Source organism: Impatiens glandulifera, chromosome 1 (assembly GCF_907164915.1).
Source record: "Impatiens glandulifera chromosome 1, dImpGla2.1, whole genome shotgun sequence".
NCBI classification, from domain to species: Eukaryota; Viridiplantae; Streptophyta; class Magnoliopsida; order Ericales; family Balsaminaceae; genus Impatiens; species Impatiens glandulifera.
In genome coordinates this window covers 73,704,981-73,777,004 of record NC_061862.1, presented here as the reverse complement: position 1 = coordinate 73,777,004, position 72,024 = coordinate 73,704,981, and the positions used below count along the sequence as shown (strand labels likewise).

Below are 72,024 nucleotides of genomic sequence, written 5' to 3'. Positions count from 1 at the left end.
TTTGGTTTGGAGAACTGTTCTACAGCAGCCACTCCATTGAGTTCTTTAGTTAAATTGGATAAAGATGAAGGTGGCCAAAGTGTCAATGTAACAGCATATAGAGGACGCATCGGTTCTTTGCTATATGTAACTGCTAGCAGGCCAGACATTCAATTTGTTGTTGGTGTCTGTGGCAGATTTCAGGCTGATCCTAAACTCTCTCATTTTACTGTTGCTAAATGTATTCTTAAATACCTAAAGGGAACTCAAAATGTGGGATAGTGGTATCCGAAGGATTCCAGTTTCAATTTAATTAGTTTCTCAGATGCAGATTATGCAGGATGCAAAATTGATAGAAAAAACACAAGTGGAACTTGCCAGTTCCTTGGAGATCGTCTAATTACTTGGTTCAGCAAGAAGCAGACTTCAGTCGCCACGTCTACAGCTGAAGCAGAGTATCTTGCAGCTAGAAGTTGTTGTTCTCAAGTTCTGTGGATTCAACAACAGCTCAGAGACTATGGGACTGAGGCTAATGAATCTCCAATTTTCTGTGACAACACAAGTGCTATCGCAATCTCCTACAATCCAGTTCTGCATTCTCGGACAAAGCATATTGAAATCAGGCATCATTTCATCCGAGAACACGTCAATCAGAAGCAAATTCGTGTTGAACATGTTCCTACAGATCAACAAACTGCGGACATTTTCACGAAACCCCTACCGGAAGCTAAGTTTTCTCACTTTAGAAATATGCTAGGTCTTGTTGATCTTGATTGATGTTATTACGTGCATAAACTAAGGGGGAATGTATTGTTCAAAGATCAACTGAACAGACGTGAAAGACAGAGGTCTTGATTTGTCCTAAGGATTCAGAGCTTGAGAAACACAGCTACTTAGACGAACGTCTATCTTAGTAGTTTCAGCTTCATATGAAATCATTGTCTTGGTTATTCTAACCTGCTTGGTTAGACGGATGCGTTTAATAGACGAACACGTCTAATAGACGTTAGACGTTTTTACGTCATGAGCAAGAGGATGCTCACGTCTAACCAGACACACGTGTCTCACGTGATGTTATTGCATAATTAGACGTACACGTGTAATAGACTGATTTTCAAAAGGAAGTTAAAAATGTGAAAAGAAGAATAAACGTCTAACTACTGGTGTAATTAGACTCTTCATCTTCTGGCTATTTGGACAGCTGTCTTTTAATGATTTCTGATCAAGTCTATTTTCCCGCCGAAAATCAAATCAGTCATTTCTCAAAAGAATTGAAGACACGTGTCTCTCAATATGCAAGGAATGACTAATATTTCTGACAACTTTTGCTTTTACACTTAGTATTAAACGTTCTGTTTCATGCTAACATTAAATGTTGTGTTTATTGGGAACTGACGTTTGAAGTTCTTGACAGTAGGAATAATCATTAGTTTTCTTCTACATGATTAAAAACTCTGATATTGATAGGATATTTCACTCTAAAAGATAGAAGATCCTTGAAATCAATCTCTCTCTCTTTAGAATTCGAATTGTTCTAACCCTTGTTCATCAAATCATAATGTTGTCTTTTTGTCCAAAATCGATTCAAGTAGATTTTCAATCCGTATCTACTGTACAATCTCCGGGAATGCATAGGATGTTCGAATCGTTAAAAGCTTCTGGGATGAGAAAATTCCTCACCCTTCATGAAACCTATCACGAATAGTTAGTTAACGAATTTTTCGAAACCGCCGGATTCTATCTGGATAAAGTTATTGCTAGAACAGTAATAGGCCAGATGGTCTTTTGGTGCATTTTTCCATCTCACAGAAGAATCTTTTGGTGCATTTTTCCATCTCCCAAAAGATGGTATTGATGATTTCTCAACCACTCCTCTTGATCTAATGATTACGATGATAAAAGTCTTTTCAGATTCCCCTCTAGTAGACATTCACAGAAATGTTGAATATGCTCTCTTAAGCGATATCATATCAAAATCCCTTCTGTCTAAAGAAACTTCTTACAAGTATTGTACGAAGGTTTTTAAGATAATGGTGGCCATCGCCAGGGGTGTTCCTGTCAATTGGACAAGCTTCCTCTTCGGAAATTTTGTCAGAATGGTTGTCGCTAGGAAGAAAATCTTTGGATTTGACGGTCCTCTCAACTCTCTTCTTTGTTTCCTTCTGAATGAACCCGGTAAGAGATTTCCCCTTCCTTGTAAGATCTTGAACTACCAGAAAGTGGTAGATTACATTCAAAGGGTGGAGACGCTTAAGTCAAAGAAAAGGAAAAGAGAAGACTCCAACTCCCCTCTAACCGCAGTCTTAGAGATCTTTTAGGTTGAAGTCTATGCTTTCCAGAAGTTATGACTAGGAAGAAGAATAGAGATTAAATGTCTTTTTGGAAGTTATTTTGAATGTTCTCATGATGTTTTTAATAAACTTATTTTGGTTATATTGAACAATGTTTTGTGTGTTTCTTCTGGAAATACTCATATGTGATTAACTTGGATTCATTTGAATGACTTACTTGCATGCAAATGCCTTTGTTTATTTATATGATGAATGCATGTTTTAGTATTCGTATACAGGGTTGCAATTTCTTCATCAAAAAGGGGGAAATTGTTGGGTCAAATTATTTTGACTGAGTGTTGAAATAATCTAACCATTGAGATTTTGATGATGAAATGACTTATGAGCATTAATACAGGTGTATTGAAACAATATTTCATAAGACTTGGGTCTAATGAGGGTCATTAGACCGTTTTTAGCATTCAAAAGAATTAGACGTACAGTCTAACTCACCGGAGTTAGACGTGTAGTCTAATGAATGTAAAGAATAAGGCGCAAGTCTAATGAATACATAGAATTAGACGTACAATCTAACTCATCGGAGTTAGACGTGTAGTCTAATAGACGTGTAATTAGACGGATGGTCTAATAGATACATGGAATTAGACGTAAGTCTAATTCATAGAATTAGACGTACAGTCTAACTCACCGGAGTTAGACGTGTAGTCTAATAGATGTAAATAATTAGACGTAAGTCTAATGAATACACGGAATTAGACGTAAGTCTAATATATTTGCAATTAGACGGGTAGTCTAATTTATGCGGAATTAGACGTGCAGTCTAACTCAGTGGAGTTAGACGTGCAGTCTAATAGTTATTGAATAATTAGACGCGTAGTCTAATTAGTGAAAGTTAGACGTGCGTCTAACTCCTTCAGACAAGTCTGAGGTAGAACCGAAATTAGACGTGCAGTCTAATGGTTATTGGATAATTAGACGTGTAGTCTAATTAGTGAAATTTAGACGTGCGTCTAACTCCTTCAGACAAGTCTGAGGTAGAACCGGAATTAGACGTGCAGTCTAACTCAGTAGAGTTAGACGTACAGTCTAATGGTTATTGGATAATTAGACGTGTAGTCTAATTAGTGAAATTTAGACGTGCATCTAACTCCTTCAGACAAGTCTGAGGAAGAACCGGAATTAGACGTGTAGTCTAACTCAGTGGAGTTAGACGTGCAGTCTAATGGTTATTGGATAATTAGACATGTAGTCTAATTAGTGAAAGTTAGACGTGCGTCTAACTCCTTCAGACAAGTCTGAGGTAGAACCGGAATTAGATGTGCAGTCTAACTTAGTGGAGTTAGACGTGCAGTCTAATGGTTATTAGATAATTAGACGTGTAGTCTAATTAGTGAAAGTTAGACGAGCGTCTAACTCCTTCAGACAAGTCTGAGGTAGAACCGTAGTTAGATGTGCAGTCTAATGGTTATTGGATAATTAGACGTGTAGTCTAATTAGTGAAAGTTAGACGTGCGTCTAACTCCTTTAGACAAGTCTGAGGTAGAACCGGAATTAGACGTGCAGTCTAACTCAGTGGAGTTAGACATGCAGTCTAATGGTTATTGGATAATTAGACGTGTAGTCTAATTAATGAAAGTTAGATGTGAGTCTAACTCCTTCAGACAAGTCTGAGGTATAACCGGAATTAAACGTGTAGTCTAACTCAGTGGAGTTAGACGTGCAGTCTAATGATTATTGTAATTAGACGCGAGTCTAATTCTATTAGACCAGGCGGTCTAATAGACGTTTTTCTATTAGAAGGAGATGACTTATTTCATTAAACTGATTTTCACAATCCGTCTAACTGAAATACGTCTAATGCTCAGTTTAAGCAGTACGCTTGAATCTAGCATTTTACCTACCCACGTGCTATAGCTGTACCCTACTCCTGCTCCACTTTCTAGTGAAGATTAGTACAACAGCTATATGCATCCAATCAAGGAATGCCATGTAAGAGAATTTTCCTCACATTACTTGTTTTGCAGGTACATCCCTGATGGAATATTCAGCACACTACTAATGATGTACGGCCACGATCTTTGTGCTCAGAACCTGCTGTGTATAATGGAGGCTTTCCAATGGAAGAGTGCCATGTATCATTCTTGAAGATTCGACCGTTAGCTCCATCTTAGTATTTAACAAATCTCAAGGACAACGGACAATCTGCCTCACGAATTAGCCTTAAGAAGCACAACTGCCAACCTTACGAACTTGCCAATCTTGAGAGAATTCAAGCCTTTGAATATTCATACTATGAAGCTGCCTTCTGATTGTACTGTGTGTGAATCAAGAGAAAACTAGAATCAAAACACCTTTAGCTGAGTGATATTCTTCATCTTGTAATTGAACAGAAAGTGTTATGTTCAATAGTGAGCTAAGTGTGTGTGTAAACTGTATTTGATTCGAATCATATTATAGTGAATCTTTCCAGTGGTTGGAAGAAGGGGTGACGTAGAAGAGTTTCTCTGAACATTCATAAACAAACTGCTGTGTTCTTCATATCTTTTCATATTTCATCTTGTGCTTCAAACCCAAGTAAACAATTCCGCCTTGAATCTGCTTCAAGTGTTTACACAAGTTTGCGTAGAATAGAAAGCGAATTAAATCTCTAACAGGATTTCTTTCAAACCGTTTTTTATAAGCCTTCATTCTTAGCCAGACCCTTGTCTCTATTGATAAAGTCGATCCTATCAGAAAAGGTTGATGAATACTGTCAATTCTCATTTTTATTTCTTTCTTTATTTGAAATCGTTCTGATTTGATAGAAATAATTATTCTTCAAAATTTTCGGGCTCTTTACTTTATTGTTCTTAACTTGAATTTCGAGATCATTGTCTTTATTTCCTTCAACTTTAGCTTTGAAATCCTCAATAACTTTGGATTTTTCTATGTCTACCTTGGAACTCTCTTCTTCCTCTTGATTAACCTGAGTATTTTTCTCTATATTTTCATCAGCAATCACTTCAACTTGATTTGATTGTGATTCATTAACTATATCTTCAACATGATTAGGTTGAGATTCCACCTCCTTATTCGTATTTTTTTTCTTCTTTACATGATTATTTTTTATTTTCCGTTTCCTGTTCTTTAACTATATTTTGCACTTTGATTATAAGCACCTCTATTTCATTATCTTATATCTTTACTTTCTATCCTTTATGAATTTTTTGATCTTCTTCCTTAGCTAAATCATAATTTGGTCATACATGTTGAAAGGAATTATAGAAAGAGCATCTGTATGATCTCCACTCATAAGTAATTTCTATAACAGTAGGTTTTCCATTTTTGTCTACTACTATCATACTATTCGGTAGTGTACTTCTTGGATACACCTCAATGTTAATTATAGAAAATGATAGTGTTCTCCTCCTTCAGTAATTGGGTCTATGTATAATGGTCTATCCAATATACCTATAAAATCACTAAGAGCTTCAGAATTATACATATGCGCAGGTATATTCTAGAGCTATAACTATATTTGTACATTTTCTTTTTGGCTTACTCAATAGGTTCAAGTATCCAGACCATTTTTCTAAATTCATATAGTTGGATCCTATATATATATGCTCATTTCCAAAATTTCTTCTAGATTAGATCCCTTCTTAAATTTAAGGAAATATATATCATGAACATTTGCTGAAATCTTCTCCAATCATGTTCAATTGCTTCAATAATGTATATTTAATTGGGAAGGATACTTTATTTTTCTATGTAGTTTCCCACAACTAAAATTTTCCATTCTTTTATACATTTTCCTCTACTTCAAAAGGCAGTTTAAATTCAAATGGAGAATTCAGTACCTCTACTTTTGTCTATATATTGCCCAAATATATTTTTCCTTTATATGCATGATCTTCTACCTTTTTTGCAATGTTGTTCTTCCAGACTTCATTAATTTTCCATGTCGAGTTGCTCCTGATAGTATATAACTTAGATTTTGGAGTCTTCATCAACTCCTTCATTGTAGCGACTGACCATTGAACAATTTTTTCACATTCTTATTTTTTCAACATATTCCAATCTTGAAGATAGTGAATATTGAGTTGATTTGTAATATGTTGTACTTTCTCCTTATTAATGACAATTTCTCCCCTTTTGGAATGCACAAGGAGCTTTGTAATCTAATTCTTGAGCCCAAACAGATAAGCTCTTTCATTATAATGTATCTTTCAAACTCCTTTGTTATCCCCGTATTTTCCTGCATTATTTTCTACATAAATTTTTCCAACAGTAGTTGGAGCGGATTGCCTACTTATGTTGTTATCATGTTGTTTTTTTCTGACTTCTTCATCAACTCTTTCAATTTATTTGATTGTTGTTTCATTAATTCCTTACAGTACAAACTCCCTAAATTCTTTAGATTTATTATTTTTGTTCTTCCCTTCCCAATGATGGTAGAAATAGAGTAATAGAACAAAGTAATTGTAGAAAACCTAAGAGATGATCACAAATAAATCGCAATCGAGAGTGAATCCAACTGTACTTACAAATGTACAGAAAACCCTAGACCAAAGAAACTTAATGGATCACTTACATCGTAAGACAATATAATTTCACCCATATAGATCGGGTCGTGACGCTTATGCCTATCGTGTCGATCGTGTCGTGTCGTGTGTGCTTACCGCGCTTCATTTGATTAATGGTTATTTCGGAATCAATTTGATGACTTCTGGCGCAAGACAAAATTGTGTTATCCGTGTCGTATCGTCCGTGCTGATCATGTTGTGTCGTCCGTACCTATCGTGTCATACTGCTTGTGCCGATTGCGCTACTTATAAATCTCAACAACTTTTCTTTCCATGTCTAGGGATTTTATATATATTACTAAATTTAATTTAACTTTTATGATTTGACAAGATATTTTATAATTACTTATGAATTTATTGACATTATTTGTATTTCTGATTTTCTTTTATTTGAAAATGAATTAATTATCATTCATTCAATTAATATTATATAAAACAATAAAAAAATAAAATTGTAAAATAATATTAATAAAATAAATAAAATTAAATGAAAATTTAAATTTAAATAATATGACAAATTTACATTAATTAAAATTTCAATAAAAAAGATTTAACAATCTTATAATTTATTTAGGTTAATTCCAAATATATATAACGATTAATGATAAAATATAAAAGCCGACCAAATCAATTAAATAGTGTCAGGATAATATCTATCAAATATTTTGAGCGTCAATGGAAATTATCCTTGATCGAAGCATAATAATCTATGTCAAAAAATGTTTTGTCAAATAATAATTAATTATCTACCTATAAGGTCAAAAATTATAGAAATAATTAGAAAATACCTAAACAAAATAAAAAAAATTAGTTTAGAGGCTCTTTATTGAAAAAAGAAAAACCAACACTAAATTCGATAACTTAAGAATTTATTTTGTTGCTAAAAATGTGACGGATATATACTCAAGAAATGATAATCAAGACAAGGAGAAAACGATCCATCAATAATTGCGAGTATTATCTGGATTATAAAAATTCAAGAAAAAGAATCTGATGTGACTAAATAAGATGTCGTATGTAACAAAAACAGGACAACAACTTAATTTTGAATTGCAGAAAAACAAAATGAGCAACTCCTTAATATATAAAAGTAACTTATTATAACTCTCCCAAAAGTTTAAGTGAAGTGAAAAAACCCTAAGTGGAGTGTGAACTGTGCGATCAGTGTGCCGTGTGCGCCGCGATATGCCGACAATATTGTCGCGGTCGTAATCGTCATTGAAGAAACCCTCGGTCGCAGTTGCAAAGAAATCACACACCGTTCGTTGTCATGCGAACTGTGACATCTATGCGATCTGTGCGATCCGTGTGCCGTGTGCGTCGCGATTTCATCTCTTGGTCAGAATGGTCGTTTTTTCGCAGAAATCTATTAAATCTCCTCGTACTATGTGTACTGTAAAGTTGTTAAATGCTTCACTGACACGAATCCGTCCGTGTCGGCCAATTTAAATATGACTTTTGCAATCATCGTAGCTTCAGTAGTACGGGCAATTCCCTCCTTGTCAATAGTTGGTATAAGCCTGACCAACTCTCATAATCGGGAAATGGGTGAATCTAACACCTGCTCCCCTGATCCTAAGATAAAACATACGAATGCAACTAACCTCCTCAAAGGATCAAAGAGAATCTCACGAATATCCTCTTTGAAAATCATGGATCTCCAAAGCCAGGAGGAAAGGGTGGAGATCAGACTGACGTGAGCAAGAGCAATAATAAGGATTTTACAGTCAACACGCCAGGTATGTTTTATACCAATCCCAATAACACTCATGAGATGAATGCAAATGATAATAGAACTATTAGTGGAATACATGCTGATAGTCTAGATTGTGATAGTCTAGGACATGTTCTAGGAAAAGATAGAGTAGTTCTAGAAAATAGTCTAGGAAATAAAAGTGCACAGGTTATTAACTTAAATTCTAATGGGAATCAAATTCAACTTGATACTATTGAGATACCTGACTCAGACGAAGAAACGGGGAAATAATCCAGAAAGAATTGGAAAGAGAAAGAATTAATGTAGAAAATCTGGGTGAAACGAAAAAAACGCAGAGAACGACAACGAAAGCATTGGGTAAAGAAATAAACCCGAGGAAATGGATGGACGGTTTTAATGAAAGGGCCAACCTGAAAGGGCTTAGAAATCAGATAACGAAATTATTGATACATTGCAAGAAATGTCAAATTATTTTAAGCAAAGAGATAAGTCAACAATCCACAGAGCAGCTCAACCTGCATTACCTGCAAGACTAGAATCACCTAAAAAAAGAGGAGTACGATATTATTGAGAGCTGGTCTGTTGAAACTTTGAGAGAGATATCTAAATGCCCCCAAAACCATAGTCTACTTCATCCAGAATAATTCTAATTGGAATGTTTACCAGGTCTAGAAGAAAGCTGAAGAACATAGAAAAACTCAAGGGAAGGATCAGAAAATAGAGAAAAAGTAGAGTAAAGATCAGAAAACAGGGTAAAACTAGAGTAACGGGCAGAATGAACAACAAAAATAGAATGCATGACAGAAGAACAAAAGGGAAACAAAAATTGACAACCTAGTTCAAGAAAGGGGGAAGATTTTCCTTGGAGCATTTAAGCCAAAGGTTGAGATTACAGGTTCTCCGTTTGAATTCAAACTACCCCAAGAAGTTGAGGAGAACTGCGTAAAGTCATGGAAGAATGCCATAGTGGGCAATTTCATCGGAAAAACAAGGTGCCATTTCTAGTAACCAAAAAAACCTTAATGGAACAATGAGGAGAAAATGGTCTAGAAAAAGTAACATCAAACATTCATGACTTGTACTTTCTCAAATGCAAAGAAGGATCAAATCTCAAAAGTATTCTGATCAACGGACACACATTTATTGGGAAAAACTTCATGAAACTCGAAAAATGGGCAGAAGGTATGAATCTCTTCAGCAAGCCCAAAGAAACTCCGCAAATCTGGTTCCAATTATGCAACATCCCTCCCCACATGTATAACCCTAAAATATTAAGTCACTTTGCGAGCCTATTAGGAAGTCCACTCTACATGGACCCAACTATAGAAAAAGGTAAGCATATGACTTATGCTAGGATGTGCATTGAGATACACCCGAGATCAAATCTTCCATACCAGATGACGGTAACGGACAGAAAAGGTGAGCCCACAATTATGAGAATCTCATATGAGTGGAGACTGAGTAGATGCTTTGACTTAAACACATTCGAACATGTCTGTTACAAGAGCCCGAAAATGATTGAAGAAGAAAGGAAGAAGAAGATCAAGCAAGAGACAGAAAAGAAACAGAAAGAAGAACATGAAAGGTTGGAAAAGAAAAAGGCGGAGAATGAAAGACAGAAAGAAGTTACTAAAGAATTAGTATTCAGTAAGCAGAAGAATTAAGATAGAGAAGAAAACTCAGAACAGGGTTTTGAAGAACAGAGGAAGGAAGATAGAGTGGTAAGAGATTCAGAATCAAAGGCTGAGAATGAAGAGATAAAAAAGAAACTTGAATTGGAAGCAAGAATCAATACCGAAGAGGCTGTGGAAAGAGAAAGTGTGGGACAAAGAAAGAAAGGAGAAGCGGGTGAAGGAAGTGTGAAAGATAAAGCAGAAGCAGCTGAATCAGGTGAAACTGTGCAATCTCCAACTCAAAAGAAGGTTGACCAGAGAAACACGAAAATCCCAAAACAGTAAGGTAAGCAAATTAAGGAAAATACAATTCCTTATAGCCTAGTTATATGGGAAAAACATAAAGGAAGAAAAGGGAAGGGAAAGGGAAGTAAAGCTGGAACATCTTCTTTTCATTAATGAACTTAATGACATGGAATATTAGAGGGTTAAATAACCCTATAAAAAGAAGAGAGATTAGAAGAATAGTAGAAAGGAATGAAATCACAGTATTTGGAATTCTTGAAACAAAAGTTAGACAAAGTCAAATAGAGAACGTTGTCTTGGGTTGCTTCAAAGAAGAATGAAAATTTATTCATAACTCTGATGGGGTTAAATGTAGAATCTGGGTAGGATGGGATAAAAGAATGGTTGAAGTCAAGAAATATTTTGAAATCAAACAAGTTATTTTCACAGAGGTTATCAATCTTGTGACAAGAGTAAAAATCTTCTTTGCGGTAGTATATGCAAGCAACTCTGGAACAAAGAGGAAGACACTTTAGAATGATTTGAGAAGAAGCATTAAGGACGACAAACTGTGGGTTATTATGGGAGATTTTAACGTAACAAGATTCAGGAATAAAAGAGAGCCTAAGACAGACATAACACAAGAAATACAGGATTTCAATGAATGCATTCGAGACATAAGCTGCATTGAATCGTCTTCCTCAGGTAATCTATTTTAATGGTCCACTTCAAGAGGGGCAGACAGCATGTGAAAGAGAAGAATTGATAGAGGCCTGGTGAATGAAAAATGGGCGGAGATTTACCCAAGAAGCCAAATCCAGGTTTTGCAACCATGTATCTCTGATTACTGCCCTTTGAAATTCTTTTGGGAGAGGGAGAAAAAACAGAAAAGACCCTTTAAGTTCTTCAACTTCTGGATGAAAGATGAAGAATTTAATGAAATACTTAATGAAACTTGGAACATCAGAATTAATAGAACAAAGATGTTTAGTGTTTCTGAAAACTAAGATTACTGAAAGGGAAGCTGAATAAGCTAGACCGGAAAAAATATAGTGGCATTTCTAAAAGAGTAGAGGAAGACAAAACAAAACTGGAGGAAATACAAAGCAAGACACTAAGAGCCCCGAATCTATTTTATAACAGGGAAGAGGAAAAAGAGGCTCTTACACGATTTAGAGACCTCTATTCTAAAGAGAAAAGCTTTGCTAAGAAAAAATCTAGAGAAAATTGGTTTTCATTAGGAGACAAGAATACTTCTTTCTTCTATAAAAAAATATTCATCAAGGAATTTCAGAAATCAGGTCATAAGGCTCACAAACACAAATGGAGATATTTTATAGGGACAAAAGGCAGTTAATGAGGAAGCAATAAATTTCTATAAAGAGCTGATTGGAACATAAATGAGCACAATAATAGAAGGCAGCCGAAGAATGCTTAAACAAATTGTGCAAAGGAAAATCAGTGAAGAAAGTAGTAACCAATTGATTACAAGAGTCAATATGGAAGAAGTCAGAAAAGTAGTGTTTTCGATGAAAGGGGATAAAAGTCCTGGACTAGATGGTTTCAACGCGAAGTTCTTTAAAGAAAACTAGGAAATATTGGGTAAAGATGTAAACGAAGGGGTTTTGGAATTCTTCCAAAATAGGAAAATGTTGAAGCAATGAAACGTCATAGTGTTGAATCTGATTCCTAAGAATTCAATTCTGGAAAATATTTAAGACTTTCGTCCTATTTCAGCTGCAATGTTATTTACAAAATTCTTTCAAAAATTCTTTCGCAACGTTTCAAAACAGTTATTGATATGATTGTAGGATTAGGGCAATCAACATTTATTCTCAAATGCTCTATTTCCCACAACATCCTACTCATGTAGAGAGCTTATTGAATGGATATGAAAAGAAAAACATATCGCCACGTGTGTCTTTCAAAATTGACATTAGAAAAGTATTTGACTCGATTAGATGGAGATCAATCCACGAATTCCTCCTTGCTGCATGTTTTCCAATCATTTTCATTGATTGGATTATGCAATATGTTTCCACTCCTCACTTTGTTGTGAACGTGAATGGTATTCATGGAAGCTTTTTCAAGGGTGAAAGGGGAGTAAGGAAAGGAGACCCTATATCTCCTTACTTATTCGTCTTAATAATGGAAATTCTTGATTGTATTTTAAAAATGCTTCTAAGAAGTTATTTCAAATTTCACCCGTATTGCAAAGAAGAAGCAATAACTCATATATGTTTTGCAGATGATCTATTTTTTGTGGCTTATGCGGATGTTGAATCTGTTAGTATAATGAAAGAAGACTAACAATCTTTTCGAGTATTACAAGACAAAATTGGGGCTTATTATGGAGGGGTTAATGAAGAAAGGAAGAAAAACATATTCAATATTATGGGAATCAGGGAAGGTGAACTACTAGTGAAATACCTTGGAGTACCCCTGTCATCAAAACAACTCCGATATAATCACTTCAGACAACTAGTAGAAAATGTTAGAAATTATGTCTTGGGTTGGGCTACGAAAAAATTGTCTTATGTAGGTAGAATCGAGCTCGTTAAAAGAGTCATCTTTAGAATTATTAGCTATTAGGCACAACATATAGTTATCCCAAAGAAATTAATGGCTGAACTCGATAGAATTATGAGAGATTATATCTGGGGAACACAAGGCAAAGGAGGCAAAAAAGTCAAATGGGAGGATGTTTGCACTCCCATAGAAGAAGGCGGACTAGGAATAAAAAGTTGTGTTGAATGGAACAAAGCCTTCACCATCAGGAGCTTATGGGAGTTGGAGAAGAAAACAAACACGAATGAGTGGATACAAGATTTATGAAAGAAGAGTAGAGTATTTGGACATGAAGTATCAATGAAAGAATGGCATGATCATTGAAGAAGATCCTTAAAACAAGAAGAGATGCCATTCAAATGGTGCAAACCACAATTGGAAATGGAAGAGGGGTACTATTCTGGCATGATCCTTGGCTGGATAATATTCCCATTATATTCAGAGAAGAAATGCAAGGAAGAAAAGTTAGAAGAGAATACATCAACACATTTAGAGACATCTATTAAGGTAAATGTGATTCACTTCTGAGTCGTATTCCAGAAGGTGATAGAATCTTAAACATAATGAGGCAGAAGCAACTCAATGAAAGAAATGATGAAATATGCTAGAAAATAGAAAGTAACGAGAAGTTCATTACAAGAAAGGCATGGGAAATGGTTAGAACAAGAGGACAAGAGGTGGATTGGCATAATGTGGTATGGTCTCCAAAGATTATTCCTCGTCACCAATTTATTATCTCGCTGGTATACAGGAAAAGGTTGACAAAAAAAGACAGAATTCGAAAATACATAAACATTCTTAATATCAACTGTGTCCTATGTTCGAGAGTTGAGGAAAGCATAACCATTTATTTGGGGAATGCTCTTTTGTAATACAAATATGGAGAAGTTATACTGCAAACATGAACATCATCAACTTTCTAGGAACATGGGAAGAAATCCAAAAATGGATGAAGAATAAAGAAAAAGGAAGATCCTTCTATTTAAGTATGTTGAAATGCTACTTTGGAGCAGTAATCTACAATATCTGGAAAAAAAGAAATTCAAAAACCCATAGTGGAAGAAGTAGAATTGCTGAAGATATTTGGAGAGATATAAATTCAGATGGAAATGCACTCATTTAATCCTGGAGAGGAATCGAAAAGAATGAAGAAAATAGAAAGCTCTGCCAGATATGGGATATTTCATTTGAGAAAGTCACAAGTAAAATCAAAGTAAAAATGCTATAGACGTTAATTGATTGTTGTTGTAGTCTTTAATTCAATTATTGTTTCATTGTCAAATCTAGAAATTGTCTAGATCTGATTTTAAACTTTTTTATTTTTTTCCCTCTTTTGGGGTTTTTTAATGAGATGGTACTAAGCTGTTTTCCAAAAAAAAAATAATATATAAAAGTATTCAGAAGGGTCAAACAATAAAATGGTTTATTTTTATTTTTTCTAGAGATTTATTTTTATTTAGAGAACCTAATTCTAAATTAATTGTATTAGTTTTGAGTTAATTAATTATATTTTAGTTATTTAAATAATATTGTTTAGTATGATCATTTTATAAAAAATTACATGATATTGGTAAAAAAAATTAAAATATATCAATATTTAATAATAAATAAATGTTTTAGTTGATAAATTAATTGATTTATAAAAATAGAGTTAAATGATGTTGAATTATTTAAATAAGCAAATGAATTATTAAATATTTTTTAAGTAAAAGACCTAAAAAAAATTTTAATCATGTAATTATTATGGGTGGGTCGGTACGGTATACCTTAATATTTTATCCATACCTTATACCTTATCGAAATTTCGGTATACAAAAAATGCATACCTTAACTTACATTGATTTTGATATACCTTGATTTCGATATACCTTAATTTCGGTATATAAAATATTCATACATTTACTTACCTTGATTTCGGTATACCTTAATTTCGGTACGGTATTGATATTATACCTTTGATACATAAAAACATAATAAATTAAAAAAAATATCAATTTCATCGATAGGTAGAGATTGCATATAATATTTCAGTATAATTATATTTTAATATTATTCAAAAATTATATTTTTATAATTAAATTAATATCAAATCTAATTAGTTATTTCCTTATAAGTATTATATATATATATATATTATATATATTATATTATATATATTTTAACTTATAAATACTATTTCGATATATCTCGATATACCAAAATTTTAAAAATCTCATACCTTTATTTTACCAATAATTTCGGTATCAGTATCATACCTTACCTTTTTTTCGGTATAACTTAAAAATCGATATTTTTAAGAATGGTTTTCCTTTTGTATGGTCAACGAAGATTATCCTTAGACACCAGTTCATCCTATAGCTCGCCTTCTAAAAAAGACTCAGCACTCGTGATTGTATCAACAAGTATATGAGCATCCCGGACACGAACTGTCTTCTATGTAGTGGAAATGAAGAAACCATAGATCACTTATTCGGGAGTTGCTGTATTGCTTCAGAGTTTTTGGACAGATTCTATAAAAGCCTTGAGCTGATTAGTTTCCCGAGCGAATGGAATAAAATTAAAGATGCAGTACTACTCAAAGACAAGGGAAATAGATTTGCAACAAGCGTGTTCAAGTGCAACTTTGGAGCAGTGGTGTATAACATTTTCCAAGAATGGAATGCAAGGGTATATGGCAGAACTCACAGGAGCGTTGAAGAGTTATGGAAATATATTGTATTGGATTGCAGCGCCCTCGCGGTAACGTGGACAAAAATTCCAAGCACGGAGCAGAACTGGAATATCTGTAGGAACTGGAATTACCGTTTTTTAAACTCACTAGAATTGAAAACATTGTAATCAGATAATTCATTTACATTTTTAGCTTTTTAGCTTTTATTCAGAATGTTACGACTTCAAAATTATTCTAGGCCTGTCTAGAATGATCTCTTAAACTCGTGGTTTTGTTTCCTAATTTTGAGAATTTTTAATGAAATGACGCTAAGTCATTTTTCCACCAAAAAAATTAATATTTTCGATATATTGCGGTACGGTATTTTCGATATACCTTTAATATAGGTAATTTTCTCACCTTTAGTAATTATCATATAATAATCAAATAATTTCATTATTAATTAAAATATTAAAATACTTTACTAAATAAAAATAAGAATAATCTATCTTAAATAAATCTCAAATAACTTATTTTATTTTTACCCAACAAATTTTTTTTAAAGTAAAACCAGATAAAACTGATCTCTAAATTCATATCTGATTTTCTTAAATTTATAGTCCTAAATAACGAAAACATAATCAAGAACTCTATATAAGAACACAAAAGCTCAAAACTAATCTAAAAAGATAAATAGTTTATAAGCATAGACATAACAAAAAATTAGAGTTAAAGATAGTTAAACATAATATAAAGAAAAAATTTAGGAGGTTGAACATAATATATAAGAAAAAAATTAGGGAATTTCAACTTAATATAAGAAAAAAATTCCAAAACAAAAGTACATATAATGATAATCGAACTAAGACAAAATATACAGTACTGTCTATTTTAACTATTTAAATACATACAAATTTAATATATGTTCCAATGGAACACTTGGTCAGTGACAGAGATTCAAATGTATCTGCAGTAGCTCCATTTCTATATATTAGTGATTGAGAGTAACTCATGTGAGAGAGAGAAAGAAAGAGAAAAAAAGATAGGGAGGTTAATGGAGTCCAAAACGACGAGGTACTAAGTTTGATTTTTTTGTTTAATTTATTAAGTTGTTTCATATAAATTTATACACATATATAAAATCAGGTGCGCAATTGTTACCGGAGCAAATAGAGGAATAGGGTTAGAGGTATGCAGGCAACTGGCTATCACCGGTATTACGGTGGTTCTGACTGCTAGAGACGAACAAAAAGGACTTGAAGCTCTCAAAAAGCTTAAAGAGTCTGCCGGTAATGAGATCATTAATGTCATCTTCCATCGGCTTGATGTGGCCGACCCATCAACCATTCCTCCTCTTGTTGATTTTGTAAAGGACAAGTTTGGAATGCTTGATATCTTGGTAACTCTATATATCATTCTTTCTGCAATTTTGTATTTAATCCAGTTAATTTTGAATTATATATTAATTTTTTTTGTTGGCTATAAAACACTTGATCGATATATGTTATAATCCTCACAGGTCAATAATGCTGGTGTTGTAACATCTAAGGCTGATTGGGAGTCCTTGAAAGATTACACTTTGATGGTAAGTCAACATTATCTATGTGGTCCATGTATTCATTTGGAAACAAGTTTTGGGTTTGGTCTGCATATTACATTTAGATGATAAATTATCTATAAATTTATTTGAATCTATTCTTTTTTCTTCATATCTCCTTTCAATACCAAATTTTATGAAATTAGGTTTTTCTTATGTACACCCCCAACATGTTGGTAGTCTTAGTTAGGGATGGAAATTTAAAATTGTCTCGATACTAAATGTATTAATCAGAAATTTTATTGTTTTAACCGGACATCGGAATTGATTGGGGAAATTCGAAAAATATTAACCTAGATCGGGTGAGAATTAGATGCCCTAATATGTGATTTGAATAGTTATATATAAAGAAAGAACCGGTGTTTTTTTTCAGAGTTTGCTCCTAGTGCAGGTCCACTTGTATATTATATTTGGTCCAAGTTTAAGTAAAAACATATAGGTTTAATTAAACATAAATTAGAATTAAAAAAAAGTAGGCATTAAAAAGTGGGGGATGATTTGCTGTTTCCTCCCTGTGCAGAAGGGTTACCGTTACGGCGGGTTATCAGGAAGGGCCAAAATGGACATGTTTAAATAATAATAATAATAATAATAATAATAATAAAAATAAAATCCTTCCTATATAAGGCTCATTATTAATGAGTACAGGGTGAACATGTACCTCCCCTTAAAAAGTGTAGTTGTACATGGACATGGACCAATCTAAATCTATATCTATAAGTAATCATTATATGGAAACCATATTTGCAATAACTTTAACTTGTTATAATTGATTTACTTCAAACCACCTTTGCAATAAGGGTTAATTAATGAAGTCTCATCTATATAGGCCAATAAATAACTCAAGTAACTTAACATCTTGCTTATTCTCTAATATTCTTTTATTCCTTTTAGCAAACACACTAAACAATAATGGTTAGAGATCACCTTCCAAAATCAAAACATCCAAGCAATTATAACCTTTTCCAAACTCCCAAATTAAACCTGGTGATAATAGACATGGCCCACTAAATTCAAATAACATTTTACAAGCTTCCACGTATTTGAATTTACCTGGTACATTTTGTGTCCGCAATTATCCATTTTATTTTTATAAATACATAAGTTTCATATAAATTGTACATATTATTTGACAGCCTGAATGGTCAAAACTCAAGTTAAGTGAAGAGAATTATGAGAATGCAGAAGAATGTCTCCAAGTGAATTATTATGGCATGAAAAGAATGGTAGAAGCATTTGTTCCTCTCCTCCAGCACTCTAATTCGCCAAGGATTGTGAATGTTTCTTCCTTCGCGGGGAAATTACAGGTAAAATACCCATTTAAATAAGCTTAAAATGATGTTAAACACGTTTACATTCTAAATGTTTTCATCTTCCTTCTATTTCAGAACTTACCCAATGAATGGGCTAAAGGAGTGTTAAATGATGCTACCAATCTTAGTGAAGAAAGAATAGATGAGGTCTTGAACAAGTTTCTTAAGGATTTCAAAGAGGGGACGTGGGAGGCCAATGGTTGGCCTACGACCCTCACTTCTTATATACTATCGAAAGCAACTTTGAATGCTTACACTAGAGTTGTAGCCAAGAAGTTTCCCACCATTCTTGTGAATTGTGTTTGCCCGGGTTATGTTAAGACGAACATCAATGATAACACTGGCACATTGACTGTGGAAGAAGGAGCAGAAAGCTTCGTGAGATTGGCTTTATTGCCAGATGATGGATCTTCTGGAACATTCTATTGTATGGCTGAAGTCTCATCTTTTTAATAAATATTAGCAAACGTTGATGCCCTAAACCCTAAATCAGTGTGTTTTTAGTGAAAGTTAATGTTGCTATTTTAGTGGGGGTGCTACTATGTTTTCTTATATGGTGTGTTGTTTCCTTCTTCACTTTTATTATTTTATTATGGTGTTCTCTTTATTTGACTATCATAATTAAGAAAATAAAATAAATTAATAATTTATAACAGTTTTTCATTTCTCCATTAACATATTATAGTTATTAAGCTTACCACTAAAAAAGTACAAATATTTATGGAAAATATCAAAGTCACTCCTAAATTTCATCTCTATTAGATTTTAACACCATGACATATATATCCACACCTAATTGTTGCGCAATGTTCTCTCGCCATTTTCTATGACAAAATTTCATTTATCGTCGTTATAATTGAATAGGGTGGTATCAAAGTCCTTGTATATGTTAATTGTGAAGAAAGTAAAGATCTCGACAACACTTTATTAAGAATTTCATAAAGTTCTAAATCAATCCGTACCAAAGAATAGATATTATTATCAAAAGTTCTTTTATTATTACTATTGACTCAAATGATCTAATGAAATACAATATAAATTGAAAATAATTTAATATGAATCCTAACAAACATTAACCAAGGACAAGATTCTTAAATGATTTTAATTAAACTAGCTAGATTCATTCAATATTTAAATATTTTCAAGATTAATCCCAAAATCTTATTGGGCACAAAAATACGTGTTGAAAACATTACATGGATATTAACTTTATCATAATAATCTAAAAATGTTACATGATGTTAACCTTATCCTAACATTCTTATATAAATTTCAATCCTTTTCAAACAACATACACCACATGCAATAATTTTGTATTTTAGTACCGACATTGACACCACATAACATTAGCCTCACACGTTTCATCCCACCATCTTCATAGCTCCATCTACCAAATAGTGGTCGTAATTGACTATTAACAGTCTATCAATAGCTCCATCTCTAAAAACAAAAGAAGAAAGAGCTAGAGAGAAAAGAATGGACTCCAAAGTTAGGTGATGTTGTGTTGGTTCATTTCTCATTAATCTATTAATCATGCAGAAATCATTATCAAATCATTTGATTGATGAAATGTTTTTATTAGGTGCGCAATTGTGACTGGGGCAAACAAAGGGATAGGATTTGAGATATGCAAGCAATTGGTTGCTTCTGGCATCACTGTGGTGCTTACGGCTAGAGACGAGAAAAGAGGACTTGAAGCTCTCGAGAAACTTAAAGAGTCTCCCAGTGACAAGGTCATTGATGTCCTCTTCCATCGGCTTGATGTGGCCGACCCATCTACCATTCCTCCTCTTGTTGATTTTGTCAAGGCCAAATTTGGGAAGCTTGATATCTTGGTTAGTATAACTCATTTACTTTACCAAATTTTAGTGTTTTTTATTTGATGGTATAGTATGAGGCCTATTGTTAAACATATGCTAGAATTTAGAACAAAATATGAGATTTTGCATGTTTCCTTTCTTTGTGATTTTGTATGCATATTATAACTATGTGATGGATGTTATGATCATCCTCACAGATCAATAATGCTGCTATTGCTGGAGGTAGTGTTGATTGGGATTATCTGAAACATTTGGTTATTAAGGTAAGTGTTAAATTTAGCCCTATTTGAATTTTACATATAAATGAAAATCTATTAACTTATTTGACAGCCCGGATGGATGACACAAGCCAAACCTACTGATGAAACGTCCGAGACATATGAAATGGCGGAAGAATGTCTACAAGTGAATTATTATGGCACAAAAAGAATGGTTGAAGCATTTGTTCCCCTACTTCAACTCTCTGATTCCCCAAGGATTGTGAACGTTTCATCCACTTCAGGAATGTTACATGTAAATTTTGCATTCCTTCATCACAACCATCTTTTTTTACAACTACTATAGTTTTTCAATTAGGGCTAATGATAAATAGAAATTAGAGTTCTTTCTTTAATTTGTTTAATTTGCAGAATATCCCTAATAAATGGGCCAAACAAGTGTTAAACGATGCAGACAACCTCACGGAAGAAAGAATAGACGAAGTAATAAATGAATTTCTTAAGGATTTCAAAGAAGAAAACTTGGAAAGTAAAGGATGGCCCACGATTATCAAGGCTTATACTGTATCGAAAGCAGCTATGAATGCATACACTAGAGTTTTAGCAAAAAGGTTTCCACACATTCTTGTGAATTGTGCATGTCCTGGTTATGTTAAGACCGACATCACCAGCCACACCGGATTATTAACCGCGGAGGAAGGAGCCGAAAGCCTAGTTAGGCTCGCTTTGCTACCAAATGATGGGCCTTCTGGAATGTTCTTTCGACGAACTGAAGTCTCGTGGTTTGATGAAATTTAATTGGATTAAATTGAATTTGATTTTCATTTTTTTTTTATATTTGTTATGGATTTTACTATACTATATATGTTATTCAAGATATATAAGACATTAAAACATGGAACACTTGAGACATTTCTCAAGATATATTGCTCTTATTTTAAAAGAAAAGGTGTAGAGTAAATTTCGTATGCACTTTCCTCATCTTTTGGATGTAAACAACTAGGGTCGAATATAATTATTTATCTTTCATTTGCCAGAGGATTGAGCACATTTATTTTGGATCTTATTTGTTTCTCTTTTTTTTTTATAAAATGGTTCTAGGCTTTAAATTAATATATTATCATATTACATAAGAATTTTGTCTTTAGGAAAATAATTCAATATAGTATTGTAACGTTTAAAAATAAGTCGACATTTAAAAATGTTTTTCGACTTGATAGATTTCGCCACATAAGTCACATTTTTCTCGAATCACGAGTGAGACGAGAAACAAAAATGGTAGGGTCAACTAGAGTTTATTTTAATGTTGATTTTATTAAATCCCGTGACTTATTTTTCTCCCAGGCCTCATAAAACGAGAAGAGAAAACGATTTTATCGAAAGTCGTCTCGTCTTAAGATGAGTCGAGGAACCGAAAATATGATTGAATAAAATTTAAACTAGTTTAGGTTATGTAGAGTTTTCACTTAATTTGTACGTTTAAAACGCGTATGAAAAAAAATCCGATTTAGGTTCGATTTTTATTACAAGTTAAAAAGGGCTTCAACACTAGAAAAAAAATTCTTTTACACTTCGTTTATTTTTTCAATCATAATACATACGTCTAAGATTGAATCCAAACATAAACATGATTCTAGGGTCGTGTCAATATGTCCCTAGAGTGCGTCTAAGTTATGTAATGGCACAAAAAAAATAGATAAAATCACTACTTAAAAAAAAGGTCATTACCAAGAGTATAAGCTATCGGTAAAGGCCCTATATCTTTCGGTATAGACATAATTCCGAGAGTTTGGGTAACTCTCGACATTCGTCGGTATTGCTTCTTTCGATAAACCTAATTGATTGTTTACCGAGACATTTCGTAAATCTCTCGATTTAGATCCTATCAAGAATAATCAAGAGTTCTTTGAAAATTTCTCGGATTTTCTTGCAATAGAAAAACTGAGAGATTTTCTAAGAACTCTCGAGTTTTTCCTAGCAAGAAAAACCGAGACATTTTCAAAGAACTCTCGGTTTTTCCTAGCAAGAAAAACCGAGAGATTTATATAACTCTTGGTTTTTTTTTCTAGGGTAAAACCAAGAGATTTTCAAAGGACTCTCGATTTTTCTCTAGCAAGGAAAACCGAGAGATTTCAAATAACTCTCGGTATTGTCCCTGTAAATTTCTCAAAAAGGCCGATTGTTTTGTTTGTGCAACCAAACCTGTTCAACCAACATTCAAAAACCAAAATTATGAATTCCAAAATTATAAACCAAACCCAATCATCCAAACAACCTGTGATCATCAGTAAAATCAAAACGTTTACAATTTTTCAAAAACCAACTAAAAAACCTGTTATGAGTCAAACTAAAACGTTAACAATTGTTCAAAAAATAATTATAATGCACTAACTAGCCAGGGGGAGGGGATTGATAATGCCTCATTAAGAATACACTGTTTTCTTCATATCTCTCTATTCTTTGGGTCATTTCACTTTCTTTTTACGTTCTTTCTAATTGATCCTTTGAAGCTCTTGCGTTCTTTCCATATCCCTCCTTTGAAGCTCCTCCATTGTCGACTCCAGTTGTATCATAGATGCCTTTAGATGTTGATTCTCTTCCAACAATCGATCGACGGATCGTTGAGAATTATTGCCACTCTGAAAATCCTCTCGAAAGTGTGTGGGTCAAACGTCGGATCCCATACCGATCATTGTCCCATACATTTGGCATCCGAACACTCTCTTTGTCAATTAGAAGTCAGAGATATCTAGTTCGTTCCTTCTAACTTCTTCCATCTCCGCCTGCACATTTGAAATTAATTTTTATTAATATAAAGAAATATATAATTTTATTAAAGTCAATTAACTTACAATCTTCTCTTGCGCTCGTTCGTTCGGGATTGGGTTGGGGTTTTCTTTTATTACTTTCACGGTACAGGTCCTCTTGAAAACTTCAAAGACAGTGGGGACCCGTCCTATTTCACTCACCTTTTGAAATAAATGATTTCTAAAATTATTAACATTCTTTATATTAAGTTATTTGAAATAATGTACATAAAAATTCTTCCTCCACCTGTGAGAACGACCTACTTCCAATATGATGCGGGAATTTCAGTTTATTCATGTTCGCAACATTGATACGACTGATTCTTTGCATTTGAAATAAAAATGAAGGTAGAACAAATGTTATCAGTTTTATTTCACTTATGAAACTGTACCTTAAATTTATCCGTGAAGAAATGATCCGACACACGAACTCCCAATCACCTGGATCGTAGTCTCGTAGGGGATTGAAAAGTACCGCCGCCTCGTCTCCTTGATGAACCCGGATATAATACATGTTCAAATCAGAGCGCCACATATCCCATATCTGCATGGCGTGTGCCAATCTGGTTGCTCGATGTTGATCAATAGAACCATTAATACTCTCGAACGGATCTTAAAAAATAAAATATTCAAATGATTCAAAAAAATATTGAATGATCAATATTTAATTAAGTAATTATCACCGTCATATCAAGCGAAAGTGAATCCAATTGGTCAGCACTTAATGCCTTCCACTTCAGTAGACGGTGTGAGATGGCCGAGGGGTCCCGCACTACCGACCCTAAATGTCTAGACCACATGCTTCTGCCATCGTCGCCGTTGTGCCTCCCATCTACCTCTCTGAAAGTCAGAGAAATCTTTGTCCCAGTGGCCTCATAGATAGAGCGATATTCTTGTTCTTCCCCATCTCTTCCGGGTGGAAGATTCTTCAAAAATATGAAATTCAATATTAGGTGTAAATCAATACAAATAATAAATAAGTGTAAACATTGTTACATGTCGATGATGGGTCGAGAATGAAATGGTGCTCATGATCCTCCTCATCCTCTACCTAATCCTCCATCTGATTCTCCACCTCAATAAACGTACTCTCAATAAACTTTTCAGCCTCAACCTCCTCATGTGTACCACCTTCTGGGTGAGCTATAGTTAACGGGTGCACGACATACACTATGTGTCTAGAAAGCTCTACTCAGATCCTTAGGTGATCTTCTTGTGCAAGTAGGTTTTGGAATGACCTGACTAGTTTCTTCGATGTTTTCCTCATACTCCCCCAAATAGTTTACTTGCGACCTTCATACATCCTTAATGCATATATCATTAATGAATTGGAGAATAATTGAAGTAGTAATAATAATATTAAAGTAAAAACATAAATCTAGCTAATTAATATTAACTATATATTCATAAATCGTGCATTTATTTTTTCACAATCTTTCAACCGGGTCGTGATGACATATCGGGGCGTAAAATACTTGTTTTGCTTGACTCGCCAATATATACGGGTCCTGACTTTGTGTTTTGAAAATTCGGTTTATATTTATACTTACAAAGCCATATTTATCCATTTTCACTCATAGTTCCAAAAATGTGTATCAAACCACTTACACTTTAATAAGATAACTCGTTTGTGAGAAAAGTATTATACTTGAATTATATCTATTAAAACTCTGTAGTATGACATAGTATCTGACCCGTTGTACCCTTCAACAACCACTCAACTATTTTGATTAGTTAAACCTTGTGATCGTTTTTTTAAAACATTTTTTTATCGACTAGTTTGAAAATTCTGGGACGCTCTTTAAAAAAATTATTTTGAACACTTGAGGGGAATTAATTTTAATGTTTGAAAAAATTTAAGTTTAAAAAAACGAGGCTTTATAGACAACTCCATATCTAACCGTTCCGTCGAATCTAGGAGAGATTGTGAGTTTTTTTAATGGGAAGTATGTCATAGGCCTACATTAATTTTTTTCAATTTTAATTAATCCTCACGACTAGAGAGTTGCCACCTAATTTCAAAAATTAGGAAATTAAGAGAAATGAGTTCAACATTTGGTTACGTGTTGTATGAGAAAAAATGAAAGAAATAGACAAAGACAACTTAAGAAAAAGGGCCTAGAATAAATAATCCACAAAAAAAAGTTTTCTTATAGAATCATGACTAAGCACATTATAAATTAACATTTAATTGACTTAAGTCTAGATTGATTTTTAAGATTATTATGAAAGTGAATTAACAATTATTTTAGAGGCTCTATTTTTTTTATTTTTTTTTGGTTTTATAAAAAAATTAGTTCAAAAGAACTCATAAAAGAAAAATCCTAAGTCTCTAAGTCTAAGTTAGGACTATGTTCAATTTTAGTTAAAGGGTTTAATTAATTTTTTTTTATATTTTCTTTCCCCCTCTTTTAAACCTAATTAGATTATTAATAACATACAAGTAAATCCTATATCTAATATTATACAAAAAAGTAAATTAAATCAAAACAATTTTTTTTAGTCTTTTTAAATGGCCAATTCAAGGGCCGATTTTAATTTTATAAAAAAGTTTTTTTTTTTGGTCAAGTAAATTTTATTTACATTAACTTTCTGTTTTTTCGTTAGGTCTTTTATATATATATATATATATTAATTAGGTTACATATATACAAAAACAAGAAAGTCCTATACACTTATCAAAATAGTAAACTTAAAAAAAAAAAAGATGCATGGAATTCATATGCAAAGATAAAAATTTAAATTTAAATTGAAATTATAAAGTATGTGCAAAGGGGCATACAATGGGGCTTCTCTTTTGCTTTTGGAATCAAAACCGATATTTCCCAAGCAAAACTTGTGACACAACCAAAGAATGGTTGGTGTTTGCTTAGAGTTTTGATTGTGGAAAAAAATTGGGCAGCCTAGAGGCACGTGAATGTGAAAAGAGGAATAAAAGAGAGAAGAAGGTCTCGTGAATGTTAAAAGAGGGAGAGAAGAGAGAAAAAGTCAAAAGTCCTTTGCTAGGGTGTTAAGAGGGGTATTTATAGGCAAAGCTATGAAACCCTAGTGCCCAAAGGCCCATTTAACACACTTGATCATTGGAAAAAAAACTATTTCAAACATTTACAAATGTTTAAAATAATTGAGCAATCTCCATTTGACATGTCACTAAATGTCAAGTTTTCATCAAACGTGATTTAAGCTTAATAATGATATAATACTTTGTAATTTTAATTTTTAATTAAAAAATTGACAAGCCTTCATGCTAACGGTGAATCTTTCTTTCTTGCAACTCCTTCCCCTTTTCTAATCTTCCCTTTCATTCTTTTACCGCACATGATAGGATCGACATTTCAAGATTTGTGGTTGTCACCATCAATGACCGCTTCCTTCACCTAATTCTTTTAGCATTTGATTTCATGGGTCGAATCTTGGGCATGGGTCGGTCCATAAGTTGGTCACCGGTCGGATCCGTCAATTGAATCCTTTTCTTGGCCTTACTTTGGGTTGACTTGCCTTTGATTTGGATCTTTTTGGCCCTATTCACAAATATGGTCCGGATCTTGCATATGGATCTTGGATTGACTCATTCCCTTTATCCTACCAAAGAAATAAAATTAAAACAAACAATTAAAGAAAGTAATTTTATTATTATTAATTATTCCTAGTTCTAAGGAACAATTATAATTATAATAAAATACTAACTAACTTAAAAAATAAAATTGCAAAACCTAATCTAACAACTAATATAACAACTAATTTAACAAACTTTTATAAAAATGTTAATACATATTTTGTAATATATATATATATTTTAAATACTCAAGGTAATTAATTAAATAAAACTCTAAATATTCTAAGTATATAATAACTTTCCTAAGTGTTGTAACATGGACAAATTACTACCTTAACTTATTAAGAATCCAAAATCAATTATTTTCAAAACTCAATTGTTCTACAAATAATCGTCTTTAAAATAAATCGTGCAAAAAACCCGTGAATAAATTCAAGAAACTTATATAGGCTCGGATTTATTAAAAGCATAAACTATAAAATTGGGGGGTAAAAAATGAGTGTCTACAGAATGCCCCTCTTGGACAAAATTTGTAGAAAACACTCGGTTTAGAAAAATTTATGCCCAAGTTTGAAAATAGGCACTACGTTTTAAAAACACCCAATTTATAGTTTATTTTTGGCTTCTTTAAATGAAAAGAGAACAAATCTGACGAGTCTCTCGGGAGACCCGTGTAATTTACTTTTCATTCTTCAAAAGTCGATTTACCATCCACTCGTTGACGATTCACCTCTATTTAGAATATGCATCGCTCTTGGTTTATCAATCGAGTAGATTGAGCCTGGTGGTTTCTACCATATTTCTACACACCTCGCCTAGTCTTTGGATTGTACGTGAGTACACATCTTGACTTAGTTTGCTGATTGTGTTTTTTAGCGAAATACTATTTAATCACAATTCTGCTTAGTGATTATATAGATTTAAGTATCGCTAGTCAGTTTAGCAAAATACTATTTAATCATAATTTTGCTTAGTGATTATATAGATTTAAGTGTCGCTGGTCAAATTGGCGAAATACTATTTAATCACAATTCTACTTAGTGATTATATAGATTTAAGTGTCGCTGGTCAGTTTAGCGAAATACTATTTAATCACAATTCCACTTAGTGATTATATAGATTTAAGTGTCGCTGGTTAATTTAGCAAAGTATTATTTAATCACAATTCTGCTTAGTGATTATATAGATTTAAGTGTCGCTGGTCAGTTTAGCGAAATGCTATTTAATCACAATTCTTCTTAGTGATTATATAGATTTAAGTGTCGCTGGTTAGTTTAGCGAAATACTATTTAATCACAATTCTGCTTAGTAATTATATAGATTTAAGTGTTGTTGGTCAGTTTAGCGAAATACTATTTAATCACAATTCTACTTCGTCATTGTATAGATTTAAGTGTCGCTGGTCAGTTTAGCGAAATACTATTTAATCACAATTCTTCTTAGTGATTATATAGATTTAAATGTTGATAGTCAGTTTAGCAAAATAGTATTTAATCACAATTCTGCTTAGTGATTATATATATTTAAGTGTCGCTGGTCAGTTTAGCGAAATATTATATAATCACAATTTTTTTGCTTAGTGATTATATAGATTTAAGTGTCACTGGTTAGTTTAGTGAAATACTATTTAATCACAATTTTGCTTAGTGATTATATAGATTTAAGTGTCGCTGGTCAGTTTAGCGAAATACTATTTAATCACAATTCTGCTTAGTGATTATATAGATTTAAGTGTCGCTGGTCAGTTTAACGAAATACTATTTAATCACAATTCTGCTTAGTGATTATATAGATTTATGTGTCACTGTTCAGTTTAGCGAAAACTATTTAATCACAATTCTACTTAGTGATTATATAGATTTAAGTGTCGCTGGTCAGTTTAGCGAAATACTTTTTAATCACAATTCTGCTTAGTGATTATATAGATTTAAGTGTCGTTGATCAGTTTAGCAAAATACTATTTAATCACAATTCTGCTTAGTGATTATATAGATTTAAGTATCGCTGTTAGACTTCCTTAATTTCCAAGGCACTAGCGTCTTCTTTAGCGATCTTTGAAATACTTTCAAGAATCAGTTCTGTACTTTCGTCCTTAGAGTGTGTCGAGAGGAAACAACATGTAACCGATGTTCTTCGAGATTCATGCTGTCACTTTTAGGGACTAGTCTTTCGTCGAGACGTTTCACATTGAGTTATTTGAGGGATTTGTTTGCTCGAATGCTTAATATTTCAATCATGCATCATATGGTTGAATCTCACTTCTCAAATTCGGAGGTCAGTGTGCTTACGATTCTAAGGCCTTGGACTCTTTCGATACTCAGGGTATATTTAATAGAATCGGTACATTCTTGTTCTTGCATTGGCAATTTAGACAAGAGTCTAGATGAACAAAAAATGGTGATTTCAATATCTCAACCTCAATTATAAGGAACTATTATAATTATAATAAAATACTAACTAACTTAAAAAATAAAATTGCACAACCTAATCTAACAACTAATCTAACATCTAATCTAACAAACTTTTATAAAAACGTGACATATTTTATAAAAATATATATATTTTTAATACTCAAGTAGTTAATTAAATAAAACCCTAAATATTCTAAGTATAATAACTTCCCCAAGTGTTGTAACATAGACAAATTACTACCTTAACTTATTAAGAATCCACAATTAATTATTTTCGAAACTCAATTATTCTACAAATAATCATCTTTAAAATAAATCGTGCAATAAACCCGTGAATGAACTCGAGAAAGTTGTATAGGCTCGGATTTATTAAAAGCATAAACTATTAAATTTGTGGGTAAAAAATGAGTGTCTACAAACCTTCGTCGTGTTTTTCTATACAAAATTTATATTCGTTACTTTAACACCAAACATACATACATGAGTACATAGTTGGACCTTCGCCTAAGATCTTAAGGTCTCTTGATATGTCGTTATCGTGTACTAATTAAGCGACATATATATATATATATATATATATATATATATATATATATATATATATATATTCCCGAAATTCAGTCATTAATTATAAAATCAAAATAAAGTTATAAGATATGGTTTTGAATCTACTCACTCTATGGTTAAAATATGTGGTTATACGTTTCTCCACGCGACTCACTGTTATTGCAATACTGCATATACTCCCTTTAAATAGATCGAATATTAAATAACATACTCTTTAATGTTAGTTAATAAGACGTACTATAACAAAAAAAAATATTGAATCTTACATGTAAAAGTGTTCTTTTTCGGGACAATTTTTCAACATGTATGAATGAGCTATCACTCGATCGCTATAATCCAAGTTGTATATTTTTCCGTTGGATAGGTCATACAACGATGAAAATATTAAAATACCCGATATTGCAGTTTGTGTATGTTCTTGGTCTTCCTCCTCTATATACATGGCCCATAAGCCAATACTCTCATTAGAATATAGTTTTCATTTATTGAGGCTTTGCTTGAGGAAAATAAAAGAAAAATATGTTTTTTAGATTCAAAATATGTTTGAATATATATATATATATATTTATTGATAATTTATCAGTTAAAATTACCGTTTTGCTGAATCAAAATAACCCTAATTATAAATTATCCCACTTTATTAAAATATTAAACACACAATCATGTATAAAATAATCCTCCATCTCCTCATCTTCTCTTATTTCGTCGCCTCAAGATTGCTACTGTTTGTTTATATTAGGCAGAGGAGGACAACCGCAAAATCACGTGGTGGCTAATAATACAAATTTAATATTAGGATAAATAAATTTCATAATATCACAATCTCTTACCAAATAAATTTATAGAATAAAAATTGAATTGTGTGTTATAAGTTTATATGAATAGATAGTAAGGATGACAATGGGTACCTTATCTGACAGGTAGTTAAGTACACATTTCTGAACCCGATTTTCATTTTACTCCCCGACCCGACCCCAAACCCGACGGGTATCTCTACTTCTATCCCTATTTTCGAATCGTCCCCAACGAGTACCCTATTACCCTATTAAAGATTATAAATATTGAAAAAAAAATAAACACAACTAATAAAAAAAATTAAAATTAGTAATATACAAATATTAAAAATACAAATAAAAACATTATTTACATATATACTTATTTTTGTAGACCATGAAGAAGATAAACTAGAGTTTTAAAAAAATGAGAATGAAAATTGAAACAAAAAATTAGAGATCGAACATGAAGAATATGAAAGAAGTAATATTTTGTTATTAAAATAAAAGTTGAAGTTAAAGATTAATATAAAGAAATATTATTTTTGGGAATATAAGAAATATAAAGTTATAGTGTAGTATTTATGATGATGTGAATAAGATCAAATTAAATAATATATTTATGATATAATTTTAATGATGAAGCATTTAAAAAGTTAAATATTAAACTTTAATAAAAAAAATTAATATTAATATAATCGGGTATCGGGTTTGAGTTTCACACATTTCTTATCCCTGACCCCGTACCCGACCAGGTATCTTCTCCCTCTCCCCATGCCCGACTCTAACCCCGAACCCGACTATCGAGTACCCACGTGTATCGAGCATACGGGTATCCATTGTTATCCTTAATAGATAGACATTGCGAATTTGCTTTAGTACGCACTCCAAAAACAAAACAATTATAAAAACGTCATATTACACCTAGTTTTTTTAATTTTTTCAATATGAATTTTTACTTGCTTCTCCAATTTCTAAGAAGAGACAAAGACTCACATGTTTCATCTATAATATTTTATTCATTTTTTCAAGCAGGTCATATATGTATTTAGATAAAAATAAGTTAACTAATTACTTATATATAAAGAGAAAAATAAAACAAAATATATAATCAAATGAAGAATTTTGGATTAATCTTAAAATTGGTTAGCTATCTCTTTCCTCTTTCTAAAAAAAATCTAAAAAAAATTAGGTCATTTTTTTTAGTTCTTTCAGAATGCTTTTAACATTGTATCGTATGTATTTATTGAAGGAATTGTGTCCTTTAATTTAATGTGCAATGACTAAACTTGGGTAGGACAAATTAACAGAAATAATTTAATCCGATTATTTTAGGAGTCGTAGTGGTTTGCTAAAAGCCAACTACGATTAATGGGGTTAAACCTATAACTAATATAATCGGGTCCTATGAGATCACACACTTAGAGTTGACCAACTAGATAAACGAGAAAGATGGTTAATTATTAATACATATTAGATATTATTAATAATAAGAAATATTATTTATTTGTGAAATAAAATAATATATAATTAATACATATTAGATATTATTAATAATAAGAAATATTATTTATTTGTGAAATAAAATAATATATAATTAATACATATTAGATATTATTAATAATAAGAAATATTATTTATTTGTGAAATAAAATAATATATAATTAACGGTTAATTATGGAGTTAAGATTATAAAATAAAATAATATATAATTAATGGTTAATTATGGAGTTAAGATTGTGAAATAAAATAATATATAATTAATGGTTAATTATGAAATTTTATTTAATACAAAAGGATTCACTTATTTGCAAGAAAAAGAAGTGAATAGAGAGAGAATTGTTCATCTTTTAAAACGACTTTTACTATATTACGGTGAGAACTCCAAGAGGAAGAAATCATCTTTTAATCTAGCAATTGGATTGCTTCCCCTTTGTCTTTTTCGTCTTAGCAGTCGAAAGTAAAAAATATAGTCGGGCTCGTGTGGACCAAGTAGAGGAGCAACACGTGGGGCTCTCGATTATTCATTACTACCAGATCTGATCCGGTTCACGCATCAAAGGTATAATTCTATAAACTATATATCATATTCTATCAATTATGCATGATCATATGATTAGATGTTTAGATTAGATCTATAAATTATTCCGCTGCGAACATCTAATTAACCCACAGTGGTATTAGAGCGCAAGGTTGCATATATTGAAATGATCAATAAATTAACTGTTAATTTTGATGCGGTTCTATATCGATGATATAATTTTACATAGATTAAGATGTAAAACTATATTTAAGAAAATAAAAGAAATATTTATTTTAATTGGATTATATAAATATTTGGATCAAATAAATATGATATATTTGTTTTCTAAAAGTTAGGAAATCTCACTTATTAAAGATTAATATTTTTTTAGTATGACCCAGAAATACGATCTGAGTATCGTTATGTTTTCTTATAACACGATCTACGTATCGTTATGTATTTTGTAATTTATTTTGATAATTATATTATTATAAATAATTATGTAATACAAATAAGAACCATGAAGTTCAAGGATGGAGATCCATGAAGGGTGTAAGCATGGAGACCAAAGAAGTTTAGTTCTTTATATATATTTTTTTTTTGCATCTTAGGGGCCATACTAGAATCACAATTTTCATTGCATTGTTTTTATTTATAATAATTTTCACTAATAAATAAAAGACAATCAAAACTTAAGTTCCTAAAGAAAATTGGGGCAATGCCTTTCCGTGTCATGACCCATGAAGTTTATGGTTTTGGTTGGATAGGTTTCGCAAAAGGGAGGGTGTCTTTCCTCAATCTTAGGCTCCTGAGGATGAATCTATATGGGGATTCATAAACCTTGATACGGTTGTACCCAATAAGAGACCAAAAGGCAAATTTTTGGATCTTGAGGCATGGGGATGAATCCTACATTGGATATGGATCATCAACCAAGAATTATAAGAAGTTATAATTATAATTGTTACTTACCTTGAACACACAAGACCTAAGGCAGTGCAAAAGTACGTTGGGGATTGTCTGTAATGGGATCTTGGAATCATTTTATTCATAAGAGACTATAAAAACTTGAATAAAATGTGCATTCACTTATTTTAAATTGTTCAACTATAAGTATTTTACAAATTTCAAAACATAAACTGATTTGTATGTCATTTATATTATGTAGAATATGTCGAACGATAATTTGAAATTCTCTCTGCACTCAATTGTTGAGAAAAACAAGCTCAATGAAACGAACTTCCTTGATTGGGAAAGGAATCTGAGAATTATTCTCAGGTTTGAGGGACGTGAGGACGTCCTAACTACCCCTATCCCTACTGTGACCGGAACCTCATCAGATGAGGAGAAGGCAACATCAACTCGGGTGAAAACTGAAGCATTACCTGTTACTTGCCTCATGCTAGCTGCAATGGAGCCTGAATTGCAAAAGAGGTTTTTGCATTCTGATGCTTATACTATCATTACTGAACTGAAAACGCTGTTTCAGGATCAGGCAAGGATAGAGCGATATGAGACTCACAAGGCTATACTTGATAGCGAGCTTGTGAAGGGAAAACCAGTGAGTCCTCATGTGATTAGCCTGACTGGGCTTTTCAAGAGGATGGAAAATCTGGGAACCCTATATGACCAAGAGTTGGCCACTGATATTGTTCTTAGATCCTTACATGATGGTTTTGCACCATTTAGAATGCAATACCATATGAATGGTCTAAAGCATGATCTAAATGAGCTCCATAACATGCTTAAAAATGTTGAAGGCAATATTATTGATGACAAGAAGAAGGAAGTTCTAAATGTCAACAATGGGAAGGGGTTTAAGAAGGTGGCTAAGAAAAAGAACAATAACCAAGGGAAAGGCAAGCAAGTTGCCAAACCCAAGGGTGGTGAGAAGCCAAAGATGGCTGCTGATCATGATTGTTTTTACTGCAAGGCCAAGGGACACTGGAAAAGAAATTGTCCCAAGTACCTAGAAGACAAGAAGAACGGGACTGTGAGTTCCACTTCAGGTATTTATGTTATTGAGATAATGACAACCGATGTTCTCACATTAAATAATGGTCCTACTTGGGTATTAGATACTGCATGTGGTGCTCACATTATTTCATATGTGCAAGGACTTAGAAATAAAAGACAAGTGAAGAAAAGAGAGATAAACCTGCGCGTTAGAAATGGAGCAAGTGTTGCTGCAATTACCGTAGGAGATTTAAGTCTATCTTTACCTTCTGGTTTAATATTAGAACTGAATAATTGTTATTATGTTCCTTACATTACTAAGAACCTTGTTTCGGTTTCTGTATTATATTCTGAAGGTTTTGAATTTAGCATTAAAAATGGAAATATTTCTGTTTTTAAGAATGATATTTTCTATGCGACTGCTCCAATGAGTAATGGACTCTTTGTATTGGATCTCAAATCAGAATTGTATAACATAAATAACAAAAGACAAAAATTAAATAGTTTGAGTGAGGCCTACCTATGGCATTGTCGATTGGGTCACATTAGTGCGAATCGCATGAAGAAGATCCACAAAGATGGGCTTCTAAAAGACATGGATTTTGAATCCATTGATACATGTGAATCATGTCTGATGGGCAAGATGACAAGGTCACCTTTCAAAAGAACGTTTGAAAGGGCTACTTAACTACTGGGCGTAATACATACTGATGTATGTGGTCCAATGAGCACTGAAGCTAGAGGTGGCTATAGATACTTCATCACATTTACTGATGACATGAGTAGATATGGGTATATTTACCTTATTTCACATAAATCAGAGTCCTTTGAAAAGTTCAAGGAATTTCAAAACGAAGTAGAGACTCAAAGTGGCAAGAAAATAAAAGCACTTCGATCTGATCGTGGTGGTCAGTACTTGAGCCACGAATTTGATCATCATTTGAAAAACTGTGGGATAGTCACACAGTTGTCTACCCCAGGAACACCTCAGCTAAATGGTGTGTCTGAAAGGAGAAATGGGACTTTGTTAGACATGGTCCGATCAATGATGAGTTTTGTTAATCTTCCGGTATCCTTCTAGGGATATGCCCTCACTACCGTTGTACTTACACTAAATAGGACTCCGTCAAGAACTTTAAACAAAACTCCGTATGAGATATGGACTAGAAAGGTTCCAAAGTTGTCTTTTCTGAAAATATGGGGATGTGAAGCTTATGTAAAACGTTTACAAACAGAGAAGCTTGTCCCAAAATCAGATAAATGCTTTTTTATAGGGTATCCAAAAGGAAGTTTTGGATATTACTTCTACAATCCAACTCAGCAAAAGGTGTTTGTTGCAAGGGATAGTGTCTTTTTGGAAAGAGAGTTCCTTTCCAACAAGTCAAGTGGGAGAAATATTCATCTTGAAACAGTTCAAGATGATGAAGAGCAACAAACTCAACAAAAAAATGACATGGATGATGTCGATGCAGAGATGATTACTTTTGAAGGCTCAGGGCCTCAGAACATCCAAGAACCAGAACAAGAGGATCTACAAACAGTTGTAGATCATGTTCCGGATTTAGCTGTTGAACAAGTTGAACCCACTTGTAGATCGGAAAGGCCAAGGGTACAACCAAGACGTTATGATGATTTCATCTTAAATGTAAACCTTGATGTTCTTATGCTAGAACATAGTGAGCTTTTGACCTATAAGCAAGCAGTGATGGGTCCAGACTCCAATAAATGGATTGACGCCATGAGGTCTGAAATGGATTCGATGTTTGAAAATCAAGTATGGGACTTGATAGATTTTCCAGATGGGGTAAAACCCATAGGAAGCAAATGGATTTTCAAACTCAAAAATGACAAGGATGGAAATGCATCTATTTACAAGGCAAGACTAGTTGCCAAAGGTTTTAGACAGATTCATGGTATAGACTATGACGAGACATTTTCACCAGTTGTCATTATTAGATCCATTAGGATAATCCTAGTTATTGCTGCATATTATGACTATGAGATATGGCAAATGGATGTCAAAACCGCTTTTCTAAATGGTTTTTTGGAAGAGGATGTGTACATGACACAACCTGAAGGTTTTGAAGATCTAAATCATGTTGGGAAGGTATGCAAGCTTAAGAAGTCCATTTATGGACTTAAGAAAGCATCCAGGAGTTGGAACTTTCGATTTGATGAAAAGATCAAAGAGTTTGAATTCATTAGATGCGAAGAGGATCCTTGTGTTTACAAGAAGTTTAGTGGGAGTAAGGCAGCCTTCTTAGTCTTGTATGTGGATGACATACTACTTATTGGGAATGACATTCCGATGCTAGAGTCCGTAAAAGAATGGCTGAAGAAATGTTTCTCAATGAAAGACTTAGGAAAGGCCGAGTACATACTTGGAATTAAGATCTATAGAGATAGATCTAAGAGGCTTCTTGGATTAAGTCAAGGAACTTATATTGATAAGATTCTTAATAGATTCAAGATGCAAGATTCCAAGAAGGGATTTTTACCCATTCAACAAGGTGTATATCTCAGCAAGACGCGGTGTCCTAAAACACCTAATGAGCTTGAGAAGATGAACAAGATCCCATATGCTTCTACTATAGGATCTATCATGTATGCCATGGTATGTACACGTCCAGATGTTGCATATGCTTTGAGCATGTGTAGCAGATACCAATCAAGTCCTGGAGAAGCACACTGGAGTGCAGCTAAGAATATCCTGAAGTACTTAAGAAGAACAAAGGATGATTTCTTAGTATATGGGGGAGATGAAAAATTGATCGTACAAGGCTATACTAATGCAAGCTTTCAGGCTGACCGAGATGGCTTTGAGTCTCAATCGGGTTATGTCTTTATCCTTAACGGAGGAGCTGTGAGCTGGAAGAGCTCTAAGCAAGGTACTATAGCAGATTCTACAACAGAGGCTGAGTACATTGCTGCTAGTGAAGCAGTAAAGGAGGCCGTTTGGATGAGGAAGTTCCTAGATGAACTCAGTGTTGTTCCTAGAATTTCAATGCCTATCGACATCTATTGTGACAACAATGGTGCCATAGCTCAGGCAAAGGAACCGAGTTCGAGCTCCAAATCCAGACACGTTATGAGAAAGTATCACCTTATTCGACACATCATCACTATGGGTGATATTAGGATGTGTAAGGTACATACTGATGACAACATTACAAATCAATTAACCAAACCTATGCCTAGGCCCAAGCATGAGAGTCACACTAGGGCTAAGGGTCTCAAGCACATTGGAGAATGGCTTTCAGTTTACTTTCGTATTACATTATGTATTTATGAGTGTTAGACACCAGTTTTATATTTGACTTGATGATTTTATGATATATGATATTTCATCCTTATTTATATTGTTTTTATCGATATTGAATAATATGTCCAAATAATTCATTATTAACAAATGGGATCACCTTAAGTGTTCTGGTGAATGAAACCCCATTAAGTGAAATGAAGTTTTGAATTATTAAAAGTCTATAGTTTGAAATCATCAAATGAACATAGATGATTTTATAAGTTACTATATTGTAAGCTGACTGATAGCGTCAGGTTTCATGGGCTATAAGGACATGGAGATGTCTAGTCAATTACATATATGTGTATGGATAATACATGTAAGACTGACCCACCTTAAGACTCTCCAAAAGAGATTGTAGAGTTTTAAGTTAAACCATGTTTAGTAGATTCCTCAGACATGAGTATGTTGTGGCCTCACTTGATGATTGGTATTTCTTTGACACTGTTAAACGCTTTCCGTAAAAGGGAGTTATAAAGGCAGTAGTTGGGATTGCTAAAAATTGAGTGGGAGCCATAGTCATACAAGAATGGAGAAGTCCTCCTACTTCATGTATACTGTGATATATTGAACAGGAATAGTGTCTCGGCCACTTGAAGAGCGAGAACTGAAAATGCATGGCCATGCTCGGATGGATTAATATGAATCATCTGTTTAATTGACAGTTCAAACTCAGAGTTCAAGAAACATATTTGATAGAAAGGTATGAATGTTACCATATCATCAAATAAGACATTAAGAGACAAAGGTATCTTATATTGCACACTTGTTTAAGGACAAGTGGGAGATTGAAGGAATTGTGTCCTTTAATTTAATGTGCAATGACTAAACTTGGGTAGGACAAATTAACAGAAATAATTTAATCCGATTATTTTAGGAGTCGTAGTGCTTTGTTAGAAGCCAACTACGATTAATGAGGTTAAACTTATAACTATTATAATCGGGTCCTATGAGGTCACACACTTAGAGTTGACCGACTAGATAAACGAGAAAGATGGTTAATTATTAATACATATTAGATATTATTAATAATAAGAAATATTATTTATTTGTGAAATAAAATAATATATAATTAATACATATTAGATATTATTAATAATAAAAAATATTATTTATTTGTGAAATAAAATAATATATAATTAATACATATTACATATTATTAATAATAAGAAATATTATTTATTTGTGAAATAAAATAATATATAATTAACGGTTAATTATGGAGTTAAGATTATGAAATAAAATAATATATAATTAATGGTTAATTATGGAGTTAAGATTGTGAAATAAAATAATATATAATTAATGGTTAATTATGAAATTTTATTTAATACAAAAGGAATCACTTATTTGCAAGAAAGAAGAAGTGAATAGAGAGAGAATTGTTTCTCTTTTAAAACGGCTTTTGCTATATTACGGTGAGAACTCCAAGAGGAAGAAATCATCTTTTAATTTAGCAATTGGATTGCTTCTCCCTTTTCTTTTTCGTCCTAGCAGTCGAAAGTAAAGAGATCTAGTCGGGCTCGTGTGGACCAAGTAGAGGAGCAATACGTGGGGCTCTCGATTATTCATTACTACCAGATCTGATCCGGTTCACGCATCAAAGGTATATTTCTATAAACTATATATCATGATTTATCAATTATGCATGATCATATGATTAGATGTTTAGATTAGATCTATAAATTATTCCGCTGCGAACATCTAATTAATCAACATTTATGTCTTGTTTTTCTTTTCAGCACTTAATTTGGGTTGGTGATACCTTTATTCATTTTCATATCCAATTTAACCGCATAAAAATTTTCATTATCTATTTTTATAATTCAAATAATATTTCCAACTATTAATGGGTTATGTTAACGGGTTATTTGTCAAATGAAGAATTTTGGATTGGTCTTAAAATTGGTTAGCTATCTCTGTTCTCTTTCTAGAAAGAAAAAATCAAAAAAAATAAATCACTTTGTTTGGTTCTTTTGGGTTGCTTTTAACATTGTACATAAGATATTTTTTTTCTTTTCATCACTTAAATTTGGGTTGGTGTTACACTTTATTCGATTTGATATCTAGTTTAACTGTATCAAAATTTTCTTTTTAGTTTTTTATAATTCAAATGATATTTCCAACTATTGATCATAGGTTATAATTTGTTGATCAGCAAAATATATAATCTAATGAAGAATTTTGAATTGGTTTAAAATTAGTTAACTATCTCTAAAAAAAAATATATAATCAAATGAAGAATTTTGGATTGGTCTTAAAATTAGTTACCTTTCTCTTTTCTCTTTCTAGAAAAATACAATTAGGTCATTTTGGTTTTTTTCTTTCATTTTGCTTTTAACATAGTACATATAATACTTTATTTTTTTTTTTCATCACTTACATTTGGATTGATGTTACACTTTGTTCCTTACTTAAATTTGAGTTGGTGTTACACTTTGTTCGGTTTGATATCCAGTTTAATCTCATCAAAATTTTCTTCTCGGATCATTATAATTAAAATAATATATTCAATTATGGACTGTTATCAGCAAAATAAAACAAAATATATAATTAAACGAAAATTTTGGATTGGTCTTAAAATTGGTTAAGTATCTCTTCCCTCTTCCTAAAAAAAATCTAAAAACAAATTACTAAGACAAAATAGACAGTACTGTCTATTAACTTTAACTATGTAAATACATACAAATTTAATGTATGTTCCAATGGAACACTTGGTGAGTGACGGAGATTCAAATGTATCTGCAGTAGCTCCATTTCTATATATTAGTGATTGAGAGTAACTCATGTGAGAGAGAGAAAGAAAGAGAGAAAAGAGAGGGAGGTTAATGGAGTCCAAAACGACGAGGTACTAAGTTTGATTTTTTTTGTTTTTGTTTAATTTATTAAGTTGTTTCATATAAAACCATACACATATATAAAATCAGATGCGCAATTGTTACCGGAGCAAATAGAGGATTAGGGTTAGAGGTATGCAGGCAACTGGCTATCACCGGTGTTACTGTGGTTCTGACTGCTAGAGACGAACAAAAAGGACTTGAAGCTCTCAAAAAGCTTAAAGAGTCTGCAGGTAATGAGAACATTAATGTCATCTTCCATCGGCTTGATGTGGCCGACCCATCAACCATTCCTCCTCTTGTTGATTTTGTTTTGGCTAAGTTTGGCAAGCTTGATATCTTGGTAATTCTCTCATTATATATATATATATATCATTGTTTCTGGAATTATTAAATTTTTTGTTGGCTATAAAACACTTGATCGATATATGTTATAATCCTCACAGGTCAATAATGCTGGTGTTGTAACATCTAAGGTTGATTGGGAGTCCTTGAAAGATTACATTTTGAAGGTAATTAAGTCAACATATCTATGTGGTCCCATGGTATTCATTTGGAAACAAGTTCTGGGTTTGGTCTGTATATTACATTTAGATGATAAATTATCTATAAATTTATTTGAATCTATTTTTTTTTCATATCTTCTTTCATTGCAAATTTTATGAAATTAGGTTTTACTTATGCACACCCAAAAATGTTGCTAGCCTTAATTAGGGATGGATATTTAAAAATGTCTCGAAGGTAAATGTATTAATCGAAATTTTTTACCGTTTAAACCAATCGAAATGAATTGGGGAAAATGTATTTTTTTTTTTTTAGCATTTCAACCTCACTGTAAGAGAGCACATGAACCAAATGGTTACGTAGGATCCCAACTGATTAAAAAGTGGGAGGATTTATTGTTTTGTTCCCTGTGCCCCCTTTAAAAATTAAATCACTTCAATCTATAATATAATAAAAAATTCATTTAAATAAGGCATCCTTATTAATGAGTACCAGTAATACACAGGAGAGAAAACAGCCAATCATCCTTAAAAATTACTAATTGTACAATTATTAATAATAACTTATTTATAGATCATGGACATGGACCTGCCTATAACTATAAGTAATCATTGTGGAAAACCATCTTTGCAATAATTTTAACTTGTTATTATTGATTTACTCTTTGTGTTTCTTTACGTGACAAAACATCTTGCAGCAATAACGTTAATTAAACATTTGATAATAATAGGCATGGCCCACTCAATTTAAATAACAGTTTAGAAGCTTCCCCGTATTTGAATTTACCTTCACTTATAGTACATCTTGTGTCCGTACGTAATTATTCATTTTATTTTCATAAATACATAAGTTTCATATAAATTGTATGTATTATTTGACAGCCTGAATGGTCAAAACTCAAGTTGAGTGAAGAGAATTATGAGAATGCAGAGGAATGTCTCCAAGTGAATTATTATGGCATGAAAAGAATGGTAGAAGCATTTGTTCCCCTTCTCCAACGCTCCAATTCGCCAAGGATTGTGAATGTTTCTTCCTTAGCGGGAAAATTACAAGTAAAATTCAGATTTATAGAAGCTGAAAACGATGTTAAATATGTTTACATGTTCACTTAATATATATTCTAAATGTTTTCATCTTCCTTCTATTTCAGAACTTACCTAATGAATGGGCTAAAGGAGTGTTAAATGATGCTACCAACCTTAGTGAAGAAAGAATAGAGGAGGTGTTGAACAAGTTTCTTAAGGATTTCAAAGAGGGGACGTGGGAGGCCAATGGTTGGCCCACGACACTCACTTCTTATATACTAACGAAAGCAACTTTGAATGCTTACACTAGAGTTGTAGCCAAGAAGTTTCCCACCATTCTTGTGAACTGTGTTTGCCCGGGTTGTGTTAAGACGAACATCAATGATAACACTGGCACATTAACTGTGGAAGAAGGAGCAGAAAGCTTTGTTAGATTGGCTTTATTGCCAGATGATGGATCTACTGGAACATTCTATTGCAGGGCTGAAGTCTCATCTTTTGAATAAATATTAGCAAACGTTAATGCCCTAAACCCTAAATCAGTGTGTTTTTAGGGAAAGTTAATGTTGCTATTTTAGTGGGGGTGCTACTATGTTTTCTTATATGGTGTTGTTTCCTTCTTCACTTTTATTATTTTATTTTGTTACTTTACCATCATAATTAAGAAAACAAAATAAATTCATAATTTATAACAGTTTTTGATTTCTCGATTAACATATTATAGTTATTAAGCTTACCACTAAGAAAAGTACAAATATTTATGGAAAATATCAAAGTCACTGCTCAACTTTCATCATCTCTGTTAGATTTTAACACCATGACATATAGATCCGCCACTAAGTCATACTGAAAGTTCTCTCGCCATTTTCTATGACAAAATTTCATTTATCGCAGTTAAAATTGAATAGGGTGGTATCAAAGTCCTTGTATATATTACCGACATTGACACCACATAATTGAATAGGGTGGTATCAATCCTTTTCAAACAACATACACCACATGCAATAATTTTTTATTTTATTACAGACATTGAAACCACATAACATTAGCCTCACATGTTTCATCCCACCATTTTCATGGCTCCATCTACCAACTAGTGGTCGTAATTGACTATTAAAAGTCTATCTATAGCTCCATCTCTACAAACAAAAGAAGAAAGAGCTAGAGAGAAAAGAATGGACTCCAAAGTTAGGTGATGTTGTGCTGGTTCATTTCTCATTAATCTATTAATCATGCAGAAATCATTATCAAATCATTTGATTGATGAAATGTTTTTATTAGGTGCGCAATTGTGACTGGGGCAAACAAAGGGATAGGATTTGAGATATGCAAGCAATTGGTTGCTTCTGGCATCACTGTGGTGCTTACGGCTAGAGACGAGAAAAGAGGACTTGAAGCTCTCGAGAAACTTAAAGAGTCTCCCAGTGACAAGGTCATTGATGTCCTCTTCCATCGGCTTGATGTGGCCGACCCATCTACCATTCCTCCTCTTGTTGATTTTGTCAAGGCCAAATTTGGGAAGCTTGATATCTTGGTTAGTATAACTCATTTACTTTACCAAATTTTAGTGTTTTTTATTTGATGGTATAGTATGAGGCCTATTGTTAAACATATGCTAGAATTTAGAACAAAATATGAGATTTTGCATGTTTCCTTTCTTTGTGATTTTGTATGCATATTATAACTATGTGATGGATGTTATGATCATCCTCACAGATCAATAATGCTGCTATTGCTGGAGGTAGTGTTGATTGGGATTATCTGAAACATTTGGTTATTAAGGTAAGTGTTAAATTTAGCCCTATTTGAATTTTACATATAAATGAAAATCTATTAACTTATTTGACAGCCCGGATGGATGACACAAGCCAAACCTACTGATGAAACGTCCGAGACATATGAAATGGCGGAAGAATGTCTACAAGTGAATTATTATGGCACAAAAAGAATGGTTGAAGCATTTGTTCCCCTACTTCAACTCTTTGATTCCCCAAGGATTGTGAACGTTTCATCCACTTCAGGAATGTTACATGTAAATTTTGCATTCCTTCATCACAACCATCTTTTTTTACAACTACTATAGTTTTTCAATTAGGGCTAATGATAAATAGAAATTAGAGTTCTTTCTTTAATTTGTTTAATTTGCAGAATATCCCTAATAAATGGGCCAAACAAGTGTTAAACGATGCAGACAACCTCACGGAAGAAAGAATAGACATTACCTAATTGATTGTTTACCTAGACATTACGTAAATCTCTTGATTTAGATCCTATCAAGAAAAATCAAGAGTTCTTTGAAAATCTCTCGGGTTTTCTTGCAATAGAAAAATCGAGAGATTTTCTAAGATCTCTCGGGTTTTCCCTAAAAAAACCGAGATATTTTCAAAGAACTCTCGGTTATTTGCTAGCAAGAAAAACCAAAAGATTTTAAATAACTCTCGGATTTTTTTTCTAGGGTAAAACCAAGAGATTTTCAAAGAACTCTCGGTTTTTCTCTTGCAAGGAAAACCGAGAGATTTTAACTAACTCTCGGTATTGTCCCTGTAATTTTCATAAAAAGGCCAATTGTTTTGTTTGCACAACCAAACCTGTTTAGCCAACATTTAAAAACTAAAATTATGAATTCCAAAATTCTAAACCAAACTCAATCATCCAAACAACCTGTTATCATTAGTAAAACCAAAATGTTTACAATTTTTCAAAAACCAACTAAACAACTTGTTGTGAGTCAAAATAAAACATTAACAATTGTTCAAAAAACAATTATAATGTACTAACTAACTGGGGGAGGGGATTGATAATGCCTCATTAAAAATACAAATTTTTCTTCATATCTCTCCATTCTTTGGGTCATTTCACTTTCTTTTTACGTTCTTTCCATATTGATCCTTTGAAGCTCTTGTGTTCTTTCCATATCCCTCCTTTGAAGCTCCTCCATTGTCGACTCCAGTTGTATCACAAATGCCTTTAGATGTTCATTCTCTTCTAACAACCGATCGACGGATCGTTGAGAATTGTTGTCACTCTAACAATCCTCTCGAAAGTGTGTGGGTCGGACGCCGGATCCCATACCGATCATTGTCTCATACATTTGGCATCCGAACACTCTCTTTGTCAATTCGAAGTCAGAGATATCTGGTTCGTTGTTTCTTACTTCTTCCATCCCCGCCTGCACATTTGAAATTAATTTTTATTAATATAAAGCAATATATAATTTTATTAAAGTCAATTAACTTACAATCTTCTCTTGCGCTCGTTCGTTCGGGATCGGGTTGGGGTTTTCTTTTGTTTCTTTCACGGTACGGGTCCTCTTGAAAACTTCAAAGACAATGGGGACCCGTCCTATTTCACTCTCCTGTTAAAATAAATAATTTCTAAAATTATTAACATTCTGTATATTAAGTTATTTGAAATAATGTACATACAAATTCTTCCTCCACCTGTGAGAACGACCTACTTCCAATATGATGCGGGAATTTTAGTTTATTCATGTTCCCAACATTGATACGACTGATTCTCTGCATTTAAAATAAAAATGAAGGTAGAAGAAGTGTTATCAGTTTTATTTCACTTATGAAACCGTAATTTAAATTTATCCGTGAAGAAATGGTTCCGACACACGAACTCCCAATGACCTGGATCGTAGTCTCGTGGGGGATTGAAAAGTACCGCCGCCTCGTCTCCTTGATGAACCCAGATATAATACATGTTCAAATCAGAGTGCCACCAATCCCATATCTGCCTGGCGTGTGCCAATCCGGTCGCTCGATGTTGATCAATAAAACCATTAGTACTCTCGAACGGATCTTGAAAAATAAAACATTCAAATGTTATAAAAAAATATTGAATGAATAATGTATAATTAAGTAATTATCACCGTCATATCAAGCGAAAGTGAATCCAATTGGTCAGCACTTAATCCTTACCACTTCAGTAGACGGTGTGAGATGGCTGAGAGTCCCGCACTACTAACCATAAATGTCTATACCACATGCGTCTACCATCGTTGTCGTTGTGCCCCCATCCACCTCTCTAAAAGTTAGAGAAATCTTTGTCCTGGTGGCCTCATAGATAGAGCGATATTCTTTTTCTTCCCAGTCTCTTCCGGGTGGAAGATTCTTCAAAAATATCAAATTCAATATTATGTGTAAATCAATACAAATAATAAATAAGTGTAAACATTTTTACATGTCGATGATGGATCGGGAATGAAATGGTGCTCATGATCCTCCTCCTGATCCTCCTAATCCTCTACCTGATCCTCCATTTGATTCTTCACCTCAGCATTTGATTCTTCACCTCAACAAACGTACTCTCAATAAACTCTTCAGCCTCAGCCTCATCCTCAGCCTCAGCCCCAGCCTCAGCCTCAACCTCCTCATGTGTACCACCCACTAGGTCAGCTATAGTTAACGGGTCCACGACATACACTATGTCTCTGGAAGACTCTCCTCAGATCCTTAGGTGATTTGCTTGTACAAGTAGGTTCTGGAATGACCTGTCTAGTTTCTTCGGTGTTTTCCTCATACTCCCCCAAATAGTTTGCTTGCGACCTTCAAACATCCTTAATGCATATATCATTAATAAATTTGAGAACAATTGAAGTAGTAATAAGAATATTAAAGTAAAAGCATAAATATAGCTATATAATCTTAACTATATATTCATAAACTGTGGATTTATTTTTGTCACAATCATTCAACCGGGTCATGATGACATATCGAGGGCGTAGAATACTTTTTTTGCTTGACTGGCCAATATATACGGGTCCTGACTTTGTGTATTCAAAATTCGGTTTACATTTATACTTACATAGCCATATTTATCCACTTTCACTCCTAGTTCCAAAAATGTGTATCAAACCACTTACACTTGAATAAGACAACTCGTTTGTGAGAAAAGTATTATACTTGAATTATATCTATTAAAACTCCGTAGTATGACATAGTATCTGACCCGTTGTACCCTTCAACATCCACTCCACTATTTTGATTGGTTAAACCTTGTGATCAATTTTTTAAAATATTTTTTTATCGACTAGTTTGAAAATTTTGGGACGCTCTTTAAAAAAAATTATTTTGAACACGTGAGGGGAATTAATTTTAATGTTTGAAAAAATTTAATTTTAAAAAAACGAGGCTTTATAGACAACTCCACATCTACCTGTCCCGTCGAATCTGGGAGAGATTGAGAGTTTTTTTAATGGGAAGTATGTCATAGTCCTACATTAATTTTTTTCAATTTTAATTAATCTCACGAATAGAGAGTCGCCACCTAATTTCAAAAATGAGGAAATTAAGAGAAATGAGTTCGGCATTTAGTTACGTGTGGGAAAGGGTTTTTTAGACACTATGCCCCACAACGCCTCTAAGGTCTCTACTAGTTAATTTTTCCCTTTCTTTAAAATATTCTTACGCTTTACTTTTTAGATTTATCCATTTATAACATTTAAAATTTGAGGGTTTGCATGAGAGAAAATGAAGGAAATAGACAAAGGCAACTTAAGAAAAAGGGCCTAGAATAAATAATCCACAAAAAAAAGTTTTCTTATAGAATCAAGACTAATCACATTATAAATCAACATTTAATTGACTTAAGTCTAGATTGATTTTTAAGATTATTATGAAAGTGAGTTAACAATTATTTTAGAGGCTCTATTATGTTTTTATTTTTTTTGGTTTTATAGAATCAAGACTAAGCACATTATTTTTTTTTTTTTTGGTTTTATAAAAAAATTAGTTGAATAGAACTCATAAAAGAAAATTCATAAGTCTATGTTAGGGCTATGTTCAATTTTAGTTAAAGGGTTTAATTAATTTTTTTTTTATATTTTTTCTTTTCCCTCTCTTTTAAACCTAATTAGATTATTAATAACATACAAGTAAATCCTAGATCTAATATTATACAAAAACAAAAAAAAATTAAATCAAAACAATTTTTTTTAGTCTTTTTAAATGGCCAATTCGAGGGCCGATTTTAATTTTATAAAAAGTTTATTTTTTTGGTCAAGTAAATTTTATTTACATTAACTATCTATTTTTTTAGTTATGTGTTATTATATATATATATATATATATATATATATATATATATATATATATTAGGTTACATATATACAAAAACAAGAAAGTCCTACACACCTATCAAAATAGTAAACTTAAAAAAAAAAAAAACATGCATGGAATTCATATGCAAAGATAAAAATTTAAATTTAAATTAAAATTATAAAGTATGTGCAAAGGGGCTTACAATGGGGCTGGTCTTTTGCTTTTGGAATCAAAACCGATATTTCCCAAGCAAAGCTTGTGACACAACCCAAGAATGGTTGGTGTTTGCTTAGGGTTTTGGTTGTGGAAAAAAATTGGGCAGCCTAGAGGCAGGTGAATGTGAAAAGAGGGATAAAAGAGAGAGAAGAAGGTCTCGTGAATGTGAAAAGAGGGAGAGAATAAAGAAGAATTGAAAAGTCCTTTGCTAGGGTGTAAGAGAGGTATTTATAGGAAAAGCTATGAAACCCTAGTGCCTAATGGCCCATTTAACACACTTGATCATTGGAAAGAAAAACTTTTTCAAACATTTACAAATGTTTAAAATAATGAAGCAATCTCCACTCACTAAATGTCATGTTTTCATCCAATGATTTAAGCTTTATTTATAATGATATAATACTTGGTCATTTTAATTTTTAATTAAAAAATTAACCAAGCCTTCATGCTAACAGTTGAATCTTTCTTTCTTGCAACTTCTTCCCCTTTTTTTTAATCTTCCCTTTCTTTCTTTTACTGCACATGATAGGATCGACATTTCAAGATTTGTGCATTTCAAGATTAATGGTTGTCACCATCAAGAAGATGATCGCTGCCTTCACCTAATTCTTTTAGAATTTGATTTCATGGGTCAAATCTTGGGCATGGGTCGGTCCATAAGTTGGTCACGGGTCGGATCCGTCAATTGGATCCTTTTCTTGGCTTATTTTGGGTTGACTTGTCTTTGATTTGAATCTTTTTGGCCCTATTCACAAATCTGGTCTGGATCTTGCACGTGGATCTTGGATTTACCCATTTCCCTTTATCCTACCAAATAAATAAAATTAAAAATTTAAAACAAATAATTAAAGAAAGTAATTTTATTATTATTAATTATTCCTATTTCTAAGGAACAATTATAATTATAATAAAATACTAAATAACTTAAAAAATAAAATTGCAAAACCTAATCTAACAAACTTTTATAAAAATGTTAATACATATTTTGTAATATATATATATATATTAAATACTCAGGGTAATTAATTAAATAAAACCCTAAATATTTTAAGTATATAATAACTTCCCTAAGTTTTGTAACATAGACAAATTACTACCTTAACTTATTAAGAATCCAAAATCAATTATTTTCGAAACTCAATTGTTCTACAAATAATCGTCTTTAAAATAAATCGTGCAATAAGCCCGTGAATGAACTCGAGAAACTTGTATAGGCTCGGATTTATTAAAAGCATAAACAATAAAATTGGGGGGTAAAAAATAAGTGTCTACAGAATGCCCCTCTTGGACAAAATTTGTAGAAAACACTCGGTTTAGAAAAATTCATGTCCAAGCTTGAAAATAGGCACTGCGTTTTAAAAACACCCAATTGATAGTTTATTTTTGACTTCCTTGAATGAAAAGAGAACAAACCTGACGAGTCTCTCAGGAGACCCATGTAATTTACTTTTCATTCTTCAAAAGTCGGTTTACCATCCACACGTTGACGATTCACCTCTATTTAAAATATGTATCGCTCCTAGTTTATCAATTGTGTAGATTGAGCCTGGTGGTTTCGACCATATTTCTACACACCTCACCTAGTCTTTGGATTGTACGTGAGTACACATCTTGACTCAGTTTATTGATTGTGTTTTTTAGCGAAATACTATTTAATCATAATTCTGCTTAGTGATTATATAGATTTAAGTATCGCTGGTCAGTTTAGCAAAATATTATTTAATCACAATTCTGCTTAGTGATTATATAGATTTAAGTGTCGTTGGTCAGATTAGCGAAATACTATTTAATCACAATTTAACTTAGTGATTATATAGATTTAAGTTTCGCTGGTGAGATTAACAAAATACTATTTAATCACAATTCTGCTTAGTGATTATATAGATTAAAGTGTCGCTAGTCAGTTTAACGAAGTACTATTTAATCACAATTCTGCTTAGTGATTATATAGATTTAAGTGTCGCTGGTCAGTTTAGCGAAGTACTATTTAATCACAATTTTGCTTAGTGATTATATAGATTTAAGTGTCGCTGGTTAGTTTAGCGAAATACTATTTAATCACAATTCTACTTAGTAATTATATAGATTTAAGTGTTGTTGGTCAGTTTAGCGAAATTCTATTTAATCACAATTCTACTTAGTGATTGTATAGATTTAAGTGTCGCTGGTCAGTTTAGCGAAATACTATTTAATCACAATTCTGCTTAGTGATTATATAGATTTAAGTGTCTCTAGTCAGTTTAGCAAAATACTATTTAATCACAATTCTGCTTAGTGATTATATAGATTTAAGTGTCACTGGTCAGTTTAGCGAAATACTATTTAATCACAATTCTGCTTAGTGATTATATAGATTTAAGTGTCGCTGGTCAGTTTAGCGAAATACTATTTAATCACAATTCTGCTTAATATTATATAGATTTAAGTGTTGCTGGTCAGTTTAACGAAATACTATTTAATCACAATTCTGCTTAGTGATTATATAGATTTATGTGTCGCTGATCAGTTTAGTGAAATACTATTTAATCACAAATCCTCTTAGTGATTATATAGATTTAAGTGTCGCTGGTTAGTTTAGCAAAATACTATTTAATCACAATTCTACTTAGTGATTATATAGATTTAAATGTCGTTAATCAGTTTAGCAAAATACTATTTAATCACAATTCTGATTAGTGATTATATAAATTTAAGTATCGCTGTTAGACTTCCTTAATTTCCAAGGCACTAGCGTCTTCTTTAGCGATCTTTGAAATACTTTCAAAAATCGGTTCCGTACTTTTGTCCTTAGAGTGTGTCGAAAGGAAACCACATGTAACCGATGTTCTTCGAGATTCATGCTGTCACTTTTAAGGACTAGTCTTTCGTCGAGACGTTTCTCCTTGAGTTATTCGAGGGATTTGTTTGCTCAAATGCTTAATCTTTCAATCATGCATCATGTGGTTGAATCTCACTTCTCAAATTCAGAGGTTAGTGTGCTTACGATTCTAAGGCATTGGGCTCTTTCTATACTCAGGGTATATTTAATAGAATCGGTACATTCTTGTTCTTGCATTGGCAATTTAGACAAGAGTCTAGATGAAAAACAAATGGTGATTTCAATATCTCAACCTCAATTGTAAGGAACAATTATTATTATAATAAAATACTAACTAACTTAAAAAATAAAATTGCACAACCTAATCTAACATCTAATCTAACAAACTTTTATAAAAATGTTAATACATATTTTATAATATATATATATTTAATACTCAAGTAATTAATTAAATAAAACCCTAAATATTCTAAGTATAATAACTTCCCTAAGTATTGTAACATAGACAAATTACTATCTTAACTTATTAAGAATCCAAAATCAATTATTTTCGAAACTCAATTATTCTACAAATAATCGTCTTTAAAATAAATCATGCAATAAGCCCGTGAATGAATTTGAGAAACTTATATAGGCTCAGATTTATTAAAAGCATAAACTATTAAATTTGGGGGTAAAAAATGAGTGTCTACAAACCTTCGTCGTATTTTTCTATACAGAATTTGTATCTATTTTTACTTTAACACCAAACATACATACATGAGTACATAGTTGGACTTTCGCCTAAGATCTTAAGGTCTCTTGATATGTTGTTATCGTCTACTAATTGAGCGACCTATATATACATTCCCGAAATTCAGTCGTTAATTATAAAATCAAAATAAAGTTATAAGATATGGTTTTGAATCTACTCACTCTATGGTTAAAATATGTGGTGTACGTTTCTCTATGGGACTCATTGTTATTGCAATACTGCATATACTCCATTTAAATAGATCGAATATTAAATAACATACTCTTTAATGTTAATTAATAAGACGTACTATAACAAAAATAAATATTGAATCTTACATGTAAAAATGTTCTTTTTCGGGACAATTTTTCAAAATGTATGAATGAGTTGTCACTCGATCGCTATAATCCAAGTTGTATATTTTTCCGTTTGATAGGTCTTACAACGATGAAAATATTAAAATACCCGAGATTATAGTTTGTGCATGTTCTTGGTCTTCCTCCTCTATATACATGGCACATAAGCCAATACTCTCATTACAAGATAAATTTCGCTTATTGAGGCTTCGGGGTGGTTTTATTCCGCAAATATCTTTTCATTATACTCATGTAATGTTCTATAGGATACATCCATCGTTACTGGACAAGTCCCCTAAGAAAAGCCTCAAATAAAAAGTGAACCAGGAGATGCATCATGATGTCAAAATTGATTTTGGGAAAATAATTTTAAATTTGAAAAGTGTCATTATAATATTCATGTACAATTGTTCGAGGTTCGCTGCAATCAACTCTTTGGAGCACAACAACCGAAAGAACCGGGACAAATTTACTATAGCATCATGCAAATGATCTGGAAGTAATCCATGGGTTGCTAAAGGAATAAGATATTATAATAAAATGTGACAATCATGACTCTTTAATCCCGTAATTTGTTTCTCTTCCAAATTTACACAACCTCCAATATTTGAGAAAAAACCATCTGGAAACTTAAGATCTTTCAATAAATTACACACACATTTTTTATGATCATAGGACAAAATAAAAGGCGCTTCTAGTTAATAAACCACTCCTCCATCATTTGCAGGATGTAACCATTGTTTTATGCGTAAGAGTTGTAAGTCTTTACGGACTTTAGGACCATCCTTAGTCTTCTCTTTCACATTCATTATTGTTCCTAAAACGCTATCACTAATATTTTTCTCAATATGCATCACATCTAAATTATGTCTCAATAATAGTGATCTCCAATAAGGCAAACAGAAAAAAAATGCTAAATTTGTTTCAATTGTCTCCCCGTGTTTCATGATATATCTTTGTTTTCTTAACAATTGTTTCCCCGTGTTTCATGATATATTTTTGTTTTCTTACTCTAATCCATAGTAAGAACTATGCCTTCTAGGTCTCGTGCTTACTCATAAATTTTTTGTCCCATTAACAATTTAGAGGTCTCTCTATAATCTGTTCGACCATCAAACGACTCTTTATCCCTTCTATATTTTTTGTTTGGTGGAAGGAAGCGTTTGTGACCCAAGTAACATTGTTTTTGACAATTAATTAATCGAAGAGATATAGAGTCGTTGTTACAACAAGGACAAGCAAATTTCCTTTTCGTACTCCACCTTGAAAAATTCGCGTACGCTGGAAAGTCATTATTGGTCCATAGCAACGTCGTTCGCATGTTAAAGTATTGCGAGGTGTGTGCATCAAACATTCTCACACCATTTTGTCACAGTTCAGTCAACTCATTAATAAATGGCTAGAGAAATATATCAATTTCATTTATCGGACTCTTTGGGCATAGAAGTAACATAGATAGAAAGAAATTGCTAGAATCCATGCAATTAGTGGGTGACACATTATAAGGAACGAGAATAACTGGCCATACACTACATGACTTTTTCCCATTTGCAAAGGGTTGAAACCCATCGCATGATAAACCAAGTCTTACGCTTCGAGTGTCCGATGCGAAATATTTATAATTTTCATCAAACGTTTTCCAAGTTAATGAATCAGCCGGATGTCTCAATGTATCACTATAAACTCTTCCTTCCTTATGTCATCTCATTATTGGAGCAATTTTTGAGGACATGACTATAGTCTTGGTATTAAAGGGAAATATCTTAACACCTTAGTGGGCATGAATTTCCCATTTTGATACTTTCGAACTGTCCCACTTGTTTGGTTGACTTTCCATCTATAAAAGACTCAAACTCTGCAAGACTCTACATTTTTGTCGTCCTTCCAAAATAGCATACAATTGTTCTTACATGCGTTTATCTTCTCATACTTAAGACCGGTATCTGTAATGAATTTTTTTAATTCGTAGTATGAGTTTGGCAACGAGCGTCCATTGGTAATATGTCATCTTTAAATAGACGCAACAACATATCGAACGAAGCATTTGTCAAATGACCAACATTCTTTATGTGAAGGAGTTTTAGTAGTGTCGATGATCTCGTTGTTTGAGCACCTTCATACAATGGTCGTTTAGCATCAAACAATTTATAAAAATTTTGCGCATCTTCAACTGGTGCATGGTTGTTCAGGTCATCGTTAACGTTGAAGAACATATCGTTTATAAAATTTTGCATATAACGATCTTCATTGACCTCTTCATTGACTGTATTATTCATGTCCGTTCTAAGATCGTTGAATTTCAGCACGACATTCTCCGATTGACCATCATCATCATCATCATCCAAGTTATCGGCATCATCATCATCAATAAACACGTGAGTAGTAAGTCTCTTTTCTCCATTAAAATACCAGAATTCATAATGAAGATTTATTTCATAAGTGATGAGGTGATTCTTCACATCGACTATTTCCATAGAAGCCGTGTTCAAGCATTTCATGCAAAGACATTGAACTGTTTGTCTTCTTGTACTACTCACTGCAAACTTGAGAAATTTGTCAACCCCTTCCTCGTAATCTAAATGATCTCGATGTAAGGTCATATATGTTTTATCGGGTACTTCCATCTTTCTAATAAGATGGAAAACAACTCGCATTATTATTTACATAACATGATCTAAATTATGAAAAATTACATATCTCTTATCTTCATAATTTATGATCTAAAAGGAACACATTCTTCAAACATATGTACTTTTTTGGGGGGGAACAATAATTGAAAAAAATACAAAAGTTTAAGATCAGATATAGACAATTTCTAGATTTGACAATGAAACAATAATTGAATTACAAACAACAACAACAATCAATTAGCGTCTATAGCGTTTTTACTTTGATTTTACTTGTCACTTTCTCAAATGAAATATCCCATATTTGACAGAGCTTTCTATTCTGTTCATTCTTTTCGATTCCTCTCTAGGATTGAATGAGTGCATTTCCATCTAAATTTATATCTCCCCAAATATCTTTAGTAGTTCTACTTATTCCACTATGAGTTCTTGATTTTATTTCTTTCTAGATATTGTAGATTACTGTTCCAAAGTAGTATTTCAACATACTTAAATAGAAGGATCTTTCTTTTGCTTTATTCTTCATCCACTCTTAGATTTCTTCCCATGCTCCTAGAAAGTTAATGATGTTTATGTTTGCAGCATACCTTCTCCATATTTGTATTACAAAAGAGCATTTCCCAAATAATTGTTTTATGCTTTCCTCAACTACCATACATAGGACACAGTTCATATTAGGAATATTTATGTATTTTCGAATTTTGTCTTTTGTTGTCAACCTTTTCTTGTATACCAGCCAAAGCATAAATTGGTGACGATGAATAATTTTTTGAGACAATACCACATTATACCAATCTACCTATTGTCCTCTTGTTCTAACCATTTCCCATGCCTTTCTTGTAATGAACTTCTCGTTGCTTTCTATTTTCCAGAATATTTCATCATTTATTTCATTGAGTTGTTTCTGCCTCATTAGGTTTAGGATTTTATCACCTTCTGAAATACGCCTCAGAAGTGAATCACATTTACCTTCATAGACGTCTCTAAATGTATACTTGATGTATTCTCTTCTAACTCTGCTTCCTTGCATTTCTTCTTTGAATATAATGGGAATATTATCCAACCAATGATCATGCCAGAATAATACCCCTCTTCCATTTCCAATTGTGGTTTGCACCATTTGAAATGCATCTTTTCTTGTCTTTAAGATCTTCTTTAATGACCATGCCATTCTTTCATTGATGCTTCCTGTCCTGATACTCTGCTCTTCTTTCATAAATCTTGTATGCACCCATTTGACTCACAGGGAATCCGCTTTCTACTCCAACACCCATAAGATCCTGATGGTGAGGGTTATGTTCCATTCAACACAACTTTTTATTCCTAGTCCACCTTCTTCTATGTGAGTGCAAACATCCTTCCATTTGACTTTTTTTCCTCCTCTGCCTTGTGTCCCCAGATATAAGCTCTCATGATTCTATCGAGTTCAGCCATTACTTTCTTTAGGATGACTAACTGTTGTGCCCAGTAGCCAATAATTCCAAAGATGACACTTTTAATGAGCTCAATTCTATATGCATAAGACAGTTTTTTTCGCAGCCCAACCCAAGACAAAATTTCTAACTTTTTCTACTAATTGTCTGAAGTGATTATATCAGAGTTATTTTGATGATAGGGGTACTCTAAGGTATTTCACTAGTAGTTCACATTCCCAGATTCCCATAATATTGAATATGTTTTTCTTCCTTTCTTCATTAACCCCTCCATAGAAAGCCTGAATTTTGTCCTCATTGATGTATAAACATGTAATACTCGAAAAGATTGTTAGAACTTCTTTGATTATACTAACAAATTCAAAATCTGCATAAGCCACAAAAATAGATCATCTGTAAAACATATATGAGTTATTGCTTCTTCTTTGCAGTACGGGTGAAATTTGAAATGATGACTTCTCAGAAGTATTTTTAAAATGCAGTCAAGAATTTCCATTATTAAGACGAATAAGTAAGCGGATATAGGGTCTCCTTGCCTTACTCCCCTTTCTCCCTTGAAAAAGCCTCCATGAATACCATTCACGCTCACAACAAAGTGAGGAGTGGAAACACATTGCATAATCCAATCAATGAAAATGATTGGAAAACCTACAGTAAGGAGGAATTCATGGATTGATCCCAGTCTGATCGAGTTAAAAACTTTTCTAATGTCAATTTTCAAAGCCACACACGGCGATATATTTTTCTTGCCATATCCATTCAATAAGCTTTGCATGAGTAGGATGTTATGGGAAATATAACGTTTGAGAATAAATTTTGATTGCCCTAATCCTACAAGATTATCAATAACTATTTTCAAACATTGCGAAAGAATTTTGTAAATAACATTGTATCATGAAATAGGACGAAAGTCCTGAACTTTTTTCGGAATTAAATTCAACACTATGACGTTCCATTGCTTCAACATTTTCATGTTTTAGAAGAATTCTAAAACCCCTTCGCTTACATCTTTACCCACTATTTCCCAGTTTTCTTTGAACAAGCTCGCGTTGAAACCATCTGATCTTGGACTTTTATCCCCTTTCATCGAAAACACTACTTTTCTGACTTTTTCCATACTGACTCTTGTAATCAATTGGTTACCACTTTCTTCACTGATTTTCCTTTGCACAATTTTTTGAAGCAATCTTCGATTGTCCTCTATTATTGTGCTCATTTCTATTCCAATCAGCTATTTGTAGAAATTTATTGCTTCCTCATGAACTGCCTTTGTCCCTGTAAAATATCTCTATTTGAGTTTGTGAGCCTTAAGACCTGATTTCTAAAATTATTTGATGAACATTTTTTTATAGAAGAAAGAAGTATTCTTGTCTCCTAATGAAAGCCAAATTTCTCTAAATTTTTGCTTAGCAAAGCTTTCCTCTTTAGAACAAAGGTCTCTAAATCGCGTAAGAGCTTCTTTTTCCTCTTCCCTATTATAAGGTAGATTCGGGGCTCTTAGTGTCTTGCTTTGTGTTTACTCCAATTTCGTTCTGGCTTCCTCTAATATTTTAGAATTTCCACTATATTTTTTCTAGTCTAGATTATTCAGCTTCCTTTTCAGTAATCTTAGTTTCTCAGAAACTCTGAACATCTTTGTTCCATTAATTCTGATGTTCCAAGTTTCATTAAGTATTTTATTAAATTCTTCATTTTTCATCCAGAAGTTGAAGAACTTAAAGGGTCTTTTCTATTTTTCTCCCTCTCCCAAAAGAATTTCAAAGGGCATAGATTAGAGATACCTAGTTGCAAAACCTGGATTTGGCTTCTTAGGTAAAGCTCCACACATTTTTCATACACCGGGCCTCTATCAATTCTACTCTTTCGCATGTTGTCCGCCCCTCTTGAAGTTGACCATGAATATAGATTACCTAAGGAAGACGATTCAATGCAACTTATGTCTTAAATGCATTCATTGAAATATTGCATGTCTTTTGTTATGTCTCAGGCTCTCTTTCATTTCTAAATCTTGTAACGTTAAAATCTCCCATAATAAATCACGGTTCGTCGTCTGTAATGCTTCTTCTTAAATCATTCCAAAGTGTCTTCCTCCCTGTCCCAGAGTTACTTGCATATACTACCGCAAAGAAGATTTACCTCTGTCACTAGATTAATAACCTCTATCAAAATAACTTGTTTGCTTTAAAATAATTTCTTGACTTCAAACTTTCTTATATTCAATCCTACCCAGATTCTTCTTTTAACCTCATCAGAGTTATGAATAAATTCTCATTCTTCTTTGAAGCAACCCTGGATAACGTTCTCTATTTGACTTTGTCTGACTTTTGTTTCAAGAATTCCAAATACTGTGATTTCATTCATTTCTTCTATTCTTCTAACCTCTCTTCTCTTTATAGGGTCATTCAACCCTCTAATATTCCATGTCATTAAGTTCATTAATGAAAAGAATATGTTACAGCTTTACTTCCCTTACCTTTTCTTCCTTATCTATTTTTTCCATATAGTAGGGCTATAAGGAATTTTATTTTCCTTAAATTGCTTAACTTGGTGTTTTGGGATTTTCGTGTTTCTCTATTCAGCCTTCTTCTGAGTTGGAGATTGCACAGTTTCACCCGATTCAGCTGCTTCTGCTTTAGCTTTCCCATTTCCTTCACTCACTTCCCCTTTCTTGATTTCTCCCACATTTTCTCTTTCCAAAACCTCTTCGGTATTGATTATTGCTTCCATGTCAAGTTTCTTTGTTACCTCTTCATTCTCAATCTTTGATTCTGAATCTCTTACCACTCTATCTTCCTTCCCCTGTTCTTCAAAACCCTATTCTGAATTTTCTTCATTATCTTGATCCTTCTACTTACTCAATACTAATTCTTTAATAATCTCTTTCAGTCTTTCATTCTCCGCCTTTTCCTTTTCCAACCTTTCATGTTCTTCTTTTTGTTTCTTTTCTGTCTCTTGCTCAATCTTCTTCTTCCTTTCTTCTTCAATCATTTTTAGGCACTTGTAACAGACATGTTCGAATGTGTTACAGTCAAAGCATCTACTTGGCTTCCACTCATATTAGATTCTCATAATTGTGGGTTCACATTTTCTGTCTATTACCGTCATCTAGTATGGAAGATTTGATCTCAGGTGTATCTCAATGAACATCCTAGCATAAGTCATATGCTCACCTTTTTCTGTAGTTTGGTCCATGTCGAGTGGACTTTCCAATAGGCTCTCAAAGTGACTTGATGCTTTAGGATTATACATGTGGGGATGGTTGTTGCGCAATTCGAACCAGATTTACGCAGTTTCTTTGGGCTTGCTGAAGAGGTTCATACCTTCTACACATTTTTCAAGTTTCATGTAGTTTTTCCCAATAAATGTATGCCCGTTGATCAGAATACTTTCAAGATTTGATCATTCTTTGAATTTGAGAAAGTACAAGTCATGAATGTTTGATGTTACCTTTTCTAGACTATTTTTCCCCGATTGTTCCATTAGGGTTTTTTTGGTTACTAGAAATGGCACATTGTTTGTTCCGATGAAATTGCCCACTATGACATACTTCCATAACTTTACACAATTTTTCTCAACTTCTTGGGGTAGTTTGAATTCAAACGAGGAACCGGTAATTTCAACCTTTGGCTTAAATGCTCCAAGGAAAATCTTTCCCCTTTCTTGAACTGGGTTGTCAGTTTTTGTTTCTCTTTTGTTCTTCTGTCTTGCATTCTGTTTTTGTTGTTCTTTCTGCTCGTTACTCTGATTTTTCCCTGTTTTCTAATCTTTACTCTACTTTTGCTCTATTTTCTGATCATTCACTTGAGTTTTTCTCTGTTCTTCAACTTTCTTCCAGACCTGGTCAACATTCCAATTAGAATCTTCTTGAAGAAGTAGACTCCGGTTTTGGGGCATTTAGAGAGCTCTCTCAAAGTTTCAACAGACCAGCTCCAATAGTATCGTACTCCTCTTTTTTTAGGAGATTCCAGTCTTGCAGGTAATGCAGGTTGAGCTACTCTATGTACTGTTGAGTTTTCTCTTTATTTAAAACAATTTGACCTTTCTTGCCTTGTATCAATAATTTTGTTAACTAATTTCTAAGCCCTTTCAGGTTGGCCCTTTCATTAAGACCGACCCTACATTTCCTCGGGTCTGTTTCTTTACCCAATGATTTCACTACCATTCTTTTCTTTTTTTGTTTCATCCAGATTTTTTACATTAATTCTTTCTCTTTCCAATTCTTTCTAGATTACTTTCACCGCTTCTTCGTTTGAGTCAAATATCTCAATAGTCTTAGGTTGAATTTCATTCCCATTAGAATCCGAGTAAATAACATGTGAATTTTTATTTCCTAGACTATTTTCCAGAACTACTCTATCTTTTCCTAGAGCATGTCCTACACTATCACATTATAGACTATCAGCATGTATTCCACTAACAGTTCTATTATCATTTACATTCATCTCATGAGTGTTAATTGGATTGGTAGAAAACATATTTGGCGTGTTGATTACAAAATCCTTATTATTGCTCTTGCTCACGTCACTCTGATCTCCACCATTTCCTCCTGGCTTTGGAGATCCATGATTTTCAAAGAGGATATTCGTGAGATTCTCTCCTGAGCCTTTGTGGAGGTTAGTTGCATTCGTATTTTTTGTCTTATGATTAGGGGAGAAGGTGTTGGATTCACCCATTGCCCGATTAAGAGAGTTGGTTGGGCTTGTACCAACTGTTGACAAAGAGGGAATTGCCCGTACTACTGAAGCTACCATGTTTGCAAAAGTCATATTCAAAGTGGCCGACATATATGGATTCGTGTCGGTGAAGCTTTTAACAACTTCATAGTACACATAGGATGAGGAAATTTAGTAGATTTCTGCGAAAAAGACGACCCTTCCGACCAAGAGATGAAATCGCGACGCACACGGCACACGGATCGCATATATCGCACAGATGACAAAGTTCGCACAACAACGAACAGTGTGTGATTTCTTTGCGACTGCGACCGAGGGTTTCTTCAAAGACGATTATGACCGCGACAAAACTGTCGGCATATCGCGGCGCACACGACACATCGATCACCCAGATCGCACTTCACTTAGGTTGTTGGCTAACTTTCATCCCAGCCCATGTCTTTAGAACTGGACAAGAGACTTGAGTTTTTCAATTTTTTACATTGGCTTATGTTGGGATCGGACAAATTTATTCTTTTAAAGAGTTTATTAATTTACCGAATATTAATTAAAAGAGTTTTTACTGTACCTATAGGTTAAGGCAAAGTCTCAATAATACTTGAAAAATAAATTCAAACAAGGTTAGAAAATAAAATAAAATAAAATCCAAACAAGGCTTTGGCAATTATTTTATTTTGTTGGAAAATATTTTTTTAATAATTTTATATATTTTTGAATATTTTAGAAATTGATTAAAGTGACTTCAATGTAAATAATATTAAATGTCAAACAAAGAAACAACCAAAGAAGGCTTAGGCCCTGTTGACCAGGTCAACCGGCAGGAAGTAGGTTCTCACATGGGCGACATTGACCTTAGTGTGACTCTGTCCTAACGGTTTACGGTTTTATTGTGTGAATGCATATATGCTAAGTCCGACCAAAGTTGAGAGAATAGACTCGCAGGTTTAGTGACATGGAGCTTGGACATAGGGACTTCAAGCTAATGCATGGGAACTCCTATGGTCAAATCTTGGGACAATCCTTTCTTTATCTGTATTTTTTACCTTAACGGAAGACAAAAAAAACTTGTAGTGGGTGCATAGATTCCGAACTGTTGAACTAAGTCGCACCAAAATCTACTTAGTCGTTCCTTATCACATTAGAAACGTATAGGAACCAACTAGAGGTCTGATTCAAATCACACAACAAATTAAAAACTTGTTAAGATGCTTAAAAAAAATTGAGATATCTCGTGAACGATGGAATTAATCTCTCGATGATTCCAACACACCCAAAACACATCTGAGGATGAATATTATGAATAGTTGGTCATGAATAATAATTCAAGAACAAGTGTGGACATCCAAATTTAACTCTCCAATTTATGAAAGGTTTAAATAAATATAGTTTTTAAAAGATTTTAGACTCGTTACAATAAATAAATAATTATTTTGGATAAATGTTATATTCACACCATTTAAAATAATTAAAATTAAGGCTAAAAATAAAACAAATTATTAGTTGGAGAATATTGTATTCATTTATCCCAAAATGATAAAAAGTAAGACTAAAAATAAAACAAATAATTATTTTGGATAAATGTTGTATTTATAAAATTAAAAATAATTAAAATTAAAACCAAAATTTATCAAATAATTATTTTTGAAAAAATATTCTATACAGTTATCCCACCATAACTAAAATCTATGAAAAATTAATCAGATAATTATTTTTAAAAATCTTGTATCTTTGATTCCAAAATAAATAAAATTTGAGATAATTTTAGCCCAAAAATATATAAAAACAATAAATGGTATAGGATAAACTAAGTTTATATCTTCTAATTAAATTTGGTGTATTTTGTAAATAAATAAATAAATAAAATATAAGAAAAAAAAAGTAGAGGAAAAGGTCAAAAGAGGCCAATGCCGTTTGACCCAAATCAAACAAAGCATAAGCCACGCCGAAACTAGGCGCACAATCATCTGGCCAAACGGAAAGGCTAACGCCCAAGGCACGTGAGACTAGACGTAGAAGGAACGCGGACGGATTGTCAATAGAGTGGTTGAGCGATCTAGATTCGTATTCATCCTTGCGATAGAAGAATAATGACGACTGATTTATTTGAAATCTTGGTCGAGCAATGATGAAATTCAAAAGGATCATATTGTGTGATCATTAACCCTATGATCCTAGGTCGTCTTACACACCTGAAATGATATAATTTGGCTCAACAAGTTACAACTAGGGGCAGATCTATATTAAGGCTCGGGTGGACTAAATTTCATCCCGAAAAAAGAATTATGGTAGAAATGTGACATAACCCTCTAATTTCTTAATATTCTCAATTTAATTCACTATATTCTTCTCTATTGGGACAAAAACGTCTCAAAAGATTTCATTTTCAGGAGAAAATGTCCCGAAATGAAAACTTTCAGGAATCAAATGTCCTAAAATGAAAAATTTCGGGAAAAAAATATCCTAAAATGAAAATTTTCGAAAATAAAACGTCCGAAATGAAAATTATCCAAAAACTCAAATTGTGTAAAATGCTCATCTATAAAATTTATAATTATTTACAATGTTATAATTCATCGACAACATTCATTATTTACAAGTTTCGTTCTCACTCATCATCTCTTGCAAAATATTGACTATATTTCCTAACTATTGTCGGTAAATACTTGTTCAGACGTGACCTCATGATCGTCGCAGAGATTTTATTCTCAACACCTTAAGCAATCCCTTAACCTTAAAAAAACAAGTCTTAGTAGTTTAGTAAAGAGATTTCTAAAACAATAAAAATGTTAAATATGTAACTTACATTTTCTTTTGTTAAATAAGAATCGGACAGTAGATTGTGCAATCGGTTTTATTAGTCGGCATTGGAATTTTAAACTAATTCATTAATTAAATAGAAATGAGAATTTAGATAAATAAATTAAATATAATTTAATCCAAAAAAATATAAATTCATATCAAATTCAAATATGGATTTTTGGTAATAATTAATGACAATAGATAAGATCGAATGCCAAGAGTCTAGGAATGGTATTTTTGGATGAATTATCAGTTGGTGGATTGATAAATGAATTTATTATTATGGTTTAATTTCAGCTATATATATTCCTTAATGTTGGAACTCTTCAAATATCTCTTTTTCATTCATTCATTATCTCTCTATAATTCGAGTTTTCTTGAGTGTTCATTGAGTTTTTCACTTAATCGAGTGTTCTTCGAGTTCTTCACTCAATCGAGTGTTCTTCGAGTTCTTCACTCAACTGAGTGTTCTTTGAGTTCTTGAATCATCGTATTTCTATTGAAGCCCGGTGATCGATTTAGGTACTCTGTCAAGTTTATTGCGTAATGATTTCAGTGTTGAGTCACTACTAGATTTGTTGTACCCTGGGAGACAACCATTTGTGATAAGCTCTAGAACAAGAGGAGACAATGAAACTGTTTTGAGGGAAATGTGTTAAGCACATGACTCGAATCAACATTGTATTCTAGTAATTTTATTCTTTGTAACATTGTATTAAATTAATTTTTTTGACATCATATATATATATATATATATTGTTAGATAAAATTAGACCGGTTCAAATAAACCTAACTTAAATAAACCTTCCATGCAGGAACAAGGAACCGGACCGGACAAACAAAAGAACCGGCTAAGAAAACTCGACCTTCAACATGATGGCGGCTATAATCACCGGTACACCGGTGAACTGGTCCAGGGTGCTGTTTGACGTCCTTATCTGGATGGTTGGCATCCGATCAGTCGGTTTCATCCCCTAACTAAGCTGTCTTCTTGTGGAGCTTGGTGTTCCAACCTGTCCCGGAGAAGGTTTGAACCAAGCCCAAGTGCTGACTAAAGAAGTAACCGACTCCTTTTATGAGCGGTTCGAGAGAGCTTGGAGGAGAAGAAACCGCCGCAATAACCGCAACGGTGTCGTCAACTCTCATGAACACTAAGTCACTCCTTCCTGCACCCGGTCGTTTTGCTTCATGCACCGGATGCATCCTTATCCAACATATCTTTAATTGTTTCGGCTTGATCTATGTCTTCTTCGGTTTCACTTAAGTTCCTTTTGATTCTATGCTTTCTTCGTTATTACTCATGCCTTTTTCGGCACTATCTATGTTGCTTTCGGTCTCCTTTGATTAATCTCGGTTATGTCCTTGCAATTAATGAAAAAGGAATCCTTAATTACTGAGATAACCCCCAACCACCTGAACATTTAATATCCAACTAACTTGGTTACTTCTCAACTAATACCTACCTCGGGCTCCGCAATCTGCCTCTTCCCCATGCACCTTGGAAACATAAAGATTTTTTTGTCTAATAAAACAAAACTCACAATCAATGGTTGTGTTTTCCCTCCAAAAACGATCCTATATAAGGAGCCATCTTCTAATCAACTTATCACATCTTAAAGCATAAAACACTTCTGAAATCCTTTGAATTTCATCTCTCTCAATACCGTAATCATGCCGAGCCGAACTTTGGGAAACTTTTTGAGCGTTGACTTCCACTCATGTATGGAAGAGTGGGATGGAAACCTTGAAAAGGAGGTTATGTCTCAATCTCTAACCGCAACCGGTCTTCGACCTTTCCTCGAAGAGGCCGGTCCCATTCTCTTGGAAGATGTCAAGGCCTTCTTTCGAAGCGCCTGCATCAGGGGAAATTATATCGTCTCTACCGTCAGAGACCACACCTTCTGGATTGATGAAGCCGAATTTGCTTCACTATTCGGCCTACCCACGGAAGGATTCTCTGACTTTCCAACAATAGAGGACCTTGCGGGATTTGAGCACGCACTGTACCTCTCAGCCACCATCTATCCGGTGGAACACTATGGGCCAAAAACCCAGCTCGCTAGTCACGGTCAACTTCTTCTCGAGATCGTGACTCGATCGATTCTATGTCAGTCACCGAATCAACGGTACTCTAGAAATACCTATAATATAATGACTCACATCATTGGCGAGACGGCCATCAACTGGTCAACGGTCATATTCGGAAACCTGAAGAACATGGTGCTGACCAAGAAAGGTCTCGGTTATGCACCACATATAAGTAAGCTGATTCTCGGGTACCGGCCAGAGTTTGGACCAGGCACACCGGTCTCCTCCTCGAACATCCTTGACAAGGATTCGGTGGTGGAAAGGATTTCCAGAATGTCTTTTCCATAGGCTGTACCTTTTCATTGCTTGTGTATGCTTAGTTCAATACCGATTTATTTGTCGGTCTTCTTTCTGCAATGTCTCTTCAAATACAATCTCATTTCAGTTTAAATGACCGAGTTTTCTTAACATCTAAAATATCTAAGTAACTGATTAATATTATCAAAACAACCGTGTTTTTATCCGGCTTCAAAGAAAAATCGCTCAAACTCAAAAGATTGCAAAACTCTACTCATTCTAAATACTCGGTTAGGCTTAGAAACCGGAACACTAATCGGTCTCGAAAGAGGATTGCGTCATCAATGGCGAAAGCAAAAGTTTTGAGGGGAAATTTCCCGCCCAAAAATCCCGCCTCCTAGTTTACCGCCCACGGTTTGGCGGCTTTTCACTCCCGCCCATGGTTTACCGCTCTTTTCAACTTGGAGGGAAAACTCCCGCCCAATGTTGATGGGACGGTTGGGCTTCCAAACCGCATCTATAAAAGGGACTCTCGGTCATTTTATTTCATTCTCACGTGAATCTGCTTTCTCTCTCTAAGCTCTCAAACTCTCTGAAGCGGTTATTTCTCAAACTCTCTCAAACTCTCTAAGATGGGACGCAATTCGGCTTTGTTTAAGCACCTAACTCAGGTGGATTTCGAGGAAATCCGACTGAAAAGTACGTCCGAGGCAAAGGAGGTTATTGACCGGGTAATCAAAACCGGTCTGAAATATTTTCTTGGCGGTCCTCATGTTCTCTACAAAGATGCGGTCGAGGAATTCTTCAACACCGCAACTATCTCTGATGACAAAATCACCGCAACTGTATGCGGTACTGAAATAGAGCTCACCGAGGCATCGGTGGCAGAGAGCCTACGCCTTCCAACAACCGGCCAGGATGCAACGGGAGACATAGAGATTAAGACTTTTGAGGCGGCTTGCCAGATACTCTCGGCAACTAAGGAGCCGATAAAAGTATCCGGCAGCAAATCAACGTTGAAACCGGAATATATCACAATCTGTGATATATTTGCAAGGGCGATTCTAGCAAGGGGAGGGAATTACAGCAGCCTCACCAAAGACAAAATCAGGATGTTGATCGGCCTGATAGAGGGAACAAAAGTTAATTGGGCAAAGGCAGTGTTCCACAACTTGATGGAAATGGTGAAACCGGACTCAAACCGGTCATGGGGATACGCCGTTCCTCTCGGTAAGATCTTCCTTCACCACAATCTCAGCATCGGTCCCGGCGTCATCGTCGCAAATAGAAGCCTCATCAGATCGAAACAATTCTTAGAAAGGAAGCAGCCGGCCCCCGGTTCCACAGGTGGCCGAAAGAAGAAAGCCGACAAGAAAGCGGCCCCGGCAAAAGAAAAGGCCGAAAGCAAAGGAAAAGAGAAAGTAACTTTCTCGGAACCACCGCAGCCAACGGAGGAGGAAGGGTCGGCCTCATCATCTGAAAGAACCGATACAGAAAAGACCGACGACGAAAGATCGGCCAACGAAGAAGAGCATTCGGGTCGATGTGCCGATGAAGCCGGTCCTAACGCAAACCCTGAGACCACAGAGGGTGGTGAAGATGCCGGTGATGAAGGCGGCGACAAAGATAATGAGGAGGCCGAAGAGGCAGAGGCCGATAGGATATCTCTGAAACTCCTTCAGGGCGCCAAAAAGCGAGCCGAGTCGATTGAGGAGTAATACCTGGAATGGCACGAGCACCGGTTCGGCAAACCGTATAGGCAAATCCTACCGGGCTACACGGACTTGGAATGCATCCAAAGACTGGAGGAAGTGGAGGACTTGATCATGAATCTCACAAACTCCAACACACTTGAAGAGGTATTACACCGAACCTACCTCTTAAAACCACAGGTACAACTACGGAAGCTAACCACACGCATCTGGAAGATCACAGAGGAGTTCGAAGAGGTGGGACCGGAAGACACTTTAACACCGCGGGTGTTAGAAAGTCTTGAAAAAGCCAAAGGAGACCTCATTCAAGAAATTGACCGGCTGGAGGCAATATACAGTCAAAGAGAAATACCGGTCTATACTACACCCCGGATCGAAACGAGTCCGGATCACTGTCCAACACCTCCAAGGGAGAATGCGGCATCAAAAGAATCCGATGAAAGGGCGGATCCTAATCTCACCGGGCAATCCCCTCCTCCAAAACCGGAAGTCTCTGAATCAGACTTCACAAAGGAATGGGTTGAGAGCCGTCTTCAAAGATTTGAAGACTCAACAGCAGAACGGATTGATAGCCGTATTCAAGATTTTGAAGACTCCGCGGTTCAGCCATTCAAGGAGAGATTCCAAAGAATCGTTTGCTCGGCACTCAAGTTCGCCGACACCACAATGTACCTCTTGAACAAAAATCGGGACCGGCTCTCAGAAATCGACGAAAATCTACAGGAAGAGGCGGCTCTGCGCAGTAAATATTTTAAGCGAACCGTAATTTTGGAGGATACGACTTCCGAGATAAAGGAAGACTTTGGCCGGCTTGAAAGAGAGACCGATCAACGATTGGCGGAGGTGGCTGAGGACCTGGTCGGCACAACACTCGGACGGGTCTCCGAACTCTTGAAATAATATATATATATATATATATATATATATATATATATTGTTAGGATCTAGGTAGCCGCTGGAGGACCGGGGGTTGGACCGGTTAGCGGTTCTCACTCGAAGGGTGGTGATTAATCCGGTTAGAGATTAACACCGGGGTTTCAATACCACACAACCTGTCACAAACCCTTGAACTAGGTTCATGTGCGGAAGGGGTTTGCTTTCAGGTTGAAGCAACACACTTGTATAATAGGCAAGGTCGGTTTCGGATGATGAAGGTTTGAAGAATGGTGGGTCGGTTTCGGTAACCTGGTGGTTCGGTATGAGTAATATAGAGTCAGTTTAGAGCAGTGTAGTTAAGTTAGTGTAAATTGGTTAGACAATGGAGCCGGCAGAAAGTAAATAACAAGACCGATGTTATGGATGTTCGGAGATAAAGCTCCTACGTCACCCATTCCTCTCAAAACCGCGAGAAGGATATTCACTAAGGAATACAAATACAATTCGATCGAGACTTATTTCCTGCTCGATAACACTCTTACAATTTGTACCGGAATTGTAAGTAAAACACTTCAACTTTTACACTAGGCTTTCTAGAAAGAGCACACTGTTTTCACTTGTAAATTGAATGCTTGCTATGTCACACTTGTCCCGCATTTACTCTTCTTCAACTGCCCCTTTTATAGGTGAGATATGTCAACGGTCATATTTCACTGCCTTGAATCTGATTGGTTGAGCAGGGGTGCAGATGTTTAGTGATTCAGAGATTCAGATCTGCGGTCCTTTCCTCAGACCTGATGGTCAACCTCAGACTTGGCAGTCTGTTCTTCCGGTATGTAAGACAGACCTGCTAGGTTTGTCTTTTACTCAATGTAGGCACTGTCTGTTGGACAGTTGTCTGTACTTGGAAGATCTTCTTTCTGACTTATCCCGAAGTGGAAAGATCCGGTAGTACTGTCTTCTGCAGTCTGCATACTTTCCTCAGACTTGTATGGATATGGAAGTGTTCAGTCTGTTCCTTTGGTATCATTCTCAACAGATACCCGAATTGTCTTCTTGTACTGGTCGGTCATTTGACTTAACCGGATTGCTTCCGGTATGGGTGATATAACCGGACTTCTTCCGGTTATTCCTCTGTCTTGTGGCTGATCGGTTGTTTGATGATTCCGGTTTTAAGCTTTGGCCGATCCTTTCTTTGTGCGGTCATGTTCCAAGTATTCTTGGTCGGTTTAGTAGTTTGACCGGCTAGTTTTCTTAGCCGGTTCTTTTGTTTGTCCGGTCCGGTTCCTTGTTCCTGCATGGAAGGTTTATTTAAGTTAGGTTTATTTGAACCGGTCTAATTTTATCTAATATATATATATATATATTATGAATATATATATATATATATATATTATTATGAATATCACACGTTCATCAAATTCTGTATAAAATTTTAAATATAAAGTTTTATTAGTTTAGTTGGTTAAAGAGTTTTACTTTTTTATGTTAGGTTGCAAGTTCGACACATACATATAGCATTTTCAATTTTATTTTTAACTATTTCAAGTTTGGGCGTGTCAACCCATGATCCGACCCAAAAATTTATTTACTCACATATATATCCAAATTAACCACAGCTCTCGACCTGACCAATTCAAATTAAACATAATTATATATATATATATTATATTGTTATAAATGTCGCACGTTTATCAAATTTTGTGTAGAATTTAAAAATATAAAGTCTTATTAACTTAGTTGTTTAAAGAGTTTTACTTGTTTTGTTAGGTTTCAAGTTTGAAACATACATATAGCATTTTTTATTTTATTTTTAACCCTTTCAAGTTTATTGGATGGGTCAACCCACGATCCGACCCAAATATCCATTTATTCTCACATATATATCCAAATTAACCACATCTCTCGACCCGACAAATTCAAATTAAGCATTACTATATATATATATATATATATTATAATTGAAACAAATGGTTTCGGTTTTAAAATAATTAATTATAATATATACATTCTTAAATTAATTAAGCGTCGATAATTAATAAGAATGTGGTATGGTGATTACTAACTAAAGAGAGATGATCTATTTATTTATACATGTATATATATACATTGTTTTATATACTAAATTTTTATTATTGTATTGAGATATCATTTTTAATTACAGAGTTCAGTCTCAAACAAAAAGAATATTTTTTCAAAATATAGGAAACAGAATGTCGTAATAGTGGTTAAGTTATAAACCAAGAAGTTGAAGAGTTGTGTAAATGGATTTGAAGAAAAAAAAAATATTCATAATTATGTGGCATTAATAAAGTGGGCCTACTTGGTTTTATATCAATAATAAGACCTTGTTTGATTTGTTTTACAAGGAAAAATCTTAATTGATTTGAGAAACGATGTGACATGTGTGCCTACATCATCGGATACAAACGTGCAATCAAAAATAAATATTCAAACGATTTCGGCCAAAAATGCTTAAAACATTATGGTATCTTTTATAGAAATCTTGTGACATGATAATGAATATTAATTTAATTAAATATTTTAATTTTTTTATAGAAATAATATGTTGAAATGAATATTTTAATTAATTCAACATTATAGTTTTATATGGAGAATATAGGAAGAATAATTTAAATATAAATAAGCATCATAATCTTTTATATAGAAATTATATATGAATGATTTATTCAATTAAATATTAACAATAATAGTTGTATTATTAATATAATAATAAGTATAATAAAAAAAATTGACAATCTCTTGATTAAAAAAATAGATTCAATTCACAGATGTGTATTTTAAAAGGTACCAACAAGAATGTGGGAGAAAATATTTTTATTGATAATAACACAAAATATTATTGTATATAGTATGATAAATAAAATGATGATCTATTGTTAAAGAAATATGTTCTCAACAAGATAAAGTTGCGCAACTTAACATAACAAGAAACGGTCTTGTTTATATTTGCTTAGTTGTTGCTCAATTTGATTTTTTTAGGGTTTGAATTCAAGAGACGCATTTTTCTTT

The 72,024-nt window shown here is 33.5% G+C and overlaps 5 protein-coding genes and 1 pseudogene across 5 annotated transcripts; all 6 read left to right on the top strand.

Moving 5' to 3' along the window:
• The first annotated feature begins 16,658 nt into the window (after positions 1-16,658).
• Positions 16,659-19,047, top strand: LOC124932438 ((+)-neomenthol dehydrogenase-like). The gene is made up of 5 exons (XM_047473068.1): positions 16,659-16,742; positions 16,815-17,067; positions 17,188-17,253; positions 18,402-18,572; positions 18,654-19,047. Exons 1-5 carry the CDS (start codon positions 16,723-16,725, stop codon positions 19,029-19,031), a joined length of 888 nt encoding a protein of 295 aa, XP_047329024.1. The 5' UTR covers positions 16,659-16,722; the 3' UTR covers positions 19,032-19,047.
• An 896-nt stretch (positions 19,048-19,943) lies between these two features.
• Positions 19,944-21,651, top strand: LOC124918902 ((+)-neomenthol dehydrogenase-like). The gene is made up of 5 exons (XM_047458977.1): positions 19,944-20,071; positions 20,161-20,413; positions 20,596-20,661; positions 20,729-20,911; positions 21,028-21,651. Exons 1-5 carry the CDS (start codon positions 20,055-20,057, stop codon positions 21,412-21,414), a joined length of 906 nt encoding a protein of 301 aa, XP_047314933.1. The 5' UTR covers positions 19,944-20,054; the 3' UTR covers positions 21,415-21,651.
• A 9,200-nt stretch (positions 21,652-30,851) lies between these two features.
• Positions 30,852-36,111, top strand: LOC124932429 (annotated as a pseudogene).
• A 1,161-nt stretch (positions 36,112-37,272) lies between these two features.
• On the top strand, positions 37,273-38,007 carry LOC124932418 (secreted RxLR effector protein 161-like). The gene has a single exon (XM_047473046.1). It carries the CDS (start codon positions 37,273-37,275, stop codon positions 38,005-38,007), a length of 735 nt encoding a protein of 244 aa, XP_047329002.1.
• Positions 38,008-40,526: 2,519 nt separating this feature from the next.
• Positions 40,527-42,883, top strand: LOC124932409 ((+)-neomenthol dehydrogenase-like). The gene is made up of 5 exons (XM_047473036.1): positions 40,527-40,533; positions 40,901-41,190; positions 41,294-41,359; positions 42,233-42,403; positions 42,502-42,883. Exons 1-5 carry the CDS (start codon positions 40,527-40,529, stop codon positions 42,880-42,882), a joined length of 915 nt encoding a protein of 304 aa, XP_047328992.1. The 3' UTR covers position 42,883.
• Positions 42,884-43,440: 557 nt separating this feature from the next.
• LOC124932401 ((+)-neomenthol dehydrogenase-like) lies at positions 43,441-44,602 on the top strand. Its single transcript, XM_047473024.1, has 5 exons — positions 43,441-43,568; positions 43,658-43,910; positions 44,093-44,158; positions 44,226-44,408; positions 44,525-44,602. The coding sequence occupies exons 1-5, from the start codon at positions 43,552-43,554 to the stop codon at positions 44,600-44,602; spliced, it is 597 nt and encodes a 198-aa protein (XP_047328980.1). The 5' UTR covers positions 43,441-43,551.
• Positions 44,603-72,024: the final 27,422 nt, after the last annotated feature.

Coding starts and splice junctions, on each gene's coding strand:
- LOC124932401 (XM_047473024.1), top strand. Junction 43,911..44,092: donor TTGGGAAGCTTGATATCTTG/GTTAGTATAACT, acceptor TCATCCTCACAG/ATCAATAATGCTGCTATTGC. Junction 44,409..44,524: donor CCACTTCAGGAATGTTACAT/GTAAATTTTGCA, acceptor TTTAATTTGCAG/AATATCCCTAATAAATGGGC.
- LOC124932418 (XM_047473046.1), top strand. CDS start 37,273: ATGAACAAGATCCCATATGCTTCTACTATAGGATCTATCATGTATGCC.
- LOC124918902 (XM_047458977.1), top strand. Junction 20,414..20,595: donor TTGGGAAGCTTGATATCTTG/GTTAGTATAACT, acceptor TCATCCTCACAG/ATCAATAATGCTGCTATTGC. Junction 20,912..21,027: donor CCACTTCAGGAATGTTACAT/GTAAATTTTGCA, acceptor TTTAATTTGCAG/AATATCCCTAATAAATGGGC.
- LOC124932409 (XM_047473036.1), top strand. Junction 41,360..42,232: donor TGAAAGATTACATTTTGAAG/GTAATTAAGTCA, acceptor ATTATTTGACAG/CCTGAATGGTCAAAACTCAA. Junction 42,404..42,501: donor CCTTAGCGGGAAAATTACAA/GTAAAATTCAGA, acceptor CTTCTATTTCAG/AACTTACCTAATGAATGGGC.
- LOC124932438 (XM_047473068.1), top strand. CDS start 16,723: ATGGAGTCCAAAACGACGAG. Junction 16,743..16,814: donor ATGGAGTCCAAAACGACGAG/GTACTAAGTTTG, acceptor ATATAAAATCAG/GTGCGCAATTGTTACCGGAG. Junction 17,068..17,187: donor TTGGAATGCTTGATATCTTG/GTAACTCTATAT, acceptor TAATCCTCACAG/GTCAATAATGCTGGTGTTGT.